This window comes from Euwallacea fornicatus, chromosome 13 (assembly GCF_040115645.1).
Source record: "Euwallacea fornicatus isolate EFF26 chromosome 13, ASM4011564v1, whole genome shotgun sequence".
Lineage (NCBI taxonomy): Eukaryota > Metazoa > Arthropoda > Insecta > Coleoptera > Curculionidae > Euwallacea > Euwallacea fornicatus.
Window position 1 is genome coordinate 393,040 of NC_089553.1, and position 72,089 is coordinate 465,128.

At 36.0% G+C, this 72,089-nt stretch overlaps 2 protein-coding genes and 1 pseudogene across 2 annotated transcripts; 2 read left to right on the plus strand and 1 right to left on the minus strand.

Annotated features, from left to right (window-relative positions):
• The first annotated feature begins 14,459 nt into the window (after nucleotides 1-14,459).
• Nucleotides 14,460-23,953, plus strand: LOC136343049 (uncharacterized). The gene is made up of 4 exons (XM_066289416.1): nucleotides 14,460-14,468; nucleotides 14,932-15,067; nucleotides 15,131-15,202; nucleotides 23,827-23,953. The coding sequence occupies exons 1-4, from the start codon at nucleotides 14,460-14,462 to the stop codon at nucleotides 23,931-23,933; spliced, it is 324 nt and encodes a 107-aa protein (XP_066145513.1). The 3' UTR covers nucleotides 23,934-23,953.
• Nucleotides 23,954-38,319: 14,366 nt separating this feature from the next.
• On the plus strand, nucleotides 38,320-43,863 carry LOC136342875 (uncharacterized). The gene is made up of 2 exons (XM_066289129.1): nucleotides 38,320-38,448; nucleotides 43,507-43,863. The coding sequence occupies exons 1-2, from the start codon at nucleotides 38,389-38,391 to the stop codon at nucleotides 43,816-43,818; spliced, it is 372 nt and encodes a 123-aa protein (XP_066145226.1). The 5' UTR covers nucleotides 38,320-38,388; the 3' UTR covers nucleotides 43,819-43,863.
• An 8,571-nt stretch (nucleotides 43,864-52,434) lies between these two features.
• On the minus strand, nucleotides 52,435-53,490 carry LOC136342898 (uncharacterized; annotated as a pseudogene).
• Nucleotides 53,491-72,089: the final 18,599 nt, after the last annotated feature.

The following is a 72,089-nucleotide window of genomic DNA, read 5'->3' on the forward strand; positions in this document are numbered from 1 at the left end:
TCGGATCATTATCCTGTTGATATCGCCAGACAAGGGGCATTTCTTCTTCGGCAAATGGCAACGTTCTGCTTTCTAAGATATCCCGATAAACAAACCGGTCCATAATACCGTCAATTTTCACAAGGGGGCCGACTCCAGACCTAGAAAAACATCCCCATACCATTACACTATCGTCACCATGTTTTACAGTTGGTTTCTGGTATTTAATATCATATCTTTGGCCTATTGGTCTTCTAATATACGTTTTTCCATCTGAGTTAAAGATGTTAAATTTGCTTTTATCGCTCCAGAGAACAGTATTCCATTTTTGTGCAGACCAAGTTAAATGTCCATTTGCAAATTCAATTCGCGCCTTTCGATTTTTTTTTTTTTTGATATAAGAGGTTTCTTGACGGCAGTTCTCCCCATAAGACCAGCAGCATATAATCGACGTCGTATCGTACGAATTCTGATATTTACATTATAATAATAATAATAATAATCTTTATTCACCCGGTGAATGGGCTATCGGCCCCTTGGCCTTTCTGCCCGATTGACATGTATAATTCTTAAAAAAAAAAACACGAGGCAACCATAAGTCTAATAAGGATGAGAGAGGAATGACCGTTCGCCATTGTCATCCGTCCGCAGTCCGTTCATGGTTGTTGGTAGAGTTCGAGTAGGGTTTCGGAGGGATAAAGGATTCGGGAATGTCTAGTTTGCCGTGTCAAGCAGAGGGGGTTGAGTATTGTCCAGTTATGAGGTTTGTCCTTCCATTTTTTCCGAAGTTGCAGCAGTCTTTCCGTTATTTTCGTCATATTTGTGCGGTCGTATAGCATTTGGGTGGGTGGATTATGTAAGGGGTTGTCGGGATGTCTTATTTTTGTGATCAGTCTTAAGGCAATTTGTTCAGTTGTTTGTATGTATTTTTTTGTTTTGTCTGCATATAGATTTGTATATTTTTGTTGCCGTTGTGATACTTATGGCTCTATCTTTGTATGTCAGTGTTCGAAAATGTTTTGTTCGTCGAGTGATTTCTGTCCTCATGTTTCGTAGGTGCTTGGTGAATTTCAGTTTTTTGTCTATTGTTACCCCTAAGTATTTAATTTCGTCAGTTGGTTCTACTGTGTGTCTGTCTGCCTGTAATGTTGGGGAGTTGTGTTATTTACATTATATTTTTCCCATGTTTCTTGTCTAATTTGCCGAGCCGACTTACTGGGGTCCGCAAGTGATAAACATTTGATGCATTTGTCAATGTGGGGGGAGGTTTTTTTGGGACGTCCAACTTTTTCTCGGGTTCTTACATTGCCCACCAATTTAAATTTTCTTAATATTTTGGACACAGCACCTTCGCTAACTTGTAATTTTCTTGCAATAACATTTTGTTTTAAACCTTGTTGATGCAATTCCACAATCTTTTTGCGTAATTCCTCTGAGAAATACTTATTCTTACCCATCTTTGCAGATGTTTAGAACACAAAATGAGAAAACTGTAGCAACTATTGGGTCAAAACAACTAATAATGTTCACCTTTCCATACTTTTGTCCGCAAGTGTATGAGCAAGTTTTTCTAAACGTTTTTTTTTTGTACCAAGACCTTAGAAAATACACTACCCAGTACAACAGTTGGGTGGTCTTTTCTCATATTAAGCAGCACCTACTACCTAATACGCATATAAAACTGGAAAGCTCTATTTTCAGTAGATGAAGTACAATAAAATGACAACCCAATATTTTCTTAACTTTTAACACCCTGTAAATGCGCTAACGATCGATATCGAACCCAAGTCAATTCTATGAAGTTCTTTCCTTATTTTGTACCAGAGATTACATAGCTCAAATAGTGTCGTGCAATAATGAAACACCCTGTATTATAGGATAAGACAAGTTGAGTGGGTATTTAGCACCAACTCCGTTCTTCATGGGTCGCATTAGGGCGGCGTGAAGGCGTTCCTGTCGTGTGTAATGAATCTTGGAACGGCAAATTTAGGAACAACTTACAAAGTAATTTGTTTCACTGTTAAATAATGCACTTCAATCAGGTTTGCAAAAATTAAGAGCTCGGTTAACGAAGTGCATGCCAACAAGATAATTGGACTAAGAGAGAATTTTACAAGGGTTACGAAGCTTTTAAGGACTAGGGCTGAGGGCTAACGCTCGTATGCATGCTACGCCTAAGAGGCAATTATCGGTTAATTTATTGTCTATCTTTTTGGGGCGCAACATTTAATTGAATAGCGAGACAGGTGTCCTATTGGTATGCTGCAGTCATATCAACTCAGCGCAGTGGGGTTGTACTTAAATTCTCCTTGTTACAAGAAAAAGGGGGTGAAAGTTCTAGTATACAGTTCTGGTCAAGTTGGGCATGTGGCGAAGAAATTTTGATGTGCATGAGCGTAGCACAGGGGTACATTACACATGTATTAATTAAACGTTAATGCCCACAGCGGATCACAAAAATGTTCGGACACCTATTAGAATTAATTTATTATTGGGTTTAATATACTGTGTACTGAACAGGGAAGAAAAAATTTATTACCAATAGATTAAATCTTAATAAACTCATAAAAAACAAACATATGCAACTAGAGAAATAACAAACCTGTTAAAAAAAATTTATTATATTTTTTTATTATTTTTTTTCTTTTAATATTATTATTTTTTTTATTATTATTATTATTTAAAAAATTTTTTTTTACTAATATTTGTTATAATCTGTCCCAGAAAAATAGTAGGAACATTCAGAAACATTTCGATTGGAATTAAAACAGATCTATAGGGATGACTGTCAGCACAATTATCCAATTATGTATGTAGGGTTACGTAACTAACCCTGCGCTTTAGTTTCGTGTCTAGTCATTTTGTAAATATGCGTTAAGTGTAAGTTCGATAAGGGTTAGACAGTAGGAATTACTTTTAAGTTAGAAATACCCCTTGAGGCACGGCACTGGTAGGCATTGGCTAGAGCATGAGAATTTCCCATGCCATGCCTTGTCGATGTTGGAAATCCCCGCAATAAACCTGGTCGGCATTGGAGCTGCATATAGTGAGCTTTGTTGGTGCTGGAATTACCCGTAATAGACCTTGTCGGTCTCACAGCTGCAGTTCCAATTCCCGGTTAAGACGCCACGGTTTGACGCGGCAAATGGTGCAGATGGCACCCTGGTCAAGGTACGCCCATGGTTTATCACCATGGGTGTTGGTACTTAAGGATGGACAAGGCATGGAGGGCTCTCTTTTCTCGCCCTTGTTTTTGGGGTACGGTCGGTCATTGTAACGCAGTCGTCGTGTCCGCGCTCATTACATTCATTAGTCTGTATGTTCCGTATTAATAAACGTAAGCTTGTATACCTTCTCTCTAACCTGTGATTTCATTACAAAGATATAACCAACATCATATATCTAAAGTAGTATCAAAAACACCCGATGCTACATGTATAATCGAACCAGTCACAAAGTTCAGAGTGTTCACTCTGTTCAATCTATTTGAGTAGGAGGCTGAGTCCAGGAGGTCTACGGCTAGGTGGTTGGGGTGACTGTCCAGCCGGTTCATGTACTTTTTGGTGCGGTCTTGGATTTCCTCTCGGATCGTCTTTACTTTCAAGTCTTGGTGCAATGTGGCATTGCTAACGTACCATGGGGCATTAGCTAACGTGCGCAGAGTTTTTGATTGAAATCGCTGTAGAATACCGATATTCGAGCCACTGGCTGTTCCGCAGAGCTGTATCCCGCACGTCCACATTGGTCTAATGATGTATTTGTAGATCAGCAATTTGTTATTTAGGCCCAGTTGTGAGCGATGCCCGATAAGCCAGGCCAGACCTTTGATGGTAAGATTTAGCTGGGTTCGCTTCGCCTGTATGTGCTCTTTCCATATGAGTCTGCGATCTAAGGGCATACCCAGGTATTTCACGCTCTCTGATTGCGGAATTTGTTCATTAAAAATAGTAATGGGTGGACAGGAGCCTCTTCTCAGCGTAAATGTTATGTGGGTGGATTTGTTTTGGTTTACTCGGACCTTCCATTTACTCAACCATTTCTTCAATTCATGAAGGTATTCCTTGGTGACGTCAGATGCACACTGGGAGTCTGGGTCGGTTGCCAAGAACGTTGTGTCGTCTGCAAAAGTAGCCAGCATCCCGTGTTCGCTCTGGACTGCATCCGCGGTATATAGCGTGTATAGATATGGTCCAAGGACGGACTCCTGTAGGTCTCCAGCAAATATATCGCAAAATCGAGATTGATGGTCGGCAACTTGCACGTAAAACAATTTCGGTTGTTTAAATAATCTGTTGAAATAACATTTTTATCAAATCACAAAAATATTCGGACGCCGGTTTAAACATAACAAAAAACGGTAATAGTTGCAATCCTTGTAAAAATTAATATTTCGTATGGCCTTTTTTCTGTTTCCGAACACTTTGCAATCGCCGTAGCATAGAAGAAATTAATAGGGTTGAGATCAGGGAATTGCGGTGATCTTTTTATCACATTTGGGCAATGATACGACAAAAATTCGTTAACTATTCGAGCGCTCTGTTTAGGATCATTGTATCGATAAGACTTAAACCTATCCAGTAATCCCATTTTCTCAGCACTTTTTTAAAGATTTCGCTTTAACTAGTTCTGATAATATATCTTATCCATTGCTCCTTCAATAAAAATCAATTCGCTCACAACTTGCGAGGACGGTACACCTCCAAACAATTACAGAACCTCCTCCGCGTTTAACCGTAATTGTTATTATTTAGCTCAGTATTTGCTTTTCCCCAGACCATTTGCCGACCATCCAATCCAAAAATGTTAAATTTAGATTCATCGCGAAAAATAACATTATTCCATAAGTCCTTATCTTTAGAAATATGTTCAGTGGCAAATTCAAATCGAACTTTTTGATTTTTCTTACTTAATTAGGGCTTTTTCCTGGCAATAGGACTGTAGAAATCATGATCACGAATACGTGTTCGAATGGTCTCCATTGACCCTTTCTTTGTATGAAATTTCTCTATTTCCATTTTTAACTTAGGGGCACTTATTTTAGGGTTTTCTCTCACTTTTCGCATAATAAGTCGGTAATCTTGTTCGTTAAGAATTCGTGGACGGCCTGATTGCTTCAATGGCATAATTCGATCTTCATTTTTATGTTTCGATATTATGTCTCCCACTGAGCTTTTACTTAGATTCACCATAGCACCTTATATTTTTTGGTATGAATGACCTTTTTCCTAGCTGAAACTCTAATTTCAAAACTAATGTTCTTCTTATTTCCGATACGACCCATTTTTCAGATGATAAGAAATTGCAATTCGATAACGTACTGTATGGACGCGTATGATAGTGATTCATGACATAAAAATGAGCTGCAAAATAATAAAAATACTTTTGTCTTCCAAGCAGGTAGACGGCGTTCGAATATTTTTGTGATATTAAAATTATGCGAAAATTTCCTAATTTCATGATTTTTTTCGGTTTTGATAGTTTTATTTGAAAGTTAAGGTCATTTTATGGTAGAAAAAATGTCTTTGTTGAAGTAACTCCAACATAAAGATCGCTCTCACACAATGCATCTGGGTAATAAATTTGGTAAAGTGTAATGTACCCTTAGGCTACGCCTATGGATTTCCACTGCCTTAGTGGTATGTCCAGGATGGCCATATGTCGGGAACCCATTATCTTCCAATAAGGGTTACCCTTCATAAAGACTTTCACTCCTCTTCCTCGTCAAGACAAAAGTCTAAAGTATCCACATTTTGCTAAAATCAGACTACAGCTGCAACACCCTCGTAAATTATCCTTTCTTACCATTGTCTTGACTTTACGGGTTAAGAATTTGGAAAGTTACCATCTGTGGGTTATGTTGCTTATTGCCTAAAACCGGAGCACGCCTATGGGTACTGACCCCCATTTTTAATATTTAAGATACCCCGAAACTTGTAACACTCTCTACTCTATTCTATTTTTCTAATAATAACGATACGACTGATACAGCTCGACGCTCCCGGAATCTTGTAAAATCCTGCATCCTTAACTCTTGACTCTCTCCATTTAAATGCCAGTTAAAGCCTAAGATCTTTAGTTTTGTAACGATTCAGTGTTGTGTGTGTCATAACGAGTGGAATAAAATCTACTAAAGTGTTCCCGAGTTTTGTTTCGCGAGTTCCATTACAAAAGAAAGAAAACAGAACCCAAAACTCGACATACCATTAGGTGCCAAACCGTGGGTACCGCGCTAATCACCTTTCACCTGGTTTACTTCCACCCTGATTTATGAAGTGCAAATCGTACAATCGATTAAGGGCCGCAGTAAATTAGAATGGAATGTCGCAACAAACTCGCAAGTGGACAAGAACCAGAGGGTGTTAGCAATAAGGCAATGGTGTGAAAGCATCAAGGTGGTGATTTTCCCACGAAATCATGGGAAGGAACCAGACTCGAGGACCTGCATTTTTCGAGAAGGAGCACCACTCCTCTTGGAGTAAAGAACAGAATCGTTTCTCACCTCGTCGCGTTAACAGCAACTTCTCTCCTCTCTCAATTTCATAAGTTAGACCACAGAACTTTACGAACTTCTCACGCTCTCGTCGCAGTAGAAATCTATACACGGGCGTTATTGTTAATAGTTTAATCACCTTGTAATTCAACTAGTCTGTGATTAAATTTAGTGTGATTCGTGTAATAGAGCTTCTATACCCTCTCGAACCTTCGGAACCCCTTTATTTTATGACGGAAGCCCGTCTGGTCCTTCGATTTAATTACGAAACCCCGCCAGCGTATTTGGATTCCTCAATGGGTGCCTAGGGAGGCAGTCACTACTGTTAGGCAGGAACTCAGGAAGCCCCTGGCCTAAACAGTCTTAGAAATTCGTTATTGAATATTTTTTGTTACATTTTTTCAAACACTTACTTAAAATGGTAAGTATAATTAGTCAGATTTGTTCTCTGAATGTTTTTATGATCTAATTTATATGTCAGATTAGGTTCATTTTTTTATCAAACAAAGGTAAGTCCTTGGAACACTTGTAGTTTCTAGAAGCGAGGCAAGAATGTGTTTCTGACCTGATGCGCTGTAGCCACCCCCGAGCGCATGCGCTTACTTAAAAAAAATTTAATAAACGGCATTCCATTATTTTTCTCATAGTTACAGACCCTCCATCATTTTTCTCACGCCTACATTAAAACGAATTCATAAACAAATCCTCTATCATTTTCTTTATGAAAGCTCACATATACATATTTGTCGGAGTAATATTCTGGACATTTTCCATGGATGAGGATGTTATTATATTATCAAAATATAAAAAGACAAATAAAAGAAGACAAGAAACTAACGAGCTTATTACCACTCGACCGCACTGCTGTCTTTCTTTATCCCCGCTGCCCATTCCAGGGAGATATCCCTCGTCCAAAAATAGGATTCCCTGATACTTGGCCATTTAGTACCGGAGGTAGTAATAACCTCGTTCGACAGTGCTACAGCCCTAGATGGCTCCGTCGGTTTTCCGTCATAATCCTATTGTTAAGTTTAATACTTTAACACTAAAACTTCTTATCTGCGACATATTTATGTAAGGTTTGAGATACTTTCGCATCGCCCTTTGTGGCCGCTCTAAAATAATGCGACAAACTTTGGTAAGCCCTTGAGCTTTAATGTTAAGTGTCCAATAATACAAATTTGCACGGTTTTGGACCTGGACAACCAATGGCTGTTTTTAAAGTAATTTCCACAGTTAAATTCGAATTTTTAAATTGTTCTTTAAAAATGATTCTAGTTTTAGAGATTTTAAATAAATTTAGTAGTAGACAATCAAGCAGCTGCTATCGACCTCATTGGGTTTTTGTCCGTGACATAATGATTTATCTTTCTTCCTTACAATCCAATCAAGTATACGCAAAAAAGGGAAGACGAAAAATACAAAAAAAATCACAATTCTTGGAAATATTCCAACAGTGTAGTGGAAGGGAAGAGGAAGCGGAATTGTCTTCTTTGTCTTGTTAGGCAAAGGAGGTTGAGTATAGTCCAATTATAGTGGTTGTCTTTCCATTTGGTTTGTAGCTGTAGTAATCTTTCCGTCATTGCAGTCATTAGTGTCCGTTCATATACAGGGTGTTTACACATATTTTGACGCACATTAAAGGGCAAATCATCTAGTAAATCTCTAAATGAATTTCTTAAAAAAAATAGAAATTGTTTAGCTTTTAATCGCGGAGGCATGAAAACCGGACCTAAGAGAAAATTGTCAACTATTCCTGCCCAGATATTTAAACGAATATGTGGTTTCAGTTGGATGGTGCCCCGCCACATTACCATGTATTGAGAGGCAATATGCTGGAATATCTTCTAAAGTAAGCGGTAAATCAACATTTTACAAGAATGAAAAAATTAAGATAAAAGAATATTTAGTTTAAAAAATTAAACACGTTCCCCATTGCCGCGTGCAAAAAAAAGTTTTTTGGGGGGGGGGGGGCTGTGTCCGTGATCCCCAATTTCCCTTCTCTTCTTTTTTTTACCTAAATTATAGGAAAAGAACGCCTTATCGAACTGTGCATCACTACAAAATTTCATTAAAATACGATAAGAAGTACCGAAGTTATTAACTAAATAAATTAATTTTTTAATAACTTTAACACTCTGTATAGTGAGTATCAAAAGCCAAAGAAAAAAGTCGCATAAGGAAAGTCGACTTATTTTCGCTCAAAGAATCTGTAGTTAGCGGATTGGCCTACTAATTTGTAACACTCTGTATACAGGGTTGCTCATTAGTGCGTCAAAGTGCGATATCTTAGTAAATATAAGTTTTGGAAGGAAATTTGTCTTAGTAAAGTTTTTGGGGAATAAAAGGCACGTATTTTAAAATTATTTTCAAATGTACAGGGTCTGTCATAAAAGTGTGGTAGTACCAAATTATGTTTTTCTAAATGGAACCCCCCAATTTTTTTCCCATTTTCGGATTTATCGTCAAATTTTAAGGCTAGTTTATAAAACAGGTCTTATATAAAAAATTTACCATTTTCGAGTTATTTATGAAAATTCGAAAATTTTGATAGCTGCAAGGTCTCACGGAAATCAATGCTGTTTCCTAATCGTTGCGAATTTTGGAATCGATCTTATGAGGCTCCAAGGCCACATAATAAGCTACGTTTTGACATGTTTTAGTTTAAAAAAAGTTTTCCATAACCCTCGAAATAGGCCTTCGAAGTTGTATGATTTCAATCCTCAATAACTTGCTTATTTCAAATAGAATGCCCTACTTTTCTCGACGGCATCGTGTTCAGAATCCAAAAACCTACAACTTTTGTTAACATTACCCTATCCCTAAACCCAACCGTTTCTGAGCTGCTGAAAATTGCCCCTTTTTTACATCTAAATTTGTATTTGAAAAGTGAGTTTCGATGACTGTATTATTATTTTTATATTATTTATAACAAATTATTATTATTTATTTTCACAATATTATTTGTATCTACAATAAATTCTCAAACTGTCCTCCATTTCGATCAGAAACCAGTTGAAGTCTTGCCAGAAAAGACCTATTTACTTCTCGTAACATCCGATGCGACTTTTCAAATACAAATTTAAATGTAAAAAAGGGGCAATTTTCAGCAGCTCAGAAACGGTTGGGTTTAGGGATAGGGTAATGTTAACAAAAGTTGTAGGTTTTTGGATTCTGAACACGATGCCGTCGAGAAAAGTAGGGCATTCTATTTGAAATAAGCAAGTTATTGAGGATTGAAATCATACAACTTCGAAGGCCTATTTCGAGGGTTAGGGAAAACTCTTTTTAAACTAAAACATGTCAAAACGTAGCTTATTATGTCGCCTTGGAGCCTCATAAGATCGATTCCAAAATAAAAAAATAGCGCTCTCATACAAAAAAAGTATGGTGCATTAAAAAAATGTTTTAAAGTTTTTAAGGAACTCTGACTTTGATTTACTACTTTTCAAAAACAAATTTAAAAATTTCAAAAAACACCAGTTTTGTGATAATTTTTTTCAGACGCTGTATTTTTAAAGAAATTTCGCTAATATGGCAACGCCGAAATCAATTTAAAAAATGTTTAATGCTTTTTGCTTCTAAATTAAGGTTTCATCAAATGGCATAAAAAAAATTATGGGTTGCTATTTAAAAAATTATGACTTTATGCTGCCCAGCGAAAACGGAACACTCTGTATAAACAAAACTATTATTAAATCATGCAGCTTTCCAATATAAATGAGTACTGTACTAAACATTTCATATTGATATTTATACAAAGACACCAGGAACCAAGGCCGGAGTAATGGCGAACCCTGTATATGCCTTGGATGGATTGTGGAGGGGTTTCTCTGGGTGTCTTATTTTGGTGGTAAGTCTCAGTGCGATCTCTCTATCTTGTTCTTTCTGTAGCATTTGCTCTTAGTATATGTATATAGTTCAGTAGCGATCTGCAGATGAATTTGTAAATTTTGGTGGCCGTTTTGGTACTAATTTCTTGGTTTTTGTATGTCAAAGTTCTAAAGTGTTTGATTCTAATGATTTCCGTTCTTATATTTTGCACGTGTTTGATGAATTTTAATTTATTATCAATTGATATATCTAGACATTTTACTTTCAGTTTTGGTTTCGTTTGATGACTGTCTGTTACTATTGTTGGGGAATTGTTTTTTATCTGATGGTTTCGTAGAAGCAAGTGATTTTTGGTGGCGTTTGGTGTTTAAGAAATTAATTTTTTACAATTTTTAACAAATGTATTTAATTAATTAAAAATCATAAAATAAAAAAAGAGGGCAATTGAACTGAGTCGCTTATACTGTTTCGAATCGGTATCACGCATAAATGTCCAGTAGCAGGCACTCAGCATCTCATCATCCTAGAATCCTTTACATCATCTTTAGATTTTTGCCATATTTTGGTGTACTCGCTCTCCTTGCTCGTCGCCTGTGTTATCTAAGTTTTCATGGAAAAAAATCCAAATGGGAGTGAAGAAAATGTATTTTGAGAGACATTCGAGCTCGAATTCTGTGGTAATTTTACAACAAATCTTCAACTGTTTGCTTAATAGCCTGAGATTTGTAGTTCCCAAGAAAGTTCTTAACACTTAGAAATGATGCCCATGCGGCCGCTTCATGGGTTGTTAAACATTTTGTAAATTCTTTCTCCTCTGTTAATTTTCGAACATCCGGTCCAACAAATATTCCTTTTTTAATTTTCGCATATGAAAAATTGAAAAACAACTTAATTAAACACCGAAAAGCGCTTTTTCACAATCCATTGCCTTAACAAAGTTCGAGATCAGACCAAGTTTGGCGACACAGATGACCACACGATGGTGCAGATGGCCCTGCGATGTTGCGTATGGAAAAACAACTCACGTTCTGAACCAAAAACAAACCGTTTTGAACACGATAAATTAAGTGATTTGTCGAGGGGCGCGAACTTGAAAACCAAAACTAATCATGATAAACAAATGGTACAATTGGATTCGGCACATTGAACAACGCTAAAAATTGTTCTAATTTGCTCGGTGCAAAACTTGACTGGAATTTGTAAACTCGTGCAATAAAATCGCTTTCCGGTGAAAAACAAACATTGGAAGATGCTTCCAAGATCATCTAGGAAATCCTCCTTATCCGCCTCAAGCTGCGTCGAAGAATTTTTTTTACCGAAAGCCAATTCCTGTTGATCTTCTTGTAGCAGTATGTAGACCTGGAAGGGTGACGTGAACTGTATAGGTAATGGCCATTTTCGGTAGGGACACTATTGAGTTCGAAGATGTCCCACGACCTCGTCACACTAAGCTATTGACCAATTCCTTTGCAATACTCGATTTTTTCCAACCAAGCTTGACGCGTCATAACTCTGAAATACTCATTATTGATTGCTGTCTCCTGGGGATGGAAACTTGCATTATTTTATGTATAGCACATATATAGTTACCCAACTGAAATTACTGTCGTGTTCGGTAAGTGGCGATAATCCATCCTTTCACTGTTGTTTCAAAGTAAACCCATACATGATCAGGGTCCTATCGGAAATAAGTGAATTGTAACCAGCCATAAACCCTGCATTACTGCAAGCGTTGGAGTAATAAATTGTTCAAGTAACCCGGTGGCAATATTTCCGGCTTCAGCAATGATTAATATCTACCAATGACAAACGATTGCGTTAAAATCTAGGCATTTATACCGGTTCCATTTCAAACTGTTCCGACTGAGCTGTATATCAACCGTTCTTCCTGAATGACACCTAAAAGTTTTATGTCGATGGCTAACCCTTTGGGTTTACGCTTTGTGGACTTTTTTCAGTTCCTCTAGCTTAGAGTAAGATTTATGTGAAGCTACTGCAATGACCGTGTTTCTCAATGAACAATCTGTTAAATGTACAGAATTGGGAGATGTAAAACTCTTCAATTCCGGAAAATCGATTGATACTTATTTTCTTTTACGGAACATTATCTTGTAGTAAAACAAAGAGGCGTCAGCGTAGACCTTGATTGCTATTTTATGGATATTTAGACGTAAATCTATCGTTTCACGTTTCTAATCTATCACTAAATCAACGTACGGGGATAATCTCAGGAGTATCTGATCCAACACTTGAAGAACAATCAATTGAAAATTATAATATTATTGTCAGGACCAACGGTAAATGCTCATGAGCCTACATATTGGTGGACTTGGCCAATTCCCACCTGTTCTATGTTATATGCGTGGGTTGTCAACTTTTATCTAGTTTATGAGACTTGAGGGCTGTATGGACGCCACCGCGAAGGAACTGTAGGCAGATTTCGCACATGGCCCCAGGGTGTGAGAAATCTTTGTTACATTGCCCAGATCTCACGAAAATAATTAATTTTAGATGATGATTGCAAAACCTTTTAAGGTTTTATATTTCCATCATTTTGTATGAAACAGAAACATCGGGCCGTGGGAATCGATCTACGGCAGTTCTGATTGCTGCACATGAAGACTGAGGGAGGTTGAAAATAACGAATTTGGTCGCCATTACCGTCGAAACCTAAAAAAGTTTCAAGGGTTTTCCAGTCAGTTTTTTCCGAATCCTCTTTTCAACCACATGCAAATAACCATACTCCATTTTTTCGTTATATTCTTCAGTTTTATAAGCTGGCGCGGTTCTGAGCAATATCCAGTTATCAAAATAAAGTGTATGTGGGCATTCTTTGTTCATGTTGAAACAATTAATCAATTATCTGAAAATATCATGGGGTTCTGGCTCTAAATTCCTCCCAAGATAAGTGCGAGAAAATGGTAAAAGGGCTGTCATGAATCTCTTCGCATTTCTTGTTTATGTTAAGACCATTAATTGGCATTATCTGAAAGTGGTACAGGCTTTTGGTACCAAACTCTTCCCCAGATTAGCGTGAGAAGGAAGGGTTGTTTATAAATTCTTTTAGAGTAGGTGAGAATGACGTTTAGGGGTTTGGTACCTGTGGGAAAAAGGGTGGACAGCCCTTCCATCTTATCGGTTCTCTCACGAAGAGGGGATGTGTTCTGTGTATGGATACCGGGTTGTATCCGGATTCCATTTTTGGTTCACGGAGAATAAAGAAGTGCTCTGATAATTGTGTTTTTTCTCTTGAACCGCGAATCTTACATGTATATGTTAATCGAATGACAAGGCCTTGGTTTTGCGAACCTTTGCTTCAGGGTATAAACGGGTAGTTGTATTCCGGGACAGAAAAAAATATAAAGCGTGATACAGAAAAGAGAACGCCCAGTAAAAATAGTTTAATTTAAATAATTTTCGATATGGATGTTTTTTACGTTAAAACAAACACCTCATTAAAAAAGTAAATAAATTTAATTGTTAAAAACCAAAAAAAAAAAAAAAAAAATCGTCGGTCCTCTACAGTAACTTATGCATTCCTGAACACGTCTAGGCATGAATCTATTGAGGTGATCAAAGTCTTCTTGGCGGATTGAATTCCAAGCTAACTAGACTGCCTGACATAGTTCACTAGGGCTTGTGGGAGATGGGGTAAATTATGCAATCTTTTATCTACAATACCCCCATACATCAATCGGTGAGAGATGTGGAGTTCGAGGTGATCAAGGTAGCAAATTAACTGCATTTTGTTGAAAGAAGTCTATAGTCGCTCTAGTCACATGTGGTCGTGCATTGTCATGCTGAAAAACTGGATTAACAAGAGTTTACAGGCACGGGATGAGATTCCAGGATTTCTTGGATGTATCGTTGGGCTGTTATACTGTCTCTTGGAAAATAAAGGTGGCCGGCTACCATATGCAATAGCATCCCATACCATTACCCCAACGGTATGACGGACTTGCCTTTGTATTGTAAATTGAGGATCTCCTCTTTCAACCCGTCGTCTTCTCACTCTTGCCGGATCATCATGTATACCCAAACAGAATTTGGATTCGTCTCTAAACAAGATATTATCCCATTTCAAATTCCAATGTGTCCGTTCTCAGTTCCACTGCAGTCAATTTTGACGATAATTGAAGGTGAAGGGTAACAGAAGATGGGGACGGTAATAAATCAGTTCAAAACTTGTTATCCGGTGATAAATAGTTCGAATCCCAATGGGCCTTCCATACTCAACAAACTACTGATCCGCCAGCGTCCTCATCGAGACGAACTCACCTTTCAGGGCCTTAGTTCGAAGGAGGCGATCTTGCCGTTCTGTAATTCTTCGGGATCATCCAGTACTTCTCTTTTTGGTCTGTTTACTTTTCTTGGATTGATGTCTGACATTTCATTATAGTGTTTACCCTACGGTTCAATATTTTTGTGAAATATCCACATTCTACAGTTTGAATTTGAAACTAGAAACTATTGAAGCATGAAAGTAATTGAAGTAAAAATGTCAAATAAATGTAAAGCCTGTTTGACAGTTATTTTATATTTATCTTCAATAAAAGAACCAAAACGTCAGTGTGGGGCTAAAGAGTGATACTTAAAACGATGTAATTTGCTACTTGTGAACAAATGAGAATATACTTTGTGACTTGGAATTCAGTGATCCAAAAGATTATCAAAATTATTCACAGAGACTAGTTGTAGCTTCCTGTTATCTCCATAATTTTTTGAGACGAAAAGTACAAGTTCAGTACGTAGACATTTCAAAGGGTAATAATTCTGATGATACTGATATTAACCTCAATATAGAACATTCTCAATTATATTCACTAGAGCCCCTACGAGGACGAAAAACATCAAGTGAAGGTTCTGTGAACACTTCAACAACGAAGGGCAAGTCGCTTGGTAAGACAATGTCATTTAAAATCAAATTTGAAACACAAATTAAATACCTAAATAAATTGTCTTTACTTACCTTTGATGCATTTTGCTCGTGTATATTGGCCGAGACATCTACGATGCCTTCCTCTTCATTTTATGATATTGTAGAACATCCGTTCTTAGGGATTTCCTGGTCTTGTAAAAAATTAAAGTTCATTAAAATAACATAATACAGGTACATAAATATCATCAGTGCCTGTTCCCGACCTGTAGGGTGCTTTTACTTTCTTCAGTTATTTTTTATTATTAGTTCCCAAACAATTTTTTTCCTTGTTTCTTTGTCTGCTCTCCGGTTAACTTCCTTATATTCTTCAATTAGCACTTTATATGCATTATCATTTAATTTTCCATCACTGTATTTTATATTATTAATATTCCATAATGCTGGATATTCACAATTGAGTTGCAAAAATTCGACAATAAATTCGTGGTCTTCATTTCGTTTCGCCATGGAGATTTTAAATAAAGTAATAAATATTGTGCAGTATTGTCCCTACACGCATAAATAATGCAGTATTGTGCAATTCGTTTCCAACAATTATCGCTCAATACTTGAGAAATATATATAATTGACTCATAACAATATTATACAATATTCAATATTAGGTAATATAATTGAATGTCTCGAAGGCTCTTAAATGACCGACCCGCCTCTTGTAGACCCGCTATTCGACTTCTTTCAAACTCGGTCAATGATGAACATTTCACTGCATTCTGCTTCTAGCCATATTTTATTAATATAAATGCACTTTCTAATTACCCTATATGCCAATAAATGATATTTTGCAGGAATATTGTTGATATTTTATTGCAATTTTTATAAGAAAAAAAACCCATAAAATTCCTGAAAACTTGTAAATATATTGATAAATATGACTGAAAATTTAATCGTTTTTTGTATTTTTATATACAAAAATGCATACCAAAAATTATTTAAATAAAATCATTTTTACGGGGTGTTCTCTTTTCTATATCACGGAATATATTTCCCAACATAGTTGTAATGGAACTCGCGTAACAAAACTCGGGAACACTTTAGTAGATTTTATTCCACTCGTTATGACACACACAACACTGAATCGTTACAAAACTAAAGATCTTAGGCTTTAACTGGCATTTAAATGGAGAGAGTCAAGAGTTATATCAGTTCTATCGTTATTATTAGGGAAAAAGAATAGTGTAGAATAATATGTTACAAGTTTCGGGGTATCTTAAGTACTAAAACATGGGGGTCAGTACCCATAGGCGTACTCCGGGTTTAAACAATAGGCAACGTAACCCACAGATGGTAACTTTCCAAATTCTTAACCCGTAAAGTCAAGACAATGGTAAGGAAGGATAATTTATAAGGGTGTTGCAGCTGAAATCTGATTTTGGCAAGAATGAGGATACTTTAGTCTTTTGTCTTGACGAGGAAGAGGAGTGAAAGTTTTTTATGAAGGGTAACCCTTATTGGCAGATAATGGGTTCCCAACATATGGCCATCCTGGACATACTACTAAAGCAGTGGAAATCCATAAGCGTAACCTAAGGGTACATTACATAGTGAACATTGAGATTCGTACTCTTTTCCCTTGTATACAATGTTCATAGTAAGAAGCTTTGAGAATGTTTCAAAATGGGCACCAACCTCTTCATTATTGGCAAATATCTTTCCACCAAGCCATTTTGTGAGTTCGAAGATAGAAAATGATTCGAGGGGACTAAATCTGGCGAATAAGGTGGATGAGGAAGACAAGAATTTCTTTTCCGCCAATTGCGGTCGCTTTTTTATAATTCCTTCGTTCAAATGCTACTATAAGACTATATAATATTCTCCGTTTATTGTTTTGCCTTAGGAAGATAATCAATAAAATTCACTCCACGTGAATCCTGAAAAACTGACGTCATCACCTTTTCTGCAGCCGGAACGGTTTTCGTCTTTTTTCGAGCAGATTCTCCCCTTTCAGTCCATTGTTTCCATTACTGTTTCGTCTCAGATGTGAACTGATGGGCCCATGCTTTATCCATGGTTATGAATCGATGCAAAAACTTGACTTTACTATTGACATTTTTTTTCAAACACTCCTTCGAAACATTCTCATGGCGCTGGTTTTGTTCGTCTTGCGTAGAGCTTTCTCATATCCAGTTGTTTGGTAAAAATGCGATATACAGTATTTTTGAAACGACTATCTTCCAGTACAGTTTCGTGGATTTTTACCACAAGTTCTGGAGTGGTCGGATCTGGAGTGTCATGGGATCGAGCACACGGCGCTCGTCTTGCCAGCTCGTACGACCACGTTTAAACTCTACTACCTAATATTTCAAAGATGTTAACGAAGAACCAGATTTCTTCAGAGTGAAATCTAATTCTGCTTTTATGTTGGACGGATTAAGCCCTTTTACATAAAAGTATTGAATTGAAAATCGATGATCAATTTTTTCCATGTTAACAAAATCTCTAAAAGCATTCACTAAAAACGACTCCAAAACAAACATAAATCAATGTAGCACCCTCAAATTTTACACGTAACTTTTGTAAAGTTAGGTCTTTGTAATATAGGTAAATTTTTGGCAAAAAACTCACCATCTGTATGTCAGGTCAGGTACTTCTGGGACCAACCTCGTACCATACAAATAATCTGATTTTATGGTTTGAAATACGTTTACGAGGTGCTTAATTCCTGTTGATATAAACAACTTTAACAATACGATTGCATACTATTTTACAATTTGTTATACTTTAGACACCGAGTGTTTCTTCTATTTCACCAATTTCCACATAGTTTTATGTATTCGGAAACGGCGCGTGTGTCCGTGAGGTAAAATGCTCCATTATCTGATGACGAGAGAAAGAGGAGAATAATTCCGAGTCGAGTGTTTTCGCAGACATACATATAATGAATAATATAAGGAAATAAAAAAATGCTTTAAGTAAAAAATACTATTTAGTGCATTTTTCAACGGGCTGTTCTGATAGAATCGCAGGTAGGAAGCTTGCTAAAACTGAGATTAGAACTCCCAAGTTTATGCTAATGTGTTGGCTCCATATAAAAATCTCGTAAAAATGGCTCAAAATAGTATACCTATTATACCCCAAGGTTGTGGAATACATTATTATGACCCGACCGTAAAGTTTAAATTTCGAAGCGCCCAGCGATAGGAAAGTTCCAAGACGAGAGGGTCATAATTATTCCACGAATTTTTTCCTTACCAGAGTTGATAAAATTGCGATAAACTTTTTCATTGTTTCAAATGATACTCGTTACCACAACAATAATAAGCTAAACAACAATGAGAATGACGACGGCATTGTAGTCGACTTTTTTATTTTCTCCTTAGTTAAATAATGAACCTTAATATACGTGCCATTATGAATATGTTATTTTAGTCTTAAGAAAGGACGGAAAGAAATTGGGATTCATAATCATTACTGAATCACATCAATCAACACTGAATAATATTGTCTTTTAAAGTCAGCAGGGGAAAATAGTATATTGTGGAAGGAGTGACTAAAAGACATGTCCTGGCGCTGAAAGAAAAGCTGTTGGCTTCGCTCAGGCCTCCGTCTCGTTTAGCATGTTCTCGAATTATCAAAAACGATTCTTGACAAGTAAAACGGTATAGTTTTTCCATAACTATGTATGAGACAAACAGTAATTAAATTATTAAACAATTTAATTGGTTTTTGCACCCACACTGCTTCCACAATAGACAGTTTTATTATAGTCCGTCAACTATACATAAAATCAACCAAACAGGGTAATAGTTAATTTCGTCGGTAAATAACCCTGGTCAAAGAATTGTGACTTCAAAAATGTATTCTTTACGTAAAGTAGTTTTTTTTCTTAATTTACACATGTTAAATATGAAAATAATAACGTAGTATCGGGATTCAATGGGATATCAAATTCCAATACTAGAGTAGATATGGGATGGTGGTTATATCTACTAAAGAAATCACAGTTCAAGAATAAAAGCAATAAGTGTGTGTTTATTAACTAAAGACAGAAGAATAAAAGAAAGAAGAGCAAGCGGACCGAGGCCCGTCTCATCTCAGTTCGTCGTTTTCGGGACTCCCCGGGTCAGCCTCTTCCTTTTTCCCACTCCCTTAACTGCTACCTGTGCTTCTGGGTTTCTCACCCCCGCTTGGTCACGTCTGGGCACCAGATGCCCAGAGGATCATCACTCTAATTGTCTTCATAATATCTTTAAGTATGGGGACGCGGTACTGTGAAATGGAAAGAACGAATACATAAATCTACGAAAATGTCGATGGTCAACTGAATTATAGCCCGGTTTTATGATCCTACAATAATAATATTTTAGAATTAGTTTGAGTTTTGTAGAAAACAAAAATCCTATTTTTTTGTACATATTAATAGATATCACACATTCTTCTGCTCATTTGGAGGCTTGTGATACAAGTTTTTCGTTCTCTTCTCGCATTCTGCTTCCGGAACGAGTTGATAAACAATCCAGCAATAGACCGCAAACATTGAAACGTCCCACTTGCTCTGGTATCGTGTTCCATCGTTGCGGTGTCATGATGGAAGCACTCTCCATGTTCGTCACTAAATGGCCTACAGTTGTCAGGTAAAAACTCCAAACGAGATTGTAAAAAGTGAATTTTCAGGAACATGTTGCAACTGTGTGATGGTAACAAATTTTCAACAGGTTCAGGATAGTTACCGCTCCTCTTATTTGCTAAGAAGTTTTTTTTGCCACAAGACGAGAATCGCCTTAAGCTTTTTTTTCTTTACCTTTCAAAACAAACTCGAAGTTATTATCTTTAAATAAATTTCTTATTTGAGGACCGATCAATATATAATTATTTATACCTAACTTGATCTTAGCTTCACTTAATTTTGAAAATGTCTGGCGAAGGTATTGGAAAAGCAGCTCCATTTTTTTCATTACTTTTCCATAAACCCTTGTTTAATGTGTAATGGTGGCAATAACGCTTTTCGGGGATCAACTAAAGGGTTGTTTAGAACGTTTTTTTTCGCCCAGATTGAAATAATTGATGATGAGGCCACACTTTTTTTTATAAAACTTCTTTCTATTACGACTATCCCATTCGCGGATGAAGCAACCTAATTCCGTGTGGCCCAATTGTGATCTAAGCAGAAGAGCTACAACTTTGAAATTTCCGCAGATTTGTCACTGATGTCCATCATAACTAATTCGTAACAAAAGCGTAATCATATTTTGAAAGGAATCTTTCATATTCACTAGGTGACGAATAGGAATCGAGTGTAAAATATTTTGATTATTTAGCAAAACACCTTTTAACCCTAACTTGGGGCTATCTATTAACAGTCTCCATTCATTCTGTTTGCATATGGTTGCTATTGGTGCATCAAAGTGCGACATCTCAGTAAATCTGCCTTTTAGAAGGAAATATTTCATATTAAATTTTTTTGTTATTGAGTGGGGTGTATTGTAAAATTATTGTCAAATATACAGAGTCCATCAAAAAAGTGCGTTAGTACTAAGTTATGTTTTTTTTTAATGGAACCCGCCTATATTTTTGTCATTTTCGGATTTACCTTCAAATTTTAAGGTCAGTTTGCGTAAGTGATTTGATGTAAAAAATTTACCATTTCCGAGGTATCTGGGAAAATTCTAAAATTTTGATAGCTGGAAGGTCTCGCGGAAATCGGTGCTGCACCCTAACCGCTGAGAATGTCTGAATCGATTTTATAGCGCTCAAAGAGGACTTAATAAGCTTCATTTTGACGTGTTTTAATTAAAAAATCGTTTTCATAACCACGAAATAGTCCTCCGAAGTTAGATGACTTCAAATCTCAATAGCTTGTTTATTTCAAATAGAATTTCCCAATTTTCTTGACGGCATTGTGTGCAGAATCCTTAAATGACTAAAACTATGGGAAATAATTATATTTTAATGAAAATGGGCCATTCAGAACAAATCCTCAAATTGTCTTCCATTTTGATCAGAACGCTGTTGCATTCTTTCTGAAAAAAACTATTATTCACGAAAAAGATAACATTAACGAAAAATATATGAAATTAACGTATGATTCCGAACACAAAATAATCATGCAGTCATCGTTAGTTATGAAAAATGTCAAAATGACACCGAACATCACGTAATATTTGCCTATGGTGACGTCACCTGCGCAATTTTTAAAACATTCAGAAGCCAAAAAAGGGCCATTTTCGGAAAATTAGAAACGGTTATATTTAGGGATAGAATAATATTAACAGAAGTAAATAGATTTTTGGATTTTCAACAGGATGGTGTCGATAAGATTGGGGCATTTCATTGGAAGTGAGCAAATAATTTAAAGTTATGTAAGTTCAGAGGCTATGGAAAACTTTTTTTAATTTAAAATACGTCAAAACGTGGTTTATTAAATCGCCTGGAGCCCCATAGGGCCACTTCGGAAATTTGCAACAGTTAGTGTACAGCACCGATATCTGCGACACTTCATGTTATCAATATTTTAGAATTTTCCTGAATAACTCGGAAACGGTAAATTTTTGACGTAAAACCTTTTGCATAAATTGACCTTCAAATTTGGGGATATATCCTAAAATTGCGAAAAAATTTGGGGGTTTCATTTTAAAAAACCCAATTTGGTCCTGCCACAGTTTTTTGACGCACAATGTACATTGGAAAACAATTTTAAAATACGCACCTTTTAATGATTACAAACTTTGATATGAAACATTTTCTTCTAAAATTCATATTTACTGAGATATGGCACTTTGATGTATTTATGAGCAACCCAGTGTATATTGTTAAGGGCTCTCATCAAATCGCTCACATATTGACAAAAAACTAAACTTTCAGCTATTTGAAAATATTGCGTTAGTTCAAAATTGAATGAGATAAGAATTTTGATTTTTCGTGAAACTATGAAAATTTAAACTAATAAATAACTTTTACTTATCAACATTTATTGAGCATGGGTAGACGAACAGAAATTAGTTTAAATTATTTCCCATACTTTTCCCCTGTAGTCTAGTATAATTAGAGCTCAATTATGTCGTTGCGCTACTTTATGATGATCCATGCTGATGAATAGAGCGAGAGAGGATATAAAATATTCCATTTTTGATATTTGCCGCTCCGTATCACGTCATGGTTCGGTCATTGTTATGTCAAGATTTGAAATAGGCTAATGGTATACTTTCCTTTCGAATTACAGTAATGTACTTCCCGACCTTGTTGTAAAGGCCTTCTACGCCAACATAGGTAAAAATGACTTACCTATTTTTGCAAAAAAAACTCATGATACGTAGGATCAGAAAGTCAATAGGGTCAAAGTCGTGTAAATAATGGCAATTAAGCAATGTCAAAACCAGTCAAAACGTGTAGTGGGGTAAGTGCGGGCCGATTTTTGTTAAATATCGATTTGCTTTGATTTGCATATTTTGTTATTTATACGCGGCGTGACCCACTTAAGATTGAGACACCTCTGTAGTATTTTTATTTTTTATCCGATTTTAATCATTTTTTTATATCCTGTGTGATATAGGAAGAAGAACACTGCATAAAATGGTTTTATTTAAATAATTTTTGGTATACATGTTTTTATATGGGAATACAAAAAAACTATTACATTTTCAACCATATTTATCAATGTATTTACGAGTTCTTAGGAATTTTAGGTTTTTTAACTATAAAAATTGCAATAAAATAGCAATGTGACTGCAAAATATCATTTATTGATATACAGGGTGTTTCCTAAGTACGGTGCATAACTTCGGGAGCGTATTCTACAGTTAAAATAAAGATAATTTTGTTATATAAATTATATCCCAAAAATGCTTCGTTGCGGAAATACAGGGTGTGAAAATTTTATTGTTTGAAATTTAATGTCTCACGCACAGATAAATAAACGGTGTTGGTGACTAGTAAAATTTCGACAATTTCGCTACCAAACAGGCAAGTACACAACAAAAAAATTTATATCTTCATATAAGTATTTGTTCTTTTAAGAATAATAAAAAAGAATGAACAAATTTAGCTACGATGTTTTTTATTTATTTACTCGAAAAGGGTGCGTCTTACGAAAAAAAGTCAAGAGACCTTTTTTCTTCTAAATCGAACACATAATTAAAAAAGGAACAAAATATTGGAAAAGAACAGTGGTGTACCACATTTTTCCTTTAAAATATCCAGCAATTATCCTGGCCACACGCTATTGGTTACACAACAGCCACTGTTTTTAGTGTTAAATATGCACCGTTGCTAACTCTCAAACCCGACAAAATTTCATTAAAATGTCTCAAGTAGTTTCGGAAATATTTAAAAAATTGTAATTTTTTAAAGAAATTTTCACACCCTGTATTTTGGCAACGAAGCATTTTTGGGATATAGTTTATATAACAAAATTACCTTTATTTTAGCTGTTGAATACATTCCTGAAGTTATGTACCGCACTTAGGAAACATCCTATATAGTGTGCTTAGAAAGTGCTTTTAGATTAATCTAATATGCTTAGACGTTGAATGTATTAAAATTTTCATCAACTGAACAAGTTTAAGAGAGGTCCAATAGCGGGTCTATGGGAGATTGGTCTGTCATTTAGGGAAATCGCTACTATATTGAAGCATAGATAAGATGTTGTCAGGCATGGTTCTCAGAAGAGTAAACAGGCAGAAGGAGAGATACTGGACGACTCCGAAGAACTGCAGAACACCAAGTTCGCCGCCTTTGAATTATGGCCCTAAGAGATAAGTTTGTCTCCTCGAGAACACTGGCGGATCAGTAGTTTGCTAAATATGGTAAAGCCATTGGGATTCAAACTATTTATCGCCGGATAAGAAGCTTTGGACTGAATTCCTATTGTCTCCATTTTGTGTTACTCGTCACCTTAAATCATCGTTAACATCAACTGCAATGGTGCAGAAAACGGATACAATAAAATCTGGAATGGGGTAATATCTTATTTAGAGACGAATCCAGATTTTTTTTAGGTATGCATGATGATGGGTAAAAGTAAGAAGAATTCGAAGTGAAAAACGGGATAATCAATTTACAATACAGAGACATCCCTATCAGATTGTTGAGGTAATGGTTTGGGGCGCTGATGCATATGGTAGCAGGTCACCTTTACTTTTCATTAGACGCAGAATGACATTTCAACAATACGTCCAAGAAATCCTGGAACCTCATCTCGTGCTTATAAACTCTTGTTAATCCAGTTTTTCAGAAAGGCAATGCACGGCCATTCGTGGCTAGAGTGACTATGGATTTCTTTTAACAAAATGCAATCAATTTGCTACCTTGACCACCTGGAACTCTAGATCTCTCACCGATTGAACATGTATGGGATGTTGCAGGTAGAAAGTTGCATAATTTACCCCATCTCCCACAAACCCTAGCGGCGCTATGTCATGCTGTCCAGTTAGCCTGGAATGCAGATCCCTCAAGAGGACATCAATCACCTCATTAGATCCATGCCTAGATGTGTACACGACTGTATAAGACACCACGGAAGGCCGCCAAGTTATTTTTTTTCTTTTGGTTTTTAATAATTAAATTTGTTCAATTATTTAATGAAGTATTTGTTGTAGCCCAAGAAACATGCACACCAAAATTATTTAAATAAAACCATTTCCAGTAAGGGATTTCTGAAATACCTGTTTTGCCAATCATGGAGAATAGGACGTGGATGGCAAATACTCTGGCCTCCAGGAAGCCCCGATTTTAATTCTATGATCTTTTTCGCATGGGATTACACTAAATCTTCAGTTTACCAAAATGCTATAAATTCACCTGAAGAATTATTAAGCAAAGTTCAAAACGCAGCAAAATTATTTCGAAATGAAATAATGCTATTTAACATAAAGTGGTGGTTCTGCAAAAGAGTGGCAAAATGCATCCAAGTTAATGGTGGTCATCCCGAGCATTTGTTGTCACAGGAAAATCGTTTCTAAGTGTTTTAGTCACTGCTAAAATATTTGTTTGAAGCTTTACTGAATATGTTAATGGAAGAACAACTGTGGCATTAAACTGTTGTAATATTGTCTTTGTGCTTTTTTAACGATACCAAAAAATTACGTTATTACACGTCGACAAATAGAGAAAATGGAAATTTAGATAATTTAGTTTAACTTCTTGAGAACCATTCCTTTGAACACATTTCTAGCACGTTTCTAGCAATACTAATAAGGTATAACTTTTTTAAGCAGAAAAGGTAGAGAATGAAAATTTATGAGTTCAAAACGACATACACTTCGGCACAAAATGTTGAAGCAGTTTAAATGGGTCTTAATCCTCGATTGTGACGTTTTCTAGAAGATACACTGAAATCGCCGATAACTTCGAATTTATCATCTCAAAAAACCTCTAGATAGGAAATTTCGTAAAATTAGTTCGAAGTGTCGAGAGATATTTAACGAAATGTGATTTCAGTTTTCAATTTTGACTTACTGTATTGGTTATTATTAACTTTTGGTATAACGTAAATTTGGTTAAATTGAATTATTTTTACGTCAAAAATAGGTAATTGTTCTGTGTGCCATTACTAAAGGCTCACCCTGTACAGGACAATCAAAAATGTTTCTAGTTTGTTTCGTTCCTGGTTTTCATATTAAATCGCATGCTCTATAGCCAGCAAGTCATTAGTTCCAGAGTTGCCAAAACGCATCGTGGGATGTACAGGGTGTCCCATTTTCGTTGTAATCGTGGGATATCTCGGATATTAACAAAGATAAAGAGATGCGACTTTCACGAATCTGTGTCATTTTTCAGTGAAACTAATGATGACGTTAACAGAATTGATCCAGCTATCTTAGTTTTTGCACTACAGGGCGTTTTTGAAAATATTGTATTTTGGGACCCCCCCCAATAGTTTGAATATGTGTTAAATTATTCAAAATGTATAAACGGTGTCGGATAGAGGTTTTTGCGAAGAATCCAGTGGCATACTCAAATTTTATTTATAATTTTTAGTTTTCGAGATATGGACAACATTTATGTTTTTTTTTTTAATGGGACACCCTGTATATTTTTGCTTATTTTGATTCCCCTAATTTTCTCCATTCCAAAGATACTAAACTCGATATGGTTATTTCAAATAATAATGTAAATAGTTGACATTTTCTGAAAGAGGATTCTGTTAACGTCATAATTAGTTTCACTAAAAAGTGACACAGTTTCGCGAAAACCGCATCACTTTATCTTTGTTAATATCCGAGATATCCCACGATTACAACGAAAATGTGACACCCTGTATAGCGAATTTTCTTTTGTAAAACAATTGAACCGAATTTCTTTTAAGAAGCCAAAACATATGCTAAATTGCCCTAATAGGTCTTTTACTGTGGTACCCACGATGGCGAACCCTGTGCGGGATGACGGCCAGTGAGTCCCGACACGAGCTAAAGAAAGCACTCCCGAGACGGGTGGTAGCAAGTGAAAGAAGGGGATGACTAGAAAGGTAATCACCTACTCTTTCCGTTGGGATTCTACCTGTTGGCCACAGGAGTGAATCCGAGGGAGCCCATACTTATTTTAGAGGGGACTAGCTAGTTGTTTTTTTTTTTTTTTTTTTTTTTTTGGGGACGCGACCCCGGGGATAAAAAATCTTGGCGGAAGACGATACTGGTGCCCGTGCATCCAGCCTGTGTGGGGTTTCACCCACTAAAAAACCCCGTAAATTGAAAGAAAAATTGAGTAAATTCAATTTATTCTTAATCGCGCTTTTTGGGTCGCTTTTGTGTTGGGTCGTTAATTATCAGAGTCAAACGGAATCCGCTCTTTGCTCTGTAATCATAAATGGGCCCTTTGCGTACCTCTTTACGGGAATTCCATGTTATTCCCGAGGACTAGCTAGTTGTCGAAGACATTTTTATTTTTATACGTAAACGCTTGGAATTGCTGTGACGTATTAGGGCAAAGACATCTAACATACTTAAGCAAGGTAGCCACGGTTAGAGTAGGGGGCCACCCAATCCCCGGTGAGTACACCTTAATTCGTTCTGCCTTGCAGTGCAGTAATTGTGAATTATACTTTTGATGTGTTGCTCATACCTGACGGGATGCCATGCTGCCGTGGATGAAAATGCATTGTGGTGACCCATAGTAAGACTAATTCCTACAAGGTAACCAAACCTGAGCAGGTGGCAAAAATTAGGAACAAGAATCGAATTTTACACCTTAGAATTTCTTCTTCGGCCACGTCCAAGCCACGTCGAATATTACAGAAATTTTGTAGAGCATTGTCACAGCCCCGACCTCCAGAAACCATCACTGGTGGCAGCATCCCGCGGAAAATTTACTGAATTAGTTCAAATCATTTCATTATCATTTGTTTTTTCTTCAAATTAATTTTTTATAGTTTCAACAATCTAATAGTAATTAATTAATAAAAAATGTAAAAACAACAAGTTGTATCGTTGACCTCTTCGGACTACACATTAATAATGAATAGAGATTTTATGCCTAGACTGCCTAACTCTAAAACGATCGATTTAATTCGCATTTCCAGAATATGTATTGAAAGGTCGAATACGGGTCGGGAGCTGTTCGGGTGTGAGAGAGTACGCACTCCAGGATAAATAAATAATCCAAATAAAACTAAAATGTAGAAAATTTTCCTCATTTATACAGGGAAAGATTACTACCTGCCAAAGCGAGCCAAAATATTTAATAAATTGGAATAACATGTTAATAAATTACGGTCCACGTGTTTAAAGTCTGTCTATTTGCCATAACAGCGAGAAAGTTTTCAGGGATGCTTGTTACGGAAAACACTTTTCCCTAAATTAAAAACGAAGTCGGCCTCTTCGGAACACAAATAAGAATTGGAAAACGGGAAAATATCGTCCTTTCAAGTTCTTATTGACAATAGAGACGCTCGTGGCACCAAAATACCTTTTAAGGATTTCGATGCCCGCTTACAAATGGAAAAATCAATCAGCGGAATGAGACGAAAATTAGGATTATTTTCATATATCTACTGGAAAACAAATCTAAGAGTTTGGATTTAATTCTTTCCTTCCTGCATTTGAGCTTTTATGGAGCTAAAATTCGGCTGTTATTTTTGACTGCAAATATCTCGGGAAAAGATGAATTTTGGACACATTTTAGAGTGTGAAACTGTGTAAAGTTTTCTACAGATAGACCTTTTAAAATTCGTTGCTAAGGTAGACCTTTTTCTCAAACAGCGAAACTTTAAGAGCCATCTAACTTTTCTGCAACATCACACAATTCAATAGGTTGGAACTTTTCATTTAAAGTGCAGCGGGGTAAGTATGTAAACGGGCTAAGTGCGTTACCGCGTTCTGTGTTGTATTAAAAATAGAATATATTAGTCGACAATTAGAAACCTTCTTAATTGTGATTTCAGCCCAACGACGTAAATGTTCGTGTTCTTTGTGGGTTTCCCCTGCGTAAATAAATAAGTGAGGTTCCGCTTCAACAAAGGTTTGTGTGCAAGTTTGGCGCCCGAATTAAAGTGCCTTGTTTTTTTAACGAAATATCCAGTTCCGAATTGTAATTTTCAGTAAGTACAGAGATTTCTTCAAATTGAAGTTTACGTTTAAACAAAGAATCATAGATTGTTTTCTAATATTTTTCGAGAAAGGTACTAAACTGCTCGTACACCGGAAATATTTATACGCGGAGCGAGTGCAGACCAGCCGCTGGAGCGAGTGAATGTTAGACTTTTCTTGCCCCTGTTGTTAAGACCTGGTGAACCAAGTCTTGATGTCTTCATCGATCAAGTTAAAACCTCAAGTTGCGCCCCTGCACCTCTTATACACTGACTTCAAAAAAACCGCAACACCAAGAAGAACGCATTGTATGTATTTGAAATTTTGATATAATTTTAGACTTGTAAAGAGAAAAAAATGATAAAAATTTCAAGTTCGTATTTTAATGCGATATGAAGTTTTTCTTTACTTTTTTATCTGTGACGATCGTTCTTTTTGCAAATTTTTTTACAGGCGGATGGCGATAAAGGTACTATTGTTAGTACCATATTAAATGTGTGGTAGTGCAAAGTGCCTCGTATGCGCCAAAATGCAGTTTAACGGCTGTTAACTCCCTTTGAAAGGGGAAGAATTGTTGGTATGCATGAGGCAGGTTTACCTTTCCGCGAAATTGCACGTAGATTGGATCGAAACGCATCAACAGTGCTAAGAGCTTGAAAAGATTGGTCTAACGAAGGGTCAGTAAATCGTCATCGTGGTAGTGGTCGTCCAAGAATGACGAACCAACGCGAAGACCGGAGACTTCATTGTTCAGCGACAGGCGCCCCATTTAAAACAATTCCGTCTCTTGGTGCTAACTGGGTGTCACCCTAAATCGAAGGGTCTCCCTTGGTACGATATATTGCAGAATTCGAAGTTTTGAACTAAATTCATATCGTCCTATGCGTCGGTTTCCATTATCACAAAACCACAGGGTGGCCCGGCTGGAGTGATGTCTGAGAGTACAATGGGTGGATGAGTGGAGAAGAATCATGTTCAGTCATGAGAGCCGATTTTGTTTATGGCGATTTGATGGACGGTTACGTGTTAGAAGGCGCAGAGGAGAGCGATTAAATTTGGACTTTTTGGAAAGGCGTCATTCTAGTTTAACACCAGGTGTCATGGTTTGGGGTGCCATCCAGTATGGTAGTCGGTCTCCTCTTGTTTTCATTTATGATAAACTAAATGCTCAGAGGTACATCAATAGTGTCTTAGAACCGGTTCTTGTACCATACATGCACGACCATCCTGGAAGCTCATTTCAACAGGATAATGCGCGACCACATGTAGCCAACGATACTTTGAGGTATTTGGAAGCTGAAAATTTGGATACTTTGCTTTGGCCAGCTCGGTCTCCAGATTTGTCCCCAATAGAGCACGTATGGGATATAATGGGTCGGAGATTTCGACGTTTAGCTCGCCCTCCAGAAACCATAGATGAACTCGGCGAGCAGGTGCAGATTGCCCGGGATACAATACCACAGGAAGATATTGACAATTTAATTTTAAGCATGCCACGTCGCTTACAGGAATGTATTAATTTAACAGGAGATACCACCCATTATTAAATTATTATTAAATTTTTTCGCTTATTCACAATAATTTTCTTTTGATATTTTGATCGTTTTTTATCTATTACTCGACCCAACGTAATACCAGAATTTCAAACGTGCACGATGTGTTCTTCTTGGTGTTGTGGTTTTTTTAAAAGTCAGTGTATTTGTTGCCCCCCAGATGTCGCGATCCGTTAGATTCACTAGAAATGGTTTATGGTTCAAATTCCTCGTTATTTGTACTTTTGCTGAGAGCTAAATTATTTTTGAGGGATTCAAGTCATAAATGTGCTTCGGAGACGGTTCTTGGGTATCGGAATTCTTCACCATTACCTTTAGCGGTGGTCGTAATTGGGAGTGCCGTCACGTCCCGTTCGGGATGAAGGCAATATTCGGGTCACGGGATAATCTGCCCATTGGCCGTCAGGCTTGGCGAAATGGGCATTCTTCGGCTGAAATGCGCTCCGACTAAGAGTACGCCTGAGGCTGCTGACCATCAGGTTCCAGTACTTAAGGGCTGGGAGAAGCTGAGAAGCATTATTATTATCACTATTGTCACTCTCATCAGTTTAAGGCGAATCGATACTTCATCAATCCTCAATCATCTTCAGCGGAATCGCGATCATCCAATCCTGTATTTCTGCGATTAAGTTTTTATCATATTTATGTGCTACAAGTCAGTCAATAAACCGTGTTAATGTTTAAAGAGTTGCCCTAATTTCACGACTTACGGGAGATCCCACGTGTTTACCTTGCTAAGCAGGTATCTATTCCGTCCTGAACTCTCGTAAACCGAAGTACAACATCGGTACTTCGAACCGACAAGTGTTACAAGTAGTGTTCGCATGTAAACGTTCTGGTACAATAATCGTAGGTGGTATCTCCAACCTCCAAGGAAGGAACCCCTGCATATCGCTCAACACCTTTCATGATATCGTCTTTACTGTTTTTTGCCTAAATTTTATATTTACTGTTCTTCGCTTGTTTAGTTTTAATTTTAGTTTTTTATAGAACCGACATGATTCGGAACTACCAGGTTTACCGGTATGAAGTGAGCGTCAGGACATAAATGTCTCGACATAGGGCATTTGTTGTAAACAAACCTTTTTTTTTTGTTTGCTTGGTTGGTATGCAAACTGACAAACATATTTAGTACAAATCAGATCCTTGAACAAATAACAATATATTATTTCATTGTGCCAAAAATGTTGAATTTTGTACCACAAAATGATGATTTGCGGAAAGCATTAATTTTTTGCTTTCATTTGAAGAAAAGTGCTGCAGAGTCGCATCGAATGCTCGTCGAGGCATATGGTGATTATGCTTTATCAGAAGCAACATGCAAAAGATGGTTTCAACGATTCAGAAATAACAATTTTGATGTGCAAAATGAAGAACGTGGCAGACCACCAAAAAAGTTCGAAGACGCCGAACTGCAATCAATATTGGATGAAGATGACACTTTAATTCAAAAGCAAATGGCAGAAATGTTAAATGTTGCACAACAAACAATTTCTGATCGTTTAAAAGCTATGGGAAAGATCCAAAAGTGTGGAAAATGGGTACCGCATGAATTGAATGAAAGACAGATGTAAAACCGAAAAAACACCTGTGAAATTTTGCTTCAAAGGCACGAAAGAAAATCAGTTTTGCATCGAATTGTTACTGGAAATGAAAAATGGATTTATTTTCAAAATCCTAAACGGAAAAAATCATGGGTTGATTCGGGACAACCATCAACATCGACTGCAAAACCTGATCGATTCGGCAAGAAGGCAATGCTGTGTGTTTGGTGAAAACAGAAAGATATGGTGTACCACGAGCTTTTAAAATCTGGTGAAACCGTTAATACTATTCGCTACCGACAACAATTGATTAATTTAAACAATGCATTGATCGAAAAACGATCAGAATGGGCCAGAAGACACGGGAAGGTAATTTTTCTCCATGACAACGCACCTGCACACAAAACAACACCGGTTCAGGATACCATCAAAACACTTGGCTGGGAGTTGCTACCCCATCCGCCGTATTCACCAGACTTGACTCCTTCGGACTACTATTTGTTTTCATCGATGGGACACGTATTGGCTGAGCAGCACTTCGATTCCTACAAAGAAGTAGAAAATTGGGTGTCTAATTGGTTTGATGCCAAAGAGGCACATTTCTATTGGCGTGGTATCCATAAATTGCCAGAAAGGTGGTAAAAATGTGTAGAAAGCAATGGTCAATATTTTGAATTAATTTTTTTTTCTTTGTTTGTTAAAATTGGCGTTTTATTTTCATAAAATAGCGCTCATTTCATACCGGTAGATCTGGTATGTTAGAAAATCAAGTCGAGGAAGTTATACTCAAAACACATTGCGAGAAGCAATTAAAGGTAGATGCATAAAAGCTTATAAAGCAAGTATAAAATATAAGATTCTCTTAAACACAATATTGAGCTGTTTAAGAACACGTGGATTAAAGTCTACGACATTTGGGAGAAATACTGCTATTTCTCAAAAACATGAAAAAGGGCTGGCAGGTGAACGATGGAGATCTGTTCACGTAGATGAATAACGCTTATTAATTTGCGAAACTAAAATTTACAATTTATTTTTTACATTGTAGCTTTTTACGCAATAAAATGATTTAATATACAGAGTATTTGGTTGGTTCTGCAGGATACTGAATAGGGTGTCAGAGGAGGTCATTCCGAATTGATTTACCCAAATGTACTTATATACCAATATAAAATTAAATTTTTACTATTTTTCAATTTGGTCACGCTTTTCTATAATTGTTGACGTATAGCAGAAGAACAAACACTTTTATCATAAAAATGTAGTAAAATTTTTTTGTATGCATGAATGGATTGTTTTAATTATTTAAGGAATAAAATCTAAAATGGCTTTGTTACGTACAGTATTGGACAAAAAGGTTGGACCTTTTTTCAAAATTGAAATAGTGTCTTACTAACATTATAATTAGTGTACCATTGGGAAAATATTCCGAATGCAACTGGCTTTAAAATTTGCAAACAGAGAACTATACAGGGTTATTCACGCTATACGGCACGGAATATTGTGGACAAAATACGAGGCTTTCAAAAAGTTTTACCTTTGGACTATATGAGGTTCTATTACGACTACTTTTTAAAATTATTTTCCTAACATACAGAGTGTCCCAAAAGTCCTAAAAGTATCAAAGTTGTGTTTTTTTTTAAATGAAACCCCTTGTATATTATTATATTTTTGGATTCTCCGATCAAAATAACCATCTGTTTTAATAAGGTTTACTATACCTAAAAGTTAAGGTTTTTTAAATAATTTCAATTTTATCGAAATTTGACCTAATTTTCATGTTTTAAACACCTAAGAAGTATTTAAGTTTTGCAAGTGTAATTTACAGTTTAGTGTAATAATAGATCATATTTTATATCCCAATCATGATAAACTTGCCATTTTATACAGGATGTGCAAAAATTAATACTAATCAAATAAGAACTTTAAGTGACTATAACTTGATTAATTTAAATACAATGCTATATTTTTTAACTTACCAGGATATGTACTTTTTAATTACCTATTGAATGGTATTAGGGTGTTCATAACTAAGTCTTCGCGTTTTTACAGAATACGCTAAATAATTGTTCTTTGTCGAACTTCTCGATGATAATCAGGCGGAGCTCCATCCAATTGAAGCCACATGGTGGTTCTAATAGTTAAAGGGACTTTTTCTTATAATACTGGAATTAATTGAGCATAAACTCGAGAAGCCAATAAACAATTTGTATGACATTCTCCAAGAATAAAAATCATGTCAATACGCTCTTCTTTTGGGTAAATCTTCATTTTAACTATGTAACACCACAACATTTCAAATAACAAACGATCTAAGCGTCCAAAATTACGAAAAATAATACCATTCTAGCAAAAACGAAAAACAAACTACGCAGACTAAACTGACAGATTAAATAAATTATCTGACATTTTGAAATGGAATTTTTAACTAAATAACACCAAATGGCACAAGACTTAGTTATGAACACCCTAATACCATTCAATAGGTAATTAAAAAGTACATATCCTGGTAAGTTAAAAAATATAGCATTGTATTTAAATTAATCAAGTTATAGTCACATAAAGTTCATATTTGATTAGATTTAATTTTTGCACATCGTGTATAAAATGGCAAGTTTATCATGATTGGGGTATAAAATATGATCTATTGTTACACTACACTGTAAATTACACTTACAAAACTTAAATACTTCTGAAGTGTTTAAAACATGAAAATTAAGTCAAATTTTGATAAAATTCAAATTATTTAAAAAACCTTAAGTTTTAGGTATAGTAAACCTTATTAAAATAGACGGTTATTTTGATCGGAGAATCCAAAAATGCAATAATATACAGAGGGTTCTATTTAAAAAAACACAACTTTGATACTTTTAGGGCTTTTGGGACACTCCGTATGATAAGAAAATAATTTTAAAAAGTAGTCGTAATAGAACCTCATATAGTCCAAAGGTAAAACTTTTTGAAAGCCTCGTATTTTGGCCACAATGTTCCGTGCCGTATAGCGTGAATAACTCTGTATAAACAAATCTTGATTTGAGCTTGGATAAAATTGTTGGAATTTTTTAATTGAAGAATCATAGTCTATAAAAATAGGAAAATTTTTATTAATATTTAGGGTGGTGCCCATTTCCTTCAATCACATCGAGACATCGTTTCGGCATAGATTTACTTAATTTCACAATTATTATTCGATCTACAGTGCATCACGTACTCTCATTCTCCAATTGTTGAAAAGGTTCTTGTTGATTTATAATTAGATTCGGCTTTATTTTTCTATTCGTTATGTCCCAGAAGTTCGTAATGGGACTGAGGTCAGGGCTGTGTGACGGCCATGATAAAATATCAACTTTTTCTTTCAACAAATGTTTTGGCACTAATTTTGACGTGTGCTTTCGATCATTATCACGTTGGAACAGGCATTGTATGGATTAAGTAGAGATCCAACTTGTTTTTTTAAATGTCCCGATACTTAAATTTGTCCATTATACCTACTGTGCGACGCAGTGGACCTATGTCATACCGTAAAAAGTAGCTCCACACCATGACAGAGCCACCACCATGTTTTACTGTAGGCTTAACGAACGTTTATCTAATCTCTGGCCTTTTGGACGTCGGACATAGCTGGCACCATCGTTTCCAAAGAAGTTAAATTTCGACTCAACGCTAAAAACGACTCTTTTCAATCTTTTTCGGTCCAATGAATGTGAGTTTGAGCAACGAGTAATTTGACTTTAATTTCTTTTTACTTAAAAGGGTTTTTTTGGCAGGTTTAAAACTGTGAAGACCTACCTCTGTGCAACGTCGTCGAACAGTGCGGTCCGCGATTCCATAGGGACTAATTTAATCGATGGTAGCCAAAATGTTTGACGACGACGCAAACAGATTATTTCGTGATAATCGTATAATTTTCTTATCTATCTAACCGATTTGAGATTTTTCGCGATAGATCTAAACTTTTCTTAGAAAAACATCAAGATAAATCTTTTATCAGAGCACTGATTTGAAAACAGTAATCATTACCAATTCCGATTCCGACAAAAAAAGGAGTTCAAATTTCCTTAAATAAGACGATCCTTATCTGAAAATAATGGCGCCAGAATATACTGTGCGATATAGAAAAGAGAACACGCCGTAAAAATGGTTTTATTTAAATAATTTTTGGTATGCGTGTTCGTGTATGGCAAAAACAAAAAACAAATAAATTTTCAGCCATATTTCTCGATGTATTTACGAGTTGTCAGGAATTTTAGTTTTTTTTTTCTAGAAACATTTCAATAAAACATCAATAATATTTCTGCAAAATATCATTTATTGGTATCAATTGTGCTTAGAACGTGTTTTTAGATTAATAAAATATGGGCAGATGCAGTATGCAGCTAATTATTCATCATTGAGTGAGTTTGAGAGAGGTCCAATAGTGGGTCTATGAGAGGCTGGTCAGTCATTCAGAGAAATCGTCACTATATTGAATCGTATAGTGAGATTTTGTCAGGTGTGGTTCCAACAAGAGCAAATAGACAAAAAGAGAGGTACTGGGCGATTCCGAAGAACTACAGAACGCCACAATAACCGCCTTCGAATTATGGTCTTAAGAAATAGGTTCGACTCCTCCAGGATGTTGGCAGATCAGTAGTTTCCTGAGTGTGGAAGGCTCATTGGGATTCGAACCGTTTATCACCGGATAAGAAGTTTTGGGCTGATTTATTACCGTCCCCATCTTGCGTTACCCTTCACCTTCAATCATCGACAAAATTGACTGCAGTCATGCAGAAAACGGATATATTAAAATCGGGAATTGGATAATATTGTGTTCAGTGACGAATCCAGATTTTGTTTGGGTAAGCATGATAGTAGGACAAGAGTGAAAAGAAGACGAGGTGAAAGACGGGATCGTCAGTTTACAATACAGAAACGTGTCCATCAGACTGTTGGGGTTATGGTCTGGGGTGCTATTGCATATCGTAACAGGTCATCTTTACTTTTCACTAGACGCAGAATGACAGCTCAACGATCCATCCAAGAAATCCTGGAACTTCATCTCGTACCTTGTCTGTAAACTGATGTTAATCCAGTTTTCCAGCAAGACAATACACGACCCCATGTGACTATGGATTTTTTTCAACAAAATGCAATTAATTTGCTACTTTGACCACCTCGATCTTTAGGTCTCTCACGAATTGGACATGTATAGGATATTGTCGGTAGAAAATTGTTAATTTATCCCATCTCCTACAAACCCTAGTGACCTTATGTCATGCAGTCCAGTTAACCTAGAATCAGATTCCCCAAGAGAATATTAATCACCTCATTAGATCCATGCCTAGACGTGTACAGGAATGCATAAGACACCGCGGACGACAGACAAATTATTAATTTTTTTATGGTTTTTAATAATTAAATTTGTTCAATTTTTTAATGAAGTATTTGTTTTAGAGTGAGAAATATGCGTACCAAAAATTATTTAAATAAAACCATTTTTACGGAGTGATTTCTTTTCCATGTCACGCAGTATATTTTTGATTTATCGTGATAACTTTAACGTTGTTAATCATTCCTACGAAAACGATAGAATAGAGAAGAAACGCCTGCGCTATACTGGCAAACTTGTTGAATTAATTTTAGCCAGATTATTACTGTTTTTATTGACAAAGGTCGCGTAATTGACAATAATTAGTATTTTGACTAATGTTTGGCAATACCCAATAATATATTTTCTCACCAATTAATTATTATGCTGATTGCATTATGCTCCTGTTAAATTAGCATTGCAAATTCTGCTATTAAACTAATTAATTGCAATGGTAGCTTTGCCGGAATTGATATCGCTTTTCAATCTATAGAATACAATATACTGCGTGGCACTGTATTTAATGAAGGGTATTCAGGGCCGCATATCCAATAAACAATCTACACACATAGTTGTAAAAGTTTAAATTTACTTTACAATATAATGGTAAATGGCTACACACAAAACCAACCTCGTGTCATTGCCAATTTGCAACCTGGAATTGACCAGTTTAAATTGGAGCCCGTTATTGAATACAAAGTTCAGTTGTATTGAAATCATTGTAAACCACCAAGTAATTATTTCACAAAAGAGTTACTGTAACATGAATCTATAAAAAGTTTTTGTCCCATGCGATCACGCATTGTTCGTCCTGCCTTTAGCAATAACTCCACAGAGCGAGACAAAAATGAAACGCTAAACTGGTTTCTGTGCAAACACTCTGTATTCCCATAAAATTGAAATTGAAATACTTTTGAAAGGAGAGTCCGGTTGCTGAGCTTCTTCGGCTTGGAAGGTGCACTGAAACTACCCACCGAGTATGCCCCATTCCAAGAGGATCCAGAAACCCTCCGTAATTAGAAAACAAGAAAAAATTGCCATGACGTTTACACAGGATAATCGGAGTGCCAGCTGAGCCTCGGGGAAGAGGAGATCGCGGGACGCGTCCTGTGCGAATGTCCAGCAATTGTTAGATAAATGTTTAATTTGTTCAGCACTGCAGTAATCTGGCCGGAAAACTTTTAATACCATGAGACAAGCAGCATTGCTTGATGAGTGCTTTGCATTGAGTGGACGACAGCAGAACACATGGCTCAGTGGAGAGCTATGTTAATCCATTCAATTTCATATAATGTAGGATGCATTGGGGTAAGTGTGTGAACCGGGCAAGTGCGTTACCGTCTTCCCTCTGTTGTAATAGAAGTAAAAATGTATTAGATGATAATTAAAAATCTTCTTAAATGTGATTTAAATCCGACCAAGTTGTAGTTTATTATTTGTGGATTTCTCCCGTTTAAATAAATTAGTGAGGTTCCGCTTCAACAAAAGTTTGTGTACAACTTCAAACTCCCAATTAAGTGCCGTGCCTCTTAATAAAATATCCAGTTCCGAATTGTAACTTTCGGTAGGTGTAATGATGTTTAATTCAAATTTACGTTAAAAAAAAATTAAGATTGTTTTTTAATGTTTTTTTTGAGAAAAAAACACCAGTCTGTTTATACCCCGGACATATTTGCATCCGGGGCAAGTGCGGACTGGCCGTTGGGCGAGCGCCTATTAGACCGCTCTATTTTCGAGGCAAGTCCACAGCAGTTGACTTTATTACAATTTCCTTTAACATTGAAATTTATGATAAAAGTTTGATAATTTCGCTTATTTAAATTAAATAGCAAAAACTCGCAATGCTGTTGATATAAAAAAATTCAGACGTTCATACAGGATGTTTCCCAACTACATGTAGAAAATTTAAGGGCGTAATCCTGGATGAATTTCAAGTTGAAAAAGTTTAATTAACAAATGTTTGCAAATACTTCGTTTTAAAAATACAGGGCGTTAAAAAATACCAAATAACCCGTTTTCTTTGAATATTCCGAATATGGCTCAAATTGGATTTTTGAATTTTAGCATATGGATGTGTAGTAAAAAGGTTCATATTTACATCTAGTCAGATTTTTTTCGTGCAAAAGTGGCGTACGCTTGGAATATCTTCATTATTCTCTTTGCACGAGAAATGTACGACGCTGAGTTTGCCGTTAGTTACGATCGATTTTTATCTTCTTTGTACCAAACGGAATAAAAAAATATTGCAGGAACGCTTTAATAACAATCGATCAGTGCAAAGTTTTTTTTTTTATTCGAGAAAAAAATAACTTAATTGAATATTAAAGAAATGTTGAAAATGGATATCATTACTTATAATGCAAGCTTGAGGTCTTCTTATTAACGAATTTCTTTCTTTCAAAAATTCCTGTTGTATTGCGCATTGTAACACATTCCTTAATTAGGCGTTCTTGAAGTTTATTATACAGTATTGGTTTTATTTATTTATTATTATACAGGGTGTTTCCTAACTACGTGTAAAAAATTTAAAGGCGTAATCCTCGACTGATTTTGAGTCAAAAATGTCTAATAAACATATGTTCGCAAATGCCTTGTTTCCAAGATACAGGGTGTTGACTGAAAGACGTTGGACTTCTACTTTTGGGATAATCTGAAGAGACTTCTCAATAAACACTCTGGATCAACTTCAGGAACGTATAATTACCAGATATGAAACGATACGCAACAAACCAGGAGTTTTCGAGAGAGTGAGACAATCATTAACAAGAAGGATGGAAGCGTGCATTATGAGTAATGGTGGTCATTTTCAGCAATTCTTATAATTAATCATTAAAGCATTCCCCCAAAAAATTGTCTTTTCTAAAATTCAAACACCCAAATTGAGTCATTTTGGAAATAAAATCTCTTTTTCTTGTCACATTTCAACACTCTATATCTTGGAAATAAGGCATTTGCGAACATAGGTTTATTAGACATTTTTGACTCAAAATCAGTCGAGGATTACGCCTTTAAACTTTTTACACGTAGTTAGGAAACACTCTGTATATGTAGGATCCAGTAGTCAAATCAACCACCCTGTAGATCGTTTTTGATTGTATTGTATTGTGTATTCTGATCAGGTCGAGATTCTTTCTGAACGGTTGTAGATTGTAAATAGAGTTAGAGTTAAGTTATTGTTAAGGAGTTGATGTACACCTTAGGCGCGCCCATGATAGACTTTGGCTGGTACTTAAGAATTCCCATCGAATTACTTCGTCGGCTCTAACTTTGCAGACGTAATTACGATTGACAAAATCGCCGACGAAGGACCTCTTGTCAGCTTCGACGCCAGGGTGCAATGCTCCGGGTAGTGCACGTGGTGTCGATGGCATCTCATCTAGGGTACGTCCATGGTGCGTCTCCAGAGGGTTTAGTATTTAAGACTTTCCCGAAGACGGGGAGGTCCTCTTCTTTTCGTTGGGCATCTTCAAGCGTTACATTTCTAAGTACAGGCCAAAGCCGTGTCCACCCTCATATACCATTTTTGTATTACACCCTAGATTAACAGAACAAAAACCTACATATACAGCATCGGACAAAATTAGAGCAACTTTAGAAATTTAATTTTAAATTGACATTGTTTCTTTAAAAATAAGATTTATTATTATCAGTAATATGTTTACAGCTTATTATAATTTACACCTGAAACTCAATGTTTAAAGAGCACATTTTAGAGGAGAAGGAAAAAGAAAACCTTTTACCACCACAATTGGAGCGACAAAATTAAAGCAACTTAAAAATTATTTGAATTAATATTATATTTAGAACAATTTTTGGTGTATTACCATTAATATTTAGTTCAAGACCCATTGTTTTGAAGAACTAGCTCACACCTTTTTAGCATTGAAGAAATTAAATTTGAAATGATGTCAGGATCAATAGACTTCCAGGAGTTCTCTATTTCTTCAAATAAATTATCCTGATTGGTAATATTTTTTCCTCGGATTTTGTTATCTATGATCTCCCAAAGGTTCTCAATGGGATTTAAGTCCGGAGATTGGGCTGGGCGTTTCACTGCCTCGACTTTCTTCTCCACGAACCAAGCTTTTACTATTTTCGCAGTATGCTTAGGATCGTTGTCGTGCTGGTAGACAAACTTAAGGGGCATTTCCCATTCAGCATATGAATACCTGACATCCTCCAGTACATAATGATACTTAAATCTATCCATTTTGTCCTTACTCCTATAAAGTGGACCACTTCCGTAAGCAGAGAAACAACCCTAAACCATAATATTTTCTCCTCCGTGTTTAATGGTAGTTTTTACGTACTTTGGATTAAGTCTTTGGCCATTTGAGCGATGTACCCATTGAGCTCCATCACTTCCATAGTTGCAAAACTTGGATTCATCGGAAAATAATACTTTCTTTCACTGTTGAAGAGTCCAATCTCGGTGGTAGGTGGCGAACAACATCCTGGCCTCTCTATTTTTTAGTGAAAGATGTGGTTTTTTGGCAGGTTTCTTTCTTTTTAAACCACGTTCTGTTAATCGACGTTGAACTGTTCTGGAAGAACACTAACTTCTCCTGCTTGTGCAATAATCTGGCGAGCTGACATTTCAGCATTTTTTTTACTTAGCTTTTTACTTTATAAGACGCATGTCTAACTTCTCTGTCGTTTTTCTTTTCCGACCACCTCGTTTTAAATTCGTTACGACACCACGGTCAGTGAATCTCCTGATAGTTTTTGATACAACATCTTTTTTTATGCTAAAAACTTCCTATATAAGTTTTTGCGATTTCCCACTCTTATATGCACTAATAATTTTTTGTTTTAGATCAACTGGATAGTGAACACCACGAGGCATAATCGTAGATATTAGTTGTTTAAAAGACCACAGGAAAGTCAGAAATACAAAATATTTAAACATTGGTTGCTCTTATTTTGTCGCAAAGAATTTTAGATCAAAATAATTTTTTTTTTATTCCCAATAACAATTTAAACTATTTATAGCAAATGCATTTTACACTAATTACCTTAAGCTGAATATTTATGATAAAAAATTTCATGATTTTTTAGAGAACTTGAATTTAGAAGAATATTTCAAAAGTTGCTCTAATTTTGTCCGATACTGTATATTGATTTTTTTGGTATGTGTTAACATGCTGCATTTTGAAAACGAAGCATTTGCGGACGTTTGTTTATTAGACATTTTTCACTTGCAATGCATCCAGGATTATGTCCATAAATTTTCTACATGTAGTTAGGAAACACCTCGTGTAGGGTGCTCAGTTTAAAAACTCATAATTGTTTAGTAACTAAGTGTGTAGTAACTATTATATAACTTAGTATAATCACATAGTTGATTGCGACTAAACCAAATGATACACACAAAATAAAGTGTGTCACTGAACTCTATGACACAAACTCTATCCGAAGTCTTTTATGCCTTTTCGATATCTTGTTTGTTGAATTAAATACAGAGGTGGTCCCAAAAAAAGTTTTTTTTAAATACCCTGTATCTATTAAACCAAGAGAGGCGTGACTTTTCTGTAACTATCATCTTTCGTATGTTTCTCTTAAGACTATAAAACTTGATACACCCTGTAATATATTAGAATTCCGTAATGTATTGGCGAAAAATACAGGTTAAACCAGCTATATGTAACGTTCTTTCTGTTGTAATAGTAAATTGTGTGGACGCCATTTTAAATCTAACCACACGACCTGTAAAAAGTCCAGGAAGCTTTAGGAAACAATCCAGAAGTAAGGTTGATAAACGGGATGTGGAAAGTTGTAAATGTCTCAGAAAAAGGGGCATTAAACTGCTTCTGTTGTGCAGTAGCTGTTAACAAATCTTCTGGATTAGGTCACTCTACAAGAAGTGTTAGTTATGTACGTAATGGCAAAGGATACATCTAAAACTCTTATGAAATCTGATGAATCTGAAGCTCCTCGTTTCATCCTGAAGTAATTGCGTCAAATATTTTCATCCTTTTCTGAGTAGACATTAAACTAGAATTTCAAAATCCAAACCGGTTAACATTTTTAAACTAAATACTCTTCCATTTAAACTGTACTATTCCCACAAGGCAGTCCTAAAGTAAACTTGAAACATTGTTAAATTACCTTACCCAGAACTTTTCTCTATATTTTATTTAAGAACAAGGTTTAAACTTAAACGTCCCTTGAGGGCCAGTATAATATTTCCTTGAACTCAATTTTCCAAGAGTGTTAGATGAAATTTAAAACATCTTTCACTTCTCACAGGAATATCTCTGCATATGCAAAATCTGGATTGAAATTTCTAGCAAAATTGCGGAGATGCTCCTTCGCCCGGAAACGACCTGGAAATATCCGAGAGTGTTTGTTTTATTTTGTTTGCAGGTTGTCGGCTTGCATTACTTCCGACGTTTTAACCTGGATAAGTGGGAATGGCACGTAAAACGAATGAAGATACCAATGGAAGCTACAGGACTTTTATTGAGTTATATTGCTCCGGGGGATACATTACACCACCGCGACGCGGCAAGGGGAACCTCGTACGCAAGAAGTCGATGGTATGATTTTATTCAAACTTTGGTTTTCCTGCACTCCTCCAGAAACACCGGTCACAGTAAATTAGATTTGTTTCGAAACAGTCTCATTCTGGAGATACCGCTTTTCAATGTTTTATTTTTTTCCAAGTTTTGCAGATAGGTTGAAAACGGTTACATGGATCGCAATGAAATTTAGTGCACACACTGTCCGCTTTTCGGGGCGTATTAACATGTATAAAACCATCAGGAATTGTGGTCAATTGCTAGAGAGTCGAATGTTAAATACGCCAGAACTTTTTCATTCGTTCATGAAGACCGTTGTTTTTTTTTATAAAATTCCCTGTATGTCATGCAAGTTTTTTTAAATCTCTTATTACAATTGGTTTGGAGCCTCAATTATACGAAAAAATTTTTTTTTTTTATTTAAATTTTTGGAAAACCAGTTACAATGAATGTGATGCCATTGTTGTGTAATTGACAAGAACACCTGCTCAGCTCATTGTTGACATTGTCAACCAACGCATTACGTTTACGAGGAAACAAAAACATAAATTTCAATGAACAATTAATTTAACGAGTTCTCAACATTATCACCCAGTTTTCTGATACAGAGATTCAAGCGCCGATGAAAATTCAATCTCTTTCTTTCCGACATCATTGGATCATTACGCATTCTCTCAGCTGCATTGTAGCTTGTTTTCCAGAAATCGAAATAAAAAATTACATGTTTTTCATCTAATCGAGGCTCTAAATCAAAATTCAACAAGAGAAGCAAAAAAGTCGTATAACAGAGAGGGAATTTCGCAAAAGAGGCAACCGTCTTCTTGAGCGAATAAAAAAGTTCTGGTGTAATTAATATTAGATCTTCCAGCAATTGACCACTACCCCCGATGGTTTTGGAATAATAAACGTCGTTGAATGTGCCCTGAGAAGCAAAAAGATTATACGTCAAATTTCGTTGCAACCCATGGTGACGTTTTTCTCCTATCTGCAGAGCTTGAAAAAAGTAAGATTTTAACAAGCTGTATCTCCAGAAGAAAACAATTTCGTCAAAAACTATATCGTCATGACTTGATATATTTTTGACCAAGGAATACAGGATGTTCGCAGATATAGTCCACAAGAGGAAAAAAATTTTTATTATTCATTTTACGGCAAAAAGTTATTCTTTATAAACAGTTCTGCTTGTTGAGACAATCAGTTTGCAATATAAACGTTTTAGATTAGATGTACAGCGTGTCCGGGTTAAGGATTTAACACTTTCCTAAAACCTTTATTTCTTAATCGATTTTGACGTTTTTTTTGTTAATTAGATATTCAAAATGCGCATTCGTCTAATGGATACAATCCCTCTTGCCCCATAATCATAACCAATTGCGTGCATTTTATGGGATCAAATTTCGGAAAATACTATTAGGGCTTTTTTTGGGATAAAAACGAAAACAGATTCTTAATTAGAATGACCTAAAACTTACCTGTTCCGATTTTCATTTTTTTATAATACTATACAGGATTTTCGAGAAAATCAATAAAACACGTTTTTTTACGTAAACAAATTTTAAAATTGGCAAAAAAATTTATTTTAACAATAATTAACTAAATTTTGATATTTTTTGCGATGTATGCAATATTAGTCATGTAACAGTCGCAAATATCAACAGACGTTTTGATCGTTATGGGACAATTGTAAAACTACCGAACCAGCAACGTAATCGTGAGCCTCAAGCAAACCAAATAATTTTAGATTACTTTAATATCAATCCGCATTCAAGTCTGAGGGATGCTAGCAGAAATTTAAACATTTCTAAACCCATATCTGGGAATGTTTAAAAAGAAGTGGTAAGAAACCTTTTAAGCCAAAATTTCTTCATTCACTTGAAGCTGGAGACCAAAATCTAAGAATAGAGTTCTGTTTATGGCTCCAGAGTATGTTCAAGATGATCCTAACTTTTTTAAAAACATCCTATACACTGATAAAGCTACGTTTACGACAAATGGTGTAGTACCGACACAAAATTGTAGAATATGGAGTGATCAGAACCCGAATTGGATAATCGAATGTAAACGACAATACTCCTCAAAAGTAAATGTTTCCTGTGGTATCTTAAATCAAAAGATTATTGGGCCATATTTTTTCAACGAAAATTTGAATGCTGCTCGTTTCCTGAGGTTCTTACAAAATGAGTTTAGTGACGCACTTGATGAGCTTCCCCTGAGTTATCACTACAATTTACATTTACAACTTGATGAGGTTAACGTGAGAAATTGGTTAAATGATAATTTTCCCAATCGCTGGATCGGACGAAATAGTCCTATTATTCGTTGGCCACCACGATCTCCGGATATCACACCCATGGATTTTTCCGTTTGGGGAACAATAAAAAATAAAGTTTATGCCACAAGACCCCGGACCCGAGAAGAGCTTTGTACGCGTATTAGAGAGACTTGTCAGCGTATAACTCCACAACAACTAAGTAAAGTACTGAGAAATAATCGTCGACGTATTGAAAAATGTATACGAGAATTTGGAGGGTTGATTGAAAATATCAAAATTTAGTTAATTATTGTTAAAATAAATTTTTTTGCCAATTTTAAAATTTGTGTATGTAAAAAACATGTTTTATTGATTTTCTCGAAAATCCTGTACAGTAGAAAAATGAAAATCGGAACAGGTAAGTTTAAGGTAATTCTAATTAAGAATCTGTTTTCGTTTTTATCCCAAAAAAAGCCCTAATAGTATTTTCCGAAATTTGATCCCATAAAAATGCACGCAATTGGTTATGATTATGGGGCAAGAGGGATTGTATCCATTAGACGAATGCGCATTTTGAATATCTAATTAACAAAAATAAACGTCAAAATCGATTAAGAAAAAAAGTTTTACGAAAGTGTTAAATCCTTAACCCGGACACACTGTATATGGTGTTAATAAATAAGGAAAATATAAAAGTAGTTAAAGATAAAAGTACCATTACTTACATTTAACAAAAAAATCAAGTTTGAACATTTGGGAAACATTTGTTTTTCCATTTTTTAATCATTTAGAACCAGAAGTACGTAATAACCTGTTTTGGCAACAAACCGGATTTCCTGCTCATAGCACAGCCTTGGTCAGACAATGGTTACATAATCATTTTGCCGTAAGGTGGATAGGGAAGTTTGGTCCAATCCATTATGCAGCTGGATCGCCTGACCTTTCATTGTGAGACTTTTTTCTATAGGGTGTCTTAAAAACAAAAGATTTATATGAATGATCTGTAACATGATAAGGACGTATTAAAAGGGCGCATACAGGAAGCAATAGACGTATTAAATGTGCCGTAAATTACTGGTAAAGTGTAGGGTGAATTGATTAAGTTAGCAGAGCAGTGTGTCGAGGTGGGAGGCAGTTATGTTGAATAATTTTTAACAATGCAAAAACTTTTAAACTTTTGAATTTTCATTCCAAAATTGGTTTTTTAATTTTTTGTTAGTTCGACATTGTTTCATACATTTTTTGTTAAAAATAATAAATAATGGTACTTCTATGTTGGAGCATTTTTATGTTTTCCTAGTTTATTAACACACTATAAATCAAATCTAAAATGCTTATATTGCAAGCTCATTTTCTCAACAAGCATAACTTCATGTCGTAAAATGAATAATAAAGATATTTTTCCTCTTGTGCATTCCATCCGCGAAGACACTGTATGTGGCTAAGCGTTGATCGTCTCATTCTGGGACACCCTGTATAATGCCGTTGGACGTGTTCATATTAATTCCAAAAACCATGTGCAATATACAGGGTGTCCCACAAGTGTTTCATTATATTTCAGTGGGTAATAGTACATTGAAAAATAATATGACTCCCTATATAAACCAACAACAACAACAAATAAATCTTTCTGTTCCCAGAAAGGGGCTATCGACCCTTAGGTCTTTCTGCCCGTGTTGTTACAGTAAAGATTTCTAGGTATGGTCCGCAGGGAAAGGGATGTCTGTACGTAGGTCCTAGTGTAAGTCATTGTAGTACTCAAGTAGGGTTTGTCTCGGGTGAGAGTATCGTGAGTCCTGGGAAGGTCTTGTCAGGCAGAGGAGTTTCAGTTTGTCCCATCCGTGTTCCGAGTTTTTGAACTTTTTCTGTAGAGTCTTGTGCCTTTCTGTTATACGGTCAAGTTTTGTTCTGTCGTACAAGAGTTGTGTCGGTGGGTTGTGTATGGGGTTGTTTGGGTGTCTGATCTTCGTTATTGTCCGTAGTGCAATTTGTTCGGATGTTTGTATGTATTGTCTGGTCTTTACGGTTGCATTTGCCAGGACAATGTTTCCATAGTCCAATACCGGTCTGCAAATGGCCTTATACAGGGTGTCCTCGAATTACGTGGCCAAAATAATACCGCAGATTGTTTGAGTGAAAATAAGTCGATTTAACTAAACTTCCCTCAGTCCAAAAGTTGATAATTATGGAGCTACAGGGTGTTAAAGTTGAAAAAAAAAATCACATTTTCTTTAATATCTTTCGATTTCTTTGAGTTAATTTCACGAAATTTCATATTTGAGGGTGTTTTAGGAAACGAAATTCAAATTTATTAACGATTTAGTTGTTTCTTCTAGGGGGCGCGACAAGCGACCATTAGGACACATTTAAATCTCTGTAACTTTTTCGTGCCACGGTGTATATTATTTTAGTATTTAAAAACCTTTTTCCCTACCTTTTATACTTAGAAAAGGTATACTTTATTGACGTCGCTAGAAGCAACGGTTTTGGAGAAAAATGCATCTAAGCCTGATGATGCATGCAAATTACCTTAAAATTATTTTCCGTTAAAAAAAATTAAGTTTTTCAAAAATAATTATTAGTAAAGGTATAACAATAAGTTTTCAAAATCAGATATTATTAAATAGAAAACAAAAATAATAATTAACAAAGAAACAACAACAAGCGAGAATAACGCTTACTAATTAATTAAATTAACTTATGTAAATTGTTGGTTTAATTTTTTTTCATTTAATCTGCTATCATAACAAATGTTCAACGTGTTTACCATTTTCCTGTATGCATAAGTTCATCCTTTTTAAGAAATTACATTGTACTCTAAACAATATTTCAGGGGTATTCTTCAATAATTCCACTTAATGAATTATTCTTGCCTCCAATTCTTGTCGCGTATGAACTGGAGATGTATAAACTTTTGATTTCAAGGCACCCCATAAAAAAAAATCACAGGATGTCAAGTCTGGTGATCGAGCCGGCCAATTCACAGGTGCATCACCTCCTCCTCCAATCCAACGTTGTGGGTATTCCTCATTTAAATGTTGCCTTACATTTAAAGTAAAATGAGGAGGTGCGCCATCATGCATAAACCAAAGATCACGACGAAGGAGTAAAGGCAAATCTTCTAATAAGATAGGTAGAGTTTGTACTAAAAAGTTCAAGTAGTTATCACCATTCAGCGTATCTGGCATTACAAAGGGACCAACAATAAAATTATCTACAATTCCAGCCCAGACATTTACTTTAAATCGATGCTGATAATGAGTCACTGTTGTCTCGTGAGGATTTTCATAAGCATAAACATGTTCATTATGCATATTAAAAATACCGTATCTAGTAGAAACAGCTTCATCTGCGAACAAAATTTTCTTACTAAAATTTGGATTTTCGATTCTTTTGTGGATTATAAACCGACAAAAATTTAAACGTTGAGCAGAATCCACGGGCAATTGTAGGTCTTGAACTTTTTGAATATGATAGGGGTGCAACAATTGTTCTTGAAAAACTTTATGAACTAGTGATTTCGAAACTCCCAATTGCAGTCCTACACCTCGTGTACTGGCCTTTGGATTTCTTTGAACAGCATCCAAAACCTCTTCTTCCATTTCTACTGTACTTATTGTTCGTCCGCGTCCAGAATCTGCATGCCCAGGTTCAAACTTGCCATTTTCGCGGAAACGCCTTTCAATATTAACAAAAGTTTTCCGATTTGGAATTCTACGGAAAGGATATTTTTCCTTGTAAACTCGTACACTTTTTTGACTATTACAACGGCAAAGTCCATAAACTAACAGCATATTCACCATTTCAGAATAAGTGAATTTATTGGCCATACTCATGGATATTTACAGGAACAAGAAGCGAAACTGACAAGAAAAACTGAGGGCTAAATAAAAAAACTGACATTTGAGAAACAAATTCAAGTGTTAAAATGTCAATTAAAAACATAGCCAACTGAGTTATTTACTTAAAAGCGCCAACGCAAATATGCAGCGCATTAGAATTATGCGTTTTTCTCCAAAACCGTTGCTTCTAGCAAAGTCAATAAAGTATACCTTTTCCAAGTATAAAAGGTAGGGAAAAAGGGTTTTAAATACTAAAATAATATACACCGTGGCACGAAAAAGTTACAGAGATTTAAATGTGTCCTAATGGTCGCTTGTGGCGCCTCCTAGAAGAAACAACTAAATCGTTAATACATTTGAATTTCGTATCCTAAAACACCCTCAAATATGAAATTTCGTGAAATTAACTCAAAGAAATCGAAAGATATTAATGAAAATGTGATTTTTTTTGTCAACTTTAACACCCTGTAGCTCCATAATTATCAACTTTTGGACTGAGGGAAGTTTAGTTAAATCGACTTATTTTCACTCAAACAATCTGCGGTATTATTTTGGCCACGTAATTCGAGGACACCCTGTATATGTGCGCAGCCGTTTTGGTAGATATGGCTTCGTTTTTGTACGTTAATGACCTGAAGTGTTTGGTTATTTTTAGTGTCTCCTCTCTAGTGTTTCGTGTGTGTCTGTTAAATTTTAATTTGTTGTCAATTGTAATACCAAGGTATTTTATCGTATTAGTTGGGATAGTCGTGTGTCCATCCATCACAATCGCAGGGGAGGTGGGTTTTATGTGGTGGTTGACAGTACTAGTTGATTCTTGTTGGGGTTGGGCGTAAGTCTCCATTTATAAAACCACTGCGTTGTAGTATTGACTAGTTCCTGCAGTTTTCGTGTCGCCGTATGTGTGTTGGTCTCGTGCACAATCAGAGCAGTATCGTCTGCGTATTGTAGAATGTATGCTGATTTGTTTATTTCGTGTGTGTTATGTAAGTTGTGGTTGTATATGTCATAGCAGTACAAGTTGTATAGCAGTGGTGACAGCGAGGATCCCTGAGGGAGGCCTTGTTCAGGGGAAAAGGAGAATGAAAGGGTGTTGTCTATTCTGATTTGAATCTGTCTATCTTCCAGCCAGCTTCTCAACATATACAGCATGTGTTTCGGTATTTGTAGTTTGTAGAGTTTGTAGAGGAGTCCCTTATGCCAAACACTATCGAACGCCTTGTTTATGTCCATAAACAAACTAGCTGTTTTCTTGTTCGCTAGGTGTGTTGTCTGTATGTTGTTTATGAGGATGAACAGAGGGTGGATGGTTGAATATTTCCGTTTGAATCCGAATTGATATATTGGTATGTGTTGTCCGAGCTCTCTTTGGATTCTGTCTTTTAGTATATGTTCAGTGATTTTTCCCAGCACCGGGAATAGTGTAATTGGTCTGTAGTTTCCCACAAGTGAGCTGTCGAGTCCGTTTTTAGGGATTGGAATGATAATTCCTCTTTTCCACATTGTGGGGATGTTGTTGTTTGTGAGACAGACGTTGATTGCTTGAAGTATTTGTTCGTGAGTAGCTGATGTTAAATTCTGTAAAATTCTGCTTTTGATGTTGTCATATCCCGGTGCTGTGTTTTTAAGGTGTGTTAATGCTTCGTCATATTCTGTTTGTGTGATTGGTTGCATTTTGACATTGTTGTTGCTGCCGAAGAAGTCCTTATACCATTCATTTACAAGGTTGAAATTGTTGTTGTCAAATTTGGGGTTAGTCGAAGAACCGAAAGCCCTCCGATAGTGTCTGGCAAATGCGTCAGCCTTGTCTTTATCCGTCAAGAGTTCGTTTCCGTTTTCGTTTATGTTAGTAATAGGGTTGTTTTTTTTGTATTTTGCAAGTTTTTTGATTTTCCGCCAGTATGTCTTTCCTTGATCCCTTTCTATTTCTTGACATGTCTCCAGCCATTTGTTTTGTCTGTATTGATATATCAGTCTTTTGACGTTCTTGTTGAGACTATTGATGTTTTTTTTAGGTCGGTGTCTTGTGTGCGTGTGTATAATCTATACAGGGTGAGTCTTAAATAATGGGACACAGAGCAACGATGGATTTATGACATAAAAACAATGGAATATAGCTAAATTTATGTTATACCAAAAGTTGATAATAACTAAGATACAGGGTGCCAAAGTTGAAAAATGAAATCAAATTTTCTTTAATATCTCTGGAACAGTTCGGGCTAATTTCACGAAATTTCTTATATAGGGGTTTTTGGAGATGATCTATTCAAATTTATCGACGATTTCGGTGTATCTTCTAGAGGGTGCCACAATCGACAATTAGGAGTCATTTAAACCATTTAAACTTTTTTGGGCCACGGCGTATGTCATTTTGTCCTCATAAAATTTATTCCCCTACCTTTTCTAGTTAAAAAAGTTATACCTTATTGGTGTCGCTAAGAGCAACGGTTTTCGAGAAATTCAATTAAACAACTTAAATTCCCATTTTTTCTACTTGTTGACATGTAACAACATAATATTTTTGTATTGTTAAAAAAGCACAAAGATTATATGAAAGCAATTTAATACCGTAGTTGGTCTTCTATTGATATATTTATTTAAGCTCCAAAAAAATATTTTAACAATAACTAAAAAAATTAGAAATTAAACATATCTTCCTGTGACAATAAATGTTCGACGTGTCCACCATTTACTTGGATACATTTTGCAATTATTTTACAGAACGACCTCTTTATTTTAAATAGCAATTGTTCATTTCGAAATAATGTAGCTGCATTTTGAATTTTGTTTCATAATTTTTCAGGTGTATTTATTGTATTTTGGTAAACGGAAGATTTCATGTAACCCCATACACAAAAGTCCATAGGATTGAAGTCGGGACTCCGTGGGGGCCAGGGTATTTCAAATCCACGTCCTATACAACGATTGGCAAAACGTGTACTTAAGAAATCCCTTACTGGACGGGAAAAATGTGCGGGTGCGCCATCTTGCATAAAAAACATTACTTGCCTTAAATTCAGAGGCACATCATCAAGAAAGTTCCCTAGTTCATTTTGGAGGAACTCTAAGTACAGAGGACCATTCAATTTGGGTGGTAATACATAGGGTCCTACGAAATAGTTGTCAATAATCCCGCACCAAACATTTATTTTAAATTCGTGCTGAAAGTGGCGTTCAGTAGTTAGGTGAGGGTTTTCTGTGTCCCATGCATGTTTGTTACGGTGGTTAATTACACCTCGACGGGTAAAAGTTGCCTCATCCGTAAAGAGGACCTTATTTTAAAACAGTGGATCTTCATTCTGGCACATCCGAAAGAAGTTACAAAATTGCAATCTCGCTTGAAGATCGACTTCACATAAATTTTGCACCGGCGTAAAATGGTACGGGTACAGTTTCTCTTCATGAAAAATTCGCACTACTGATTTTTGACTTACTCCTGCACGCGCTGCCATTCGCCTTGTACTTATTTCTGGGTTATCAACGTCTTCTAGAATTTCTTCTTCTTGCTCTGGTGTAATAATTTTCGGGCGTCCAACGGTTTTTTTTTATGTTGAAATGAGCCGATCTCACCCAATCGATCGTAAATTCTTTTAACCGTTTTAAAATTTGGTTGTTGGCGATTTGGGTACATTTCGAAATAACGTTGACAAGCTTGACGCCCGTTATAATTTTCTTGAGCGTATACACACGCCATATCTCTCATTTCAACATTAGAATAATTATTATGTCTCGGCATTTTAATTAAATTGTAAATTGTTTTGTAATTGTTTTCATATAATCTTTGTGCTTTTTTAACAATACAAAAATATTATGTTGTTACATGTCGACAAGTAGAAAAAATGGGAATTTAAGTTATTTAATTGAATTTCTCGAAAACCGTTGCTCCTAGCGACACCAATAAGATATAACTTTTTTAACTAGAAAAGGTAGGGGAATAAATTTTATGAGGACAAAATGGCATACGCCGTGGCACAAAAAAGTTTAAATGGTTTAAATGACTCCTAATTGTCGATTGTGGCACCCTCTAGAAGATACACCGAAATCGTCGATAAATTTGAATTGATCATCTCCAAAAACCCCTATATAAGAAATTTCGTGAAATTAGCCCGAACTGTTCCAGAGATATTAAAGAAAATTTGATTTCATTTTTCAACTTTGGCACCCTGTATCTCAGTTATTATCAACTTTTGGTATAACATAAATTTAGCTATATTCCATTGTTTTTATGTCATAAATCCATCGTTGCTCTGTGTCCCATTACTTAAGACTCACCCTGTATAGTTCTCTTTTGTGTTTTATAAGTTTTAGTACGAATTTGGGTAGCGTATGTGCGTAATAAGATCTTTTCAATTCGGGTGTAAATTTTTGCACTGCAAGAGATATTTGTGCTTGAAGCTGGTCAATAGTAATGTGTTCGGATTGCGATGAAATGTAGTTGTCCATGTAGTTTTTCACCTGGTCTGTGTTGGTCCTTGTTGGAAAAACTCCAACATAAAAATCGGTCTCACGTATTGCCCTAACATCTGGGTAATAAATCTGGTAAAGAGAGAAACCAGAAACAAAAGCTCGACATACCACTGGGTGCCAAACCATGGGTACCGCGATAATCACCTCTCATCTGGTGCACATTCACCCTGATTTATGAAGTGCAAATTGCCCAAACACCTTAAGGGCAGCAGTAAATTAGGATGAAATGTGGCAACACACGCGCAAGTGGACATGAACCAGAGGGTGTTAGCGATAAGGTAATGGTGTGAAAGCATCAAGGTGGCGACTTTCCCATGAAATCGTGGGAACCCAAACTCGGGAACCTGCGTCCTTTGCGGGAAGGGGCACGAACTCCTCTTGGAGCAAAGACCAGAACCGTTTTTCATCCCGTCGCGAAAACAACAAACCTCTCTAGCTCTCGTTGTCATAAAACCCCACACACGGGCAGTATTGTTAATAAGTTAGTCACAACTCACCCTGTAATTCAACTAGTCTGTCATTAAATTTAAGGTAACTTGTGTAACCGAGTATATAATTTCTCGAATCTTTGGAACCCCATTACTTTATGACGGTAGCCCGTCTGGTCCTTCGAATCAACTAAGAAACCTCACCAGCGTATTTGGATTCCTCTGTGGGTGCCTAGTGAGGCAGTCACTACTGTTAGGCAGGAACTCAGGAAGCCCCTGGCCTAAACAGTCCTGTTTAAGTTAAGTTTATTGCTTGTGTTAATTGGAGTCTGGGGAGTGTGTTGGATTTGGTTTAAGTCAATATTGAATGTGATGGACAGATGGTCTGATCCCAGTTCGTTGGTTAGGTTTATGTTTTTAACGTTGTCTCTAAGGTTCTTCGTGTGTAGTAGTATGTCAGGTGTGAAGTCAGGGTTTTGTGGCATAAGGAAGGTGGGTGGCGTGTGTCGTTGTTCGAAGTCGGAATTCTCTAGGAAGTTTTTGAGTTGCTGTTTTTTTCGTCGGTTGATGTTGAAGTCTCCCACGATCAAGACATGTTTGTATAGGCTGGCCTTGGTAAAGATGTTTGGTTCGATGTCGGAGCAGGGGTGAATATATACCACGAATATGTGGATTTTTTCGGTCGAGAACGGAGGTGTGAAGTGAATGCATTCGTTTAGGTTGTTATTGAGTACTGGAGGGTTTGCCTTGCCCATCCTAAGTGTTGGCTTGCATAATGCTATCGCCCCTCCCCTAGCGTTGGACCTTCGGTATCCGTGTTTAGTAATGTGTGTCCAGTCACGATAGTTTATTGTTTGGTCTGTCTTGGTTTTAGTTTCAACTAGTAGGCAACCGTCCATGTCATTTTGTTCGATGTAATTGTATAGTGTGTGTTTTTTTTGGGTTAGTCCGTTGATGTTGGAGTATATTAGTTTATGAGTCATTGTTGTATGTTCGTTGTTGTCTGTCTGATGTGGCTGATGGGATCAGTTGGAGAAGGTGAGTTGGGATTATTTAGGTCGAACATAAGTATATACATTTGATTTCCGAAAAAAACTACGGTCGTATCGATCTTAAAGTCCTCTATGAATCGGTGTCTTAATTTTTTGAGTAGTTCTTCGCGGTTTACCTCACTATTTTTATTGATGCTGCTTTTGTACTTATTAATTATGAAGTCGTGCGTTGTTATTGGGGCGTGGATTCGGCTATCCGCAGTTTTTGTTAATGGGAGTTGGGCTGTGGTTTTGTTAGCGCTTTTGATTCTTACATTTGGGATGTCTTGTATCGGCGCCGTGGGTCTGCGGGGGCACTTAGTGCTCCACGCAGCATGTTCCTCGGATCCGCATGCTGTACATTTTGGTGGCAGTGGAGACTTACATTGATGTGAGTTGTGGGGTCCCAGACATTTGTTACATTTCACCCCATTCGGGCATTTCTCGGTGGTGTGGTCATACTTGGAGCATTTCCCACATGGCGCAGGGATGGGGTTAGGAGGCTTGCTTTCAGTAATTCGATAAGAGCTATTGAAGCAGAAGATACGTCGTTCAGCCATAAGTTTCTCGTATGTTCCCTGGTCACCCGTGATCAGACGAAGCATGAGCGTCGGCACCCCTCTCGCTCGTGATATTATCCGTTTGCAATATCTAACTTGCAGTCCCATTCTTTTTAATTGATTGTGGAACATTTCATCCGTAATTTCAGCTTCCACGCCCATCACCACCGCCGAATATGTTGGAATAATTATTTTGGGCAGAGATGACTTTGTTGTGGTTTGTTGGTTGTCTTTTAGCCTATAAAAGGCTGTGATTAACTCTTGGCTCAGAAGTGTCCTAAGAGTAGCTGTGGTGGCATCGCTGTTGTTGGTTTTAAGCAGGTATTGATTTTCTTGTTTGATTATTACGTCTTTGTTATTTGGGTTGTGTTGTTCCCATATTGTTGCCAGCTTAATGCGTGATGTATTTGAGGGGGTGATTATGGCGAATGTGTGTTGGTATCTTATAAACCCAGGTTTCTGGGTAGCTGTTGTTGGTTGGGAGATTGTTGGTTGTTGGGTTGATGTTGAAGGTCTGTTGGGTATTGTTGTATGTGTAGGATCGACTTCAGTGTGAACTTTCTTTGATCAGTTGTTAGTTTGACTGTCCTGCCTTTTTTGGGTCTACCCCTTTTTTTTCTGCTGTGTGGTGTTACAAACCCGTCCATGTCAGGCTGGGAGGGGCCTTCTGATTCAGAGGTCCCCTCTGTCTCCATGCCCCCAACTATCACTTTGGCCGATGAATTTTTGTGTATATTTTTATGTTTTTTCCTGTTTTGCGCTCTAAACTGATAAGAATGTTTATTTTATTCGCACCAGACACGTCTTGACTGTATCAAGGCTCGCTCGGTTCTCCTATATAAACCATATTCCAATAATGCTTCATTAAGAAGATACAGGGTGTTAAACTTTACTTAAAAAATCTAACTTTTATTGATATATTCAAAACCGTTTGAGATATGTAAGTGAAATTTGGCATGTTTTGAGAGTTAATGTAGACGCATTTATTTATGCAAAAGGGCTATTTTTCGTTTCACCAGTGACGTGCGTACGGACACCTCTCAGCACATTTTTAAAGAAAAACATGGTGCGCCACTGCTTTTTATCAAAATAAAAATTATTTTTAGAAGTTTAATTTCATTTAGAAGAAAAATGCTCACTTGACTCTTTTTCGTCCGACGTATCGTTTGCCAGTAAAAAATTGAATACCGTCTATATGCACGATATTCTCTAAATGGTTTTAATAATATTAAGTTTATTTTAAATATTATTAATTTGCTATAACATTATAGAAATTGTTCAAATTGGTGGCCATTTTGTTCAATACATAATTGAGCTCGCCTGTTCATTGATACTCTGATACGTTGAAATATTCCAGGTGTGTTTTTTTTAAAGTAAAGTTTAACACCCTGTATCTTCTTAATGAAGCATTATTGGAATATGGTTTATATAGGGAGTCATATTATTTTTCAATGTACTATTACTCACTGAAATATAATGAAACACTTGTGGGACACCCTGTATAATGTTTTTTCTATTTTTGATTATACTATTTCCTCAATGGCTGCTCTCATCCGATACACGAATAGCGATGTTTTATTAATAAGTTTTCAATTAAAAATTTGACAAGTTCGTGCGTTTAAGATTTGAGTAATTTAGAGGTGAAAATTGCGGTTGTTTGTTGTATTTTCACTTAGAAAGTCGGCGACCCAAATTTACTGGCGCAGCGAAATATGAATTTTATTAAAAAACTTGAATACACAAGAATTGCATTACTGTATACTTTTGCAAAATGCCAATCATTTGTTTCGTTACAAATTCAAAATTACTTTGAATTTCCTCTTAAACTCAGCGGAAAGAACAAAATTTCTTTGTCACTTCAATATTGGGAATATTAATGAGATTTTAACGCGCATCCAAAATAATTAATTGAAAGCTTTTGATTGGCTCCTAAAGCTTGCATTTCTGTAATTAAGTTTGTTCTGAACCAGCGTTAAACAAAATTTCAATCTGCTGTTTCTATATTTAGCGTTACAAATTCATTTCGTATTTTCCTGTAATTCATGTACAAAATATGAATTATTTCGTTGAATGACATATGAGGGTATAATGAAAAAAGCACATAAAATTTAGTTGTAAACGCAAAAGGACGCCAGCAAAAGTAATTAGGACTCATTCAAATATAAGCGCATGTTAACATTAATTTTATTATAGAACGGAAGGTAGAATAAAATGGATTTCCCAAATTGTTAGACTGTTATAACATTTTGTTATTATGATGTGCCATGCCTTTGTAATAATAAATTTATCGTTCAATTTATATTGTTCAAGTTAAAATTATTTTTCAATTTATTTCATGTTCATTATTCGACTCGGAAATTTACGTGAACACAAGCAAGCAATGGCAAAATTTCCTTCTTAATTCGTTGATTTCGAAAAGACTTATGAATAATGACAGTACAAAACTTTCGCAATTTCGGCTTTTCCCCATAATAATGAAATAAACTTTCATCACCTAATTAAGGCAAGAAATAAACTTCTGGATATTGGAGGCGCGTATGTAAACGATAAAATAAACTTACAGTTTATTTGAATTGGTTGCTAACAAGGTGACCGCTTGGGTCTGTGTTCTATTCAGAAATATGGTCAGAATAACATTTATTAAATATCATTTCCTCTTCGAAACGTTAAATTATTGGGACCATTGCTGTTCTGACTATATGGTTGTAATGTCGAAGTTGGGTATTAAATGGGTTGGGTGAATAAATTCTTATTGAAACGATGTGAACCGAAGCAGCATCGAAAAACCTACACCCGTTTTCATTAATTTAGAAACATTTTTTTACTAACTTGGATCGAGAGTTGTAATGCCCTTCTGGCACTTTTCATACCTCATGTTCAGCCTGAAGGAACTGTTTGGCTCAATCGGATTGCGCTTATGGGAATTTTTAATATAAAATCCGAGATAAATGAGTCTGAATATTTGATATTTTTCACTACCTGGACGGAATTGTAAATTATCAAATATTTCTCGTAAAGTGAGACCGAATTCAGGAGAGATTTCTAACATTTTTGACACCTTTTACTGAGCGAGAGGAAAACGTTTGACACACTCGGACTGCGCTTGAGAGGAATTTTAATAAAATGCGCATGCGCATATGTCAATAAATATTAATACTCGCGAATTTTCCAGCACTAAACTAATAACACTGTAGGACACACATACAGTGCGATAACTTTAATTGGAATAAATTCGGTATCTACGTGACATTTGAGTTTTAGCAAAATTGCTTAAACACGTCAATTTTCATTTTATCCGATACACTTTTTGGTAGTATTCCCATGCTACAAATGTCAACCCCTTAACTAGGGTCACCCTTAAAAGTTCAAATGGAAAGGGGGTTCAAGCGATGCAAAAATTTAAAGATTTTTTCCAAGCCGAGTTTATCTTACATATTATTTTTAACGCTAGAGCAAAATAATATTAAAAATAAACGACATTTTAAGCAATCAAATTATTATTTCCTTTAACTGAGCAACTGTTCAAATGTTCACCGTTGACTTCTTGGCACAGTCCAAACAATAATAAAACTCACCCCTAACTTTTCTAAAGTATTTGGAGTTTTTGCTTGATTTTTTGTCCTATACATTCTTTGAGTTCGTCGATATCATGTGGTTTCGCATTGTAAACTTTCGATTTCAGGTATCCCCATAAAAGCAATCGAGAAGATTGAAATTGGGAGATCTCGGTGGCGATTCTATTGACCTATTTTTTTTATCCATTGATTTGGAAAAGATGAATCTAGTTATAAGACGACATTCCAAGCAAAATGTGGTGGTGCTCCATCTTGTAATTAAATCCGTTCGTCCGGCACGTGTGGATTTACTTCACTAGGAAATAAATTAGATAATGTAGGAACTAGTTCGTCTTCAAGAAATTCTAAATATCGTTCGCCATTTAAATTTTCATCGAAAAATATTGGTCCAAATATTCGGTTCCCTATGAAACCCTTCCGAACATTTATTTTTGCAGGTTACTGCGTGTGACCTTTCCTCATCTAATGAAGATTCACTGCAGACCAATATCGACAATTTTGCTTATTGACATGTCCATTTAATGTAAAAGTTGCGTCATCAATAAACAAAATCCATTTCATAGGTATTTCCAATTGCTGAAAAGCATTCATGATCCTTTCGCAAAATCCAGTTCATCGATTTCTATCATTCTCAAGCAATTCTTGATGTATTTACATATTATAAAGTCGATTTTTTTTTATAAATATTTTCAAAACGGATGTTTTACTGATTAAACTTTCACCAGATATTTGCCGGACTAGTGCAATCGGGGTTTTTCTAAGTGCCAAGAGCGCATTAATTTTTGTATCGTTATCAATTTTTTGCTGTCTGCTCCTTGTGATATTTTTCCCATGACGATAATTTCTATTTTTTTTTCTATTTTACTTATGGCACCTTGATTAATGGGTGGCAAATCCCGATACTTTCGTCGAAATACACTGACTTTCAAAAAAACCGCAACACCAAGAAGAACGCATTGTATGTATTTGAAATCTTGGTATGATTTTAGGCTTGTAAAGAGAAAAAAATGATAAAAATTTCAAGTTCGTATTTTAATGCGATATGAAGTTTTTCTTTACTTCTTTATCTGTGACGATCGTTCTTTTTGCAAATTTTTTTACAGGCGGATGGCGATAAAGGTACTATTGTTAGTACCATATTAAATGTGTGGTAGTGCAAAATGCCTCGTGTACGCCAAAATGCAGTTTATCGGCAATTAACTCCCTTTGAAAGGGAAAGAATTGTTGGTATGCATGAGGCAGGTTTACCTTTCCGCGAAATTGCACGTAGATTGGATCGAAACGCATCAACAGTGTTAAGAGCTTGGAAAGATTGGTCTAACGAAGGGTCAGTAAATCGTCATCATGGTAGTGGCCGTCCAAGAATGACGAACCAACGCGAAGACCGGAGACTTCATTGTTCAGCGACAGGCGCCCCATTTGAAACAATTCCGTCTCTTGGTGCTAACTGGGTAGTCACCCTAAATCGAAGGGTCTCCCTTAGTACGATGTATCGCAAATTCGAAGTTTTGGACTAAATTCATATCGTCCTATGTGTCAGCTTCCATTATCACGAAACCACAGGGTGTCCCGGCTGGAGTGGTGTCGTCTGAGTGCAATGGGTGGGCGAGTGGAGAAGAATCGTGTTCAGTGATGAGAACCGATTTTGTTTATGGCGATCTGATGGACGGTTATGTGTTAGAAGGCGCAGATGAGAGCGATTAAATTTGTACTTTTTGGAAAGGCGTCATTCTGGTTTAACACCAGGTGTCATGGTTTGGGGTGCCATTCAGTATGGTAGACGGTCTCCTCTTGTTTTCATTTATGATAGATTAAATGCTCAGAGGTACATTAATAGTGTCTTGGAACCGGTTCTTGTACCATACATGCACGACCATCCTGGAAGCACATTTCAACAGGATAATGCGCGACCACATGTAGCCAACGATACTTTGAGGTATTTGGAAGCTGAAAATTTGGATATTTTGCTTTGGCCAGCTCGGTCTCCAGATTTGTCCCCAATAGAGCATGTATGGGATATAATGGATCGGAGACTTCAACGTTTAACTCGCCCTCCAGAGACCATAGATGAACTCGGCGAGCAGGTGCAGATTGCCCGGGATACAATACCACAGGAAGATATTGACAATTTAATTTTAAGCATGCCACGTCGCTTACAGGAATGTATTAATTTAAGAGGAGATACCACTCATTATTAAATTATTATTAAATTTTTTCACTTATTCACAATAATTTTCTTTTGATATTTTGATCGTTTTTATCTATTACTCGACCCAACGTAATGCCAGAATTTCAAACGTGCACGATGTGTTCTTCTTGGTGTTGCGGGTTTTTTGAAAGTCAGTGTAGTTGAACAACCTTATTTCGTGCTCAGACTTTGTCGCCGTAGTCAATCTTTATTAAAATTTTGATTTTTGGAAATTCGGTTAAGTAAGGCATTAGTCGTAATTGTACAACTTACATGAAGTACATCTCTCATGTATTAAACTAAATTTTGTATTGCAGAAATACTCAGATTATTGTAATATTTCAGAAACATTTCGTAAGAGAAAATTGTAAATAAACAAACAACATTTAAGTATGGAAACACTTTATTTTTAGTATTATTTTGCTCTACGATAAAAACTAATAGTGTCACATAAAGTCAGGTTCAAAAGATTTTTTAAATGTTATAACACTCAAACCACTATTCCATTTAAACTTTTAAGGGTAACTGTCGCCCTAGCGAAGGGGTTGACGGTTGTAGCACCAGAATTCTACCAAAAAGAATATCGGGTAAAATAATGATTGATGTGTTAATTTTGCAGAACGTCAAATGCCATGTAGATGCCGAATTTATTCCAGTTAAAGCTACCACTCTGTATAATAAATTGCGCGCCTTTATTGGATTTCATTCAAGGCATACCTAACGATCGTGACCCACGCTTTCGTGGGGTATAAAAGTATCAAGTTAACACGACTGACTCAGGCAAAAAATATACTGAAATAATTTCCAAGTTCACGATTGTGACGTGTTTCGTTTCGATTGTTCTTTCACGAATGTACTGTACAGGCTGTTCGGATTTTGAATGTTTTGACAGGAAAACCCCATTTTCCGGCTACATAGAAAAAAACTAGCAAATGCACATTCCAAGAACTCGATTTTTAAGAAAATATTAATGGCGAGAACCGTATTTCGATATTTTTACACTTCACGCCGCTAGAGGGCGTTAACCAAATGTCGGCCAATTCAAATATTCCTCATGGCTCTTTTGTTTAGGACAATATTGAAGTAAAACAAAAACATCCCGAAAGCATTTTTTCGATGTGACTCCAGTGGCGTGCTTAGTTTTTTGCTACAGCGCACCGTTTTGTCAAAAATCGACATAACTTTTTTATTTTAAATCAGACCCTATTTCTCAGCAGGAAACGGCGAAACACCTGCGAATGCATCTCTATCGTCGTATGACCTGGAGAAAACATATCCTATCAAAAAGAGAGGAGTTGAACCTAAAAATTTAAAAAATGTACTGGCTGTTGGGCTATAAATCGTAGTTCAGTCTGGAAAACAGAGTTTTGCTATACAAAGTTATTATCAAATCAGGTTGGACTTATGGAATTCAACTGTGGGGTAGTGTCAGCAATTCTAACATCGAAATACTACAGCGATTTCAATCCAAAACATTAAGAATCATCTCCAAGAGCCCACGGTTCGTAAGCAACAAGACCATACAAAAGGACCTCAACATCCCTTGGATGTGCTACGAAATACTCAGGTTTTCACTTGCACAAAGGCAATGAATGGAGAATCATACCAACATGTCAGTGACCGACCTGGTCAACGAGCCACCTATAAGGGGGCTCAAACGTTTCAAGCCAATCGACTTGCCATTAAGATTTGCTTGACAGTGGCGGGGGTCTGGGAAGGGTGTACATACTGTATATCTGTTTCATACTCTGGTGGCAGAGTAGAATTAACGCAGCCTACTAGCGTAGTGGATGAACTCATAATGTTGAGCTCTATTCATGCCTACTGTGACTGCTAATGCTCTTTTGGTTAGCGAATTTAAGTATTGTAATATATAGTATTGCAGATTGTAAATAGTTGTTAAGAAAATTAAAAAAAAATTAAATAAGAATCTCAGTTGGTTATAACTTCAAAAAAATGTCTATTTTATATAATTTTGAACTATATAAGTATATTGGTAACAGTATCGTAAACGGTTTTTGCTCCGATTGTTCTGATTTTTTAATATGTTATTCTAAAGATGATTTTGAACAACTTTTCTAAAGAGACAAGGGCGCGCAAATGCCTCTTCCACACTTTTTTTTAGATTGAACATTTTTCCAAATCCAATTGTCTTACGGGATCGTGGAGCGGCGAATAGGGGCGCCGGGTGGGGTAAACTGCTTCACTATGGATATGTAATATTTTGTTGTTGCTTTAAAGATCTGAAACGTTGTTGATAATTACCTCACTCAGCACTTCAATTCACTCCATGAATCCCAAAAGACACTTCACTTAATCGACTAAAATACTAGCGTGGCCCCTGCGCAAGAAAGATACACAAAAATTTTACAATTTTATTTTAATTGCAATCGCAATTGGAAAAAAAAATTCTGATCAAAATAAGTAAATGAAAAACATATTGCTTGATAAGAATTGAAACTAAATGAAATAAATTTCCTTTACTGAGGTGGATGTAACTTTGCAATTTCAATAGAGAAATAATGAATGCCGTTTAATAAAGGAAATGACCGTTTAAACAAAAATTTTGTTAGATATCCAACAAAATGGGGCACCCCTATTCGCTCCACGATCCCGTAAGACAGTTGGACTTGGAAAAATGTTCAACCTAAAAAAAAGTGTGAAAGAGGCATTTGCGCGCCCTTATCCCTTTAGAAAAGTTGTTCAAAATCACCTTTAGAATAACATATTAAAAAATCAGAACGATCGAAGCAAAAACCGTTTACGGTATAATTACCAGTTATTATTTTCAAAATTAACTGAAATATCAGAGTTTTTGTGTTTATATTCAAATTGACATTGGCATCAGCTGTCCATGTAACATTATTTATTTTATATTTTTTAATTTTTGGGTCAAAGTTCTTCATTTTTAGTGTAGATTTTGTGTCAATTTTTCAAGCAAAAATGATAGATAATTATGAAAAATATGACATGATAAAGTGTTTCATATTGTCGAACGAAAACTCACCAGGAGCCTGCGAGGTATACTTTCCTACCTATCCCGAGCGACATCGACCAGATAGAAGACCGCTCAAGCAATTGAAAAATAATTTACAAAATTACGGAAGTTTCGAGAAGTGGTGACCACAACAGTACAATATCAATGAAGATAACAAAATTGGAGAACTAAATATAATTGGAGCAATTCTAGAAGATCCGAATATATCGCTTATTTTTGAAAATAACTGTAAACATACTTACATAGTTGAAAATGGGCAATTTTTTTGCAGTCTTAGCTGACTGTGATTTTCATTTAAAATAAAAACACACTCCAAATCCGAACACCCTGTACACACGAGGCGTACCCCGCGAAAGCGTGATTCACGATCGTGGTGCACTACCTATGTAAACGCCTCTATAATCCTCGGATCAATGTCAATGACATCATGTTAACATAATTATAGCGGAATATCAATTCTCTGACATGGTTCGAATACCACCTATCTACAAAATCTGAAATTTTAGAGCAATTTGCCAGAGCCTACGTGGCCTTTTGTCGGAGAACCATCATTTAATAGACACAAAGAGCTCTGCTATCCACATTATGAAACGGTCAGGGTCAAAGTTATAACAAAGTTAAAAATGCGGAAATCCGGTGTTCAACTTTGAAAGTCTGGATACTAAACAATTTAGAACGGGGCAATAAAAGCTTTCCCGCAAGTGGGTGAACGTTGCTTCCTTTTTATTTTTGTTGGACATTTTACTAGCTTCAATAGTTGCCACTAAAGCTGGCTGTATGCGTGACATCCCCTTCTAATGGCTTTTCTTTCGACCTTTGTTTCTCAATTTGCAACAATTTGCCCCTTGTATTTCACTTTTATCGAAGTCTGGAGTGGATTCAGGATGCCAAAGTGGCTGGCTCTGAATTTTTATTAAGGCACAACTAGAGGAAATTCGACAAAATTTCATCCGGTATTGCGTGCATACGACAATAGTTATGCATACGGGACCAGACGTATCGAAGTCGGATCAAGCATAAAATAATTTTTTTTTTTTAGATTTAAGGATAAAACAAACTAAAACAAATAAATAAACAAAATCAAGCACAATTTATTTTGTTATTTTTTGTCAGAACGTTAAGCCGAACTTTGGCAAAATGTATTAGGAGTTGGAATTAATTCGTAGCGTTTTACAAGAGATGGCATAGATAGTACAGTATTTCGTTGTTATCTACAATAATATACTTATCGTGAAACAGCGGTCATCAGAGGTCATTTGCTTTGCATATCCGCTTTTTGAATAATAAATAACGACATTTTATAATTTATTGAATATGTCACAATTTGTGCCGAATAAAGGGTTTTTGCGGCGAATTTTACTTCATTACTTTAATATGAACAAAAGTGCTGCTGAAGCTCATCGTATTTTAGTGGAAGTATATGATAAACATGCTCTAGCTGAACAAACGTGTCGGAAGTGGTTTGCACGTTGTAAAGCTGGTGATTTCGACTTGGTTGACAAGGAGCGACCTGGTCAGCCAAAAAAATTTGAAGATAACGCTTTGGAGGCATTGCTCAACGAAGACCCGTGCCAAACACTTCAAGAATTCTCTATATCATTGGGAGTTAACTTATCAACGGTAGGAAAACGTCTTAAAACTTTGGGTATGATCCAAAAGGAAGGACATTGGGTTCCATATGAATTGAAACCAAGGGACATTGAGAGGCGTTTTTTGACGTGTGAACTGCTGTTTCAACGGGAAAAAAGAAAAGGTTTTTTGCATCGGATTGTCACTGGTGATGAAAATGGTGGATCCATTACGACAATCCGAAGCGCAGAAAGTCATGGGTTAAGCCCGGTCAACATCAGTGGCAAAGCCGAATATCCATGGGTCTAAGCTTCTGCTCTGTATTTGGTGGGATCAGAGGGGTGTGATTTATTATGAACTGTTGAAACCGAATGAAACCATAACTGGAGACCGCTATCGACCACAACTGATGCGATTGAGCCGTGCATTGAAAGAAAAACGGCCGGAATACTCCAAAAGACACGACAAAGTCATTTTGCTGCACGACAATGCTCGTCCGCGCGTCGCAAAACCGGTACAAACATACCTGGAAAGACTTAAATGGGAAATCCTGCCCCACCCGCCGTATTCCCCAGATGTTGCTCCATCTGATTATTATTTTTTTCGTTCGATGGATCATAGTCTGTCTGAGCAGAAGTTCACTTCTTACCAAGATTGTCAAAAATAGGTCGATTCATGGATTGCATCTAAAGACAACGCGTTCTTCCGACGCGGTATTCGTGCCCTGCCCGAAAGATGGTCAAAAGTAGTAGAAAGCGATGGGCAATACTTTAATTAATGTATTTTTTATTTTCATTTAAAATCAATAAATTTTTTTCTTAAAAAAAACGCTACGAATTAATTCCAACTCTTAATACAATTATTATAAAGTATAAAAAATAAAAAAATAAAATTTATTCTGGCGCACTTAACTTGGACCATATTTTAATTGAAACTAAATTATTGCTAACTATTGACTGTAACTTCCCTTGTGCTTAAAAATGATATTAATGCGACGTGGTGTGGTTTGTACAAGATTTTGGCAAAGCTCCATAGTAAAACCGTTCCAGATTTCCTATAATTTAAGGTATGACTCTGGCAAAGACCTGACAGGAGCAGTTTGTGTGGCTTTGTTCATGCGTGAGTGTCTCAAAGAAACAGGTGAGTGTTTCAATTGGACATAGGTCTGGACTACCAGAAGGCCATTCGAGTAAATGCATATTATGGGTTCCTCGTTAGTATTTACAGTGCCATCAATGAAGTGACGATGTCCAACACTTTGGGACGACACACAATAGGCCCAAACCATCGCTAACGGCGCAAATTTTACTTTTTTTCTGAAACGATCGTCGAGGTACTCCGCTCTAGGCTGCTGAATAATTCTGCTCTCTGGATCGCTCACGCTTAACTCAAACTTCGATTAATAATTCCATATGATCGAATTCTATTGGTTTTCAGTCCGGTTTATTCGGTTTTAAATCCAAAGCAGTCTCGTTTTAATTTGTTTTTGAGTCAATAACGGTTTTTACTTGGCTTTTAAAAATGTAAGCATTGATTTAAGTAACGAGTAATGTTGCTTTAAAATAACATTTACCTTATAAAAACCGTATCCTAAATTCTTTACGCGATGTAAATAAGTACCTTTAGATGTGGTTTTTTTCTATGGGTTCCAAGCCAAATCCCCTATAACCGAGGTTTTATCCCGAAGGACAGTTCCGGCCGACGGTGGAAAGCTACAAACGAGGTTTTTAATGGGTAGGCGCTGCTTAGTACAACACAGTGAATACCACACTAGCCTGCCAATCCCTCATCAGGCATGGGTGTTTTTAGAAGATTTTCCTCGTACAAAAAAAAAAAAGAAAAAAAGCCAAATCCCCTGACGAAGCGCGCCAGTTTTTTAAAATTATTGCATTGTCCAGTGCGATGATTTTTTTGAGTAATTTTTTTAACCTGTTTTTCTTTCAGCTTCTCTTCTCTGTTATTATCTTTTTCATACAATTTAATAATAAATATTTCGCATCGAACTTTGAGACATACTCAAATTTTGAGCAATTGGGTGTCCCGAAATTCAATTTTTATGAGTCAAAATGACAATTTGCTGCCAATCTTGCGAAACGGGCTTACCACGAACCATTTTTCATAGAAATAATTTTATATTTAAGTTAAACGTTTAAAATTATTGTCTGTTTAAAAACTTATGGGTTATAAAAAATGTTTTCAAATAAAAAATTGTTTGGGTCAAAGTAAAATGTTTATCTCTGAACTGCCACTTTCCGCCCAGGTTAAATGGACCAGAATAAATTATATGTTTTTATTTTTTATACTTCAAAATAATTGTATAGTTTTGCTAAAGTTAGCCTTAACATGTTAACAAACAATAACAAAATAAATTATGCTTAATTTTGTTTTCCTATTTATTATAGTTTGTTTAATATTTGAATCTAAAAAAAAACATAACTTTGTTTCTAACTTGTTCTGTCATAACTGTGCTTGATCCAATTTCAAAGCCTCTGGGCTCGTACAACGAGAGAATTAAACGACTGCGAGCGATTTCAGTTCTTTGAGTGGATAAACTGGTTTAAGTTTCGAGTTTTAGACACAAATTTCTTTAATTTTCGGCAAAAGCAACGGAAGAAAAGATATTGTTAAGAGAACTGACTTTTCGTTTGTGCAACTTTACAAATAACTGAGCCAACTGTAGCGAACACGGGGTAAAGAAAAATGATTTTGCAAAAAAATCATCTAATTGCAGGTAAATACTTATAAAAAGTAATAAAAACTAATTTCAAAAATGTATAAAGAATTGTAATTTTTATTTTAATTATGAAGAGTAAAAATACAAAATTCTTGTAGAAGAAAGTTCATCGAGGCCCTTGTTTCTATTTTTGCTAGTAATTAACATGAGGTTATATTCTAAGTTTTTGTTTAGGCTATAGTGAACATAACGTTGTTTAGAGTATTGCCACGCGTTCAATAAATTACTTATAATATGTTAAAACCAATTAAAAAATTATTCTATATCATTAGAAAGACAAAAAATTATTATTCATAACTCACAGAATGGAGTCGTATTCGTCCGAAATGGTCAGAACGTGTAGGTAGGTACTTACCGGGTGTATTTTTAAAAACTTGCCATTCCCCAGATTTTGAGAAGTGTAAACGAAAGTTAAAAATGCTGGGACCCGTCGAAGATCGAATGGAGGGGGAAGACGAAGAATGAAAAAACTTTGCACCCCCGATGGAGAGTATCGCAGTCTTCACTTTTTTAAATAAGGAACGCGGGTCAAGATACACGTCATTTTAAAGGTTTTACAATTCTCAGAGCAACCGTATAAAAATTTTAATTTCGGTTATTGTATATGCAATCATTCTACTAAGTGCAACGGAAGTTACTCGAGTCTATTCATGGCTCATAGATTGGCTAAATGTACTATCAATTTGCAACATGAATCCATTGTCTTAGGAGCATTTCTAGCAAGTCTCCTGAGGCAGCTCTTGTCAGACGCGTTCACGTTTGCGAACCGACGAACTTTGCAATTTCACGCGTGCTTCTTTGATGTGATAATGAGTTGCGTTATGAAATACGTATTCTAATATACTATTTCAGCATGTGAAATTACTCTTGATGCTCAGACGCGAAGGATTACCTGAAGTCAGGCGTTCTCAAATATGCAGCTTAAATGGATCAAAAGGTTAAGTCGAGAAATAAAAATTCAGCAAAGTCAATGGCTATGAAGCCTTCAAGTGAAATCTAGCTTGGATGACGCTCTAAACAGTTTCAAGCGTTGGAAAATCCGGCAGTTGGACACGTTCTGGAGCTTTCAAAGAGCCATTACCGTCTGCGGTTTGAAGAGGGCTTTGAAAATAAACTACTAATAAAGAGACATTTTATAAATGAAATTATTTAACGACATTTGGAGGATTTGGCCAGAAGCATACCATTATGAAAAATATAAATGGCAAACAAGCAATAAAGTAGCTCTGCCATTATACCGGTATAAAAAGCACCGATTTCGAACCTGAAATTAACTTTTACTTAAGCCCCATACAAAAGTTGACACTATAGGAATCTTGGAAACGGTAAGAGATACGATTTAGAGAAATTTAAATAAGATAAATATTTGAGAATTTAGAGCCTAATGAAATGCTGTTTGTTAAACATAGCAAGTATACTCAATATTTCATAACTTTTTAATTATTTCCGCTGCCTGGTTGTTTACTCTTTGCTTTGAACGTAAACAAAAATGACAAAAATCATTCGTTAATGACCCCATCAATGTGTGATTGTTCATTAATGCGTGATATTGTGCGCGCTGTGATTGATTAGATGCAGCCGATTGCGGTAATGACTGTTTGCTTCGGACCAAATCACAACACCTACATATGTTGAAAACAAATCTACTTTCCACGAAGGTTTCAATTTTTGTAATTCAATTATAAACATTTTTGTAGTTCCAATTTGCGTAAATCCACAGATATTGAATAGAGCAATATTTTATTCTTTTCAATGCGTGAGTGTAGCACATGCGTTAATGGATGTCTCCATTTTAATTGCGTTAAACAAAGTGTATTAAAATATAGAGTATTTTGGACCTTTTGAATTATCTAAAAATTATCCCTCCCACGTTGGCGCGCGTCACTCAGTGATTCCGAATAATCCAAAAAAGGCATTTCGCATTTGAAGAACAAAGGAAAAATGCCGAGTACAATAACAAAATGACGTCTAAAATTGAGAGCTAACTTTAAACCATCAAAATGAGATAATTTTATTACCTAAATCAGCAAAAAAAGTTATAAAATCGGAGCGTTTTCCTTCGTCGCCCAGTTCTTTTAATTTGAATTGCATTTTCTCCACACTCGTATCAATTTATATTTAAAAGCGATTAACAGATAAAATGAGAAAACTTCACAAATTCGTTCATTAAAGAAGCCTGAAAAGTTACGAAAGTTCCATTATGCCTCACAGGTAAAATATGGTGCTAACCCAGAACTTTCGGTTGTTAATTTAGTACCTGTCGCATTACCAGATCTTCTAATTTGTAAAGTAGAATTATAAGTGGAAAGTTCTGAAGATTAGAAATTTAATAAAGTTTTTCTGCCCGTAAATTGATTACCCTTAAAAACAAATTGAGACCAGAGATTTTCCGGGGGAAGCCGCAACGGAAAAATATTTTCAAAATACCGTTTTATATGAAATAAAGATTTTTCTTCATGAAGCAATCAAAGGTCCCGTTCCCGGTAATAAAGCTTTTATTAAAACGGTCTTCCTTTGTGTTTCGTCACCTTTAAAGTACCTCAGCCAGCGAAGTCAAGCTCACCTCCTTAATACTAGGAATGCTTGGAATGTGAGCCTCAGTATAATAGCAGAGCCCTTTATTTTTTTTAAAGTCAAATAGTTTTTACCAAGGCATGTCAGGAATATATATTGCCTTTATATGAGCATTCCGAATGTCATAAAATCTTACTGAAATATTTAATATTATTGCTAGAGTATAAAGCCTACGTTGACCTTTTTCCGGAATAAATCTCTTTAATTCGAA

Excerpts from the sequence above, each read along its gene's own strand:
- LOC136343049 (XM_066289416.1), top strand. Across the intron at positions 15,068-15,130 it reads GTACGTAGACATTTCAAAGG|AGCCCCTACGAGGACGAAAA; the intron begins GTAATAATTCTG and ends TATATTCACTAG. Across the intron at positions 15,203-23,826 it reads AACGAAGGGCAAGTCGCTTG|GCATGGTTCTCAGAAGAGTA; the intron begins GTAAGACAATGT and ends AGATGTTGTCAG.
- LOC136342875 (XM_066289129.1), top strand. The coding sequence starts at position 38,389 with ATGGCTCAGTGGAGAGCTATGTTAATCCATTCAATTTCATATAATGTA. Across the intron at positions 38,449-43,506 it reads ATAATGTAGGATGCATTGGG|GTTGTCGGCTTGCATTACTT; the intron begins GTAAGTGTGTGA and ends TTTTGTTTGCAG.